The sequence below is a fragment of the Barbus barbus genome (genome assembly GCF_936440315.1).
Source record: "Barbus barbus genome assembly, chromosome: 15".
NCBI classification, from domain to species: Eukaryota; Metazoa; Chordata; class Actinopteri; order Cypriniformes; family Cyprinidae; genus Barbus; species Barbus barbus.
Genome location: NC_136743.1, coordinates 27582658 through 27654746, shown reverse-complemented (window position 1 = coordinate 27654746; position 72089 = coordinate 27582658). Strand labels below are relative to the sequence as shown.

The 72089-nt window shown below is 37.2% G+C and overlaps 1 protein-coding gene across 1 annotated transcript; it reads left to right on the top strand.

Moving 5' to 3' along the window:
* The first annotated feature begins 16027 nt into the window (after positions 1-16027).
* Positions 16028-44850, top strand: brinp3b (bone morphogenetic protein/retinoic acid inducible neural-specific 3b). Its single transcript, XM_079435524.1, has 8 exons — positions 16028-16436; positions 16526-16802; positions 24271-24461; positions 26150-26343; positions 37743-37848; positions 38146-38382; positions 41581-41803; positions 43506-44850. Exons 2-8 carry the CDS (start codon positions 16570-16572, stop codon positions 44620-44622), a joined length of 2301 nt encoding a protein of 766 aa, XP_079291650.1. The 5' UTR covers positions 16028-16436; positions 16526-16569; the 3' UTR covers positions 44623-44850.
* The last annotated feature ends 27239 nt before the right edge of the window (positions 44851-72089 follow it).

Here is a 72089-nt window from a genome sequence, read left to right as displayed (position 1 = left end):
ATTTCATCTGTGATTGTTTGTGTGTGAGTGTATTCTCCATCATGGAGTCTTAGTTTCAGCCATACATTTCAGGTTGGCGTACACCCCAACAGCATCCACGTCATAAATGCCATAAGGCGCTTGAACCCCAGTAATCACTGCTTGCAGCACATTTCTCTCACATTCTCACATCCTCTCACATTTGCAAGTTGGCCACTGACTGTAGTCTTTGCAGCATTTAAGTGCAATATTTTGGCCCAGATGCAGGCAACACCGTAGTCCTTCACATAGTGTAGATATTATATTGCTTCAGAAGACTTTCTATATACAGTAGATCACAAGTCATACAGTTCTCATACTGTACTTTCATGATACTTTGACACTGCTTTCTGCTTTTATACTACTTACACTACTGAGTCTCCATTCATGATAATTGCATGGAAAAGAGCAAGAGTAGATTTTTCAGAGATGATAGTCATTGAAACTTGGAATGACATGAGGAATTTTCATTTTGGATTGAACTATTCCTTTAAGCTTATTCAACATACTAATTTGCTGATACCACTTAAAGTTTTGTAGAGTTTTGTGATCTCTTTAATATAGCAAAATGCCTTGGGGAACAAATCACTCATTAATATAACTCCGTTTTGACGTGTCCTTCAAATCCGCAGGCTTGACAAGTGAGAACATGCCTGCAATTAAATTAACTGACAGCTTTTATGATGTCATGGAGGATGTGATAAGAAACTTTTACCTTGGCTGTAATTATAAAACTGTACTTGCAGGTTCTTTTGCACAGTAATCTTATTATTAGGTGTGTTTCCACAGCTCTGCAGCGGTCTTGCTGGCAAAGACTATAGTCAAACATTCTGTAATCTAAATCCAGCAGAGACTAAACTGTTCCCAGCACAGCGTGGTATTAGGACCAGTCCCCTTGTATCTACTACTCAAAGAGACCCACCTGCTGAGAAAAGATCCGTGAGTTTCTGAATAAGCCTAGCTGGATTTTCGGTGATGCTGGGCTGTTTTTCAAGCCTTTGTATGTTCTTTCTTCCAGCGCTGTGGGTGTTTCAGTCATTCGGTGAAAGTGCATTAATTGATTTGGTGAGTGTCTAAATACAGGTCCTGAAGATGTTTCATTGAAAGGTGGCCATGCAAGCCTTGATACTCTTGCCTAACACAGCCAGAGTCCAAAACCTCAGAGAAATGTTTGAAGTTAAATGTTTCCAAATTTCCTTGGTAATTCAGTGCTGCGGCAGTGCATTGTGTTTCACTTAAATGGCTAATTTAACACCTATGAACATCAGAAAATACGTCCACGTGGTTTGCCAAACATTTTCCAATGCGCACACTGCACAAATATAAAGTTTCCCACTGTTTGCACATAATAACCACTCTCCTACACTGTTTCTTTATTTGTTTAAAACAGCAGAATTAATATTTATCCATTTTTGGATAAATATTACAAATAAACCACTCTACTCTATTTCTACGTCATTGCACATGCGCAGTCATTTCAGTTTTGGTTTTCAATCCGATCAAGCTTTTACATGCGCTCTCAATCGTATTAGAAAAGGAATAAACCGCCCCAAAAATCCGGTCGGAATTTTGTTCAGATCGAGCTCAATCGGATCGATTAAGATGTTTAAATGAAGGCTTTTAAGTGAAAGTAAAAGTGAAGTGACGTGGCCAAGTATGGTGACCCATACTCGGAATTTGTGCTCTGCATTTCCCCCTAAACAAATGTAAATAATTAAAATAATAATAATCAAAGAAATAAGCACAGTTTTGTGTTCCATCATTTGTAAAATCTGTGATAAAACAACATCTGTGAATTCTTTCATTCACACAAAATGATTATTATTCTACTGGACGTGGAGCCTAAAGTGCCTGAACAACAGCAAAAATGATTTGCATACATTTATGCAAACTCTCTTCTGTCATTTAGCACCACTGATTCTCCATTACTGTGTTTGTTCCATATAGTTTTGAAAGGTTCAGGCTAGGCTGTGCTAGCTAACCTCTCCACCCATTCTTAAATTTGCTTCCATTAAAAATGCATTAGCACTGAAAAATCCTACTTAGTCCATTATCAAATGGGACTCAATGGATCCTCTGCCATGTATTTCAAACCATCCCACCCATGATAAATGAAAAAAAGCAGATAAACAGCTCTCATTTATAACAACGCCTCAAACAAATTGAGGGAAATCAAAGCTGCACATGTCAATTTGCTAGAGGGAGTTTGCTTGGGAGCCCATTGAAATACAAATGGCATGTGGTGGCTTAATGGTTAGGCATCTGGATTGATAAAACAAAGCCCATTTTACACCTGGCAATAACATCCGTCAGTGATACGATCAGTGCTACAGTAAATACAGGTGTCAAGTTTGTGATTCAAACCCTGAAACCATAGTATTTGTTCATAGTATTTTTTTCCCCTTCCTACTATGGAAGTCAATGGTGCCCCAGAACATCCTGGTTACAAACTTTTTTCAAAATATCTTCCTTTGTGTTTGGCAGAACAAAGAAATCCATACAGGTTTGGAACTACTTGAGGGTGAGTAAATGATGACAGAATTTTCATTTTTGGGTGAACTATCCCTTTAAATATGGGTTATTTATCGTTTAAAGTTAGTTGTCATTTTCCTGAATATCACTGTTTTTAAGTTATAATACATTTCTTAGCCTAGGTGGAGATAATGCATGTGGGTGACTGGGGAAATCAGTACGGAGCCCCACATATGACAAATTAGTACAACATGGTCCCTATTTTCTTAAATGAGGTAACAAATTCTTAATTTTTGGTCATTGGAAAGTCATTTTATGATTTAATAATTTATCATTTAAATATATATATATATATGTTTTTTTTTTAATAATTTAAAACAAAATATTATGACATGTTAATTCTCAGCTTTTTCTGAAAATTACTTTTGCTGGTGCCTGTAGTTTGCCAATAAACTAACCCCCACAACATTCCACCACCAGCCTGAACCGTTGACACATGAATTATGCCAAATTCTAACTCTACCATCCAAATGTGGCAGCAGAAATCGAGACTCATCAGATCAGGTGACATTTTTTCCTATCTTCTATTGTTTGATTTTGGCGAACCTGTGTGAATTGTAGCCTTGGTTTTATGTACTTCATGGCACCCGGTGTGCTCTTCTACTGCTGTAGCTCATCTGCTTCTGTTTGATGTGCTGTGCCTTCAGAGATGCTCTTCTGCATGCCTCGGTAGTAATGAGTTTCATTTACTGTTGCCTTTCTATCAGCTCAAACCAATCTGGCCATTCTCCTCTGACCTCTGGCATCAACAAAGTATTTTCGCCCACAGAACTGCCGCTCGCTGACTATTATCTCTTTTTCGGAGCATTCTCCGTAAACCCTATAGATGGTTGTGTGTGGAAATGTCCGAAAATTTCAGCACTTTCTAAAATACTCAGACCAGCTGTGTCTGGCAGCAACAGTCATGCCACATTAAAATACATTAAATCCCCTTTCTTCTCCATTCTGAACTTCAGCAGATCATCTTGACTCAATGCCTAAATGCATTGAGTTGCTGCCATGTGATTGGCTGATTAGATATTTGTGTTAACAAGCAACAGGTTTACCTAAAATAAAGTGTCTGGTGAGTGCATATAAAGGTACTTTTGGGGTTATCTTTTCAGGAAAAACAAACAGTTCTGCTGTTTCCCATACATGAAAATGCTGGGCGATCACTGACAGACGAATTCATTAAAAAATAAAAAAGTGTGCACAGGGCAAAAAACATTGTAACCATCAGTCTGCTCCAAGGGACCAGTCTCTTCAGTCATTTTCATTTTCAGTCATGCACAGTGATGCTTGCCCTGCCGAAGGTTAATAATAACCCATGGAACTACATAGGTTATAATTAAAGAACTGGGACTTGGCAGTATTCCAGTGCAAAACATTATGAACCTGAAGAGAAAACTACTATTACCAATAATTATCCAGCATGTAGAAGCCAAATTATTTTAGAAACACCCTAAAGCAAAAACAAAATGATGATGGTCATCAAATTGTCTGTTCTCAGATTTTTGCTAAGCAAAACATACTGTAAAAAAAACTCCTCTTCATTCCGCAGTAGCAGTTATCATAGACTGTGAGCTTTTCCAAGAGCTATAGCCTTGGGCATTTCAGATGACTATTCCCTCTAGTGACATTCCCTCTAGTGACAAGAGTTGTAACATGTTACGTGTCATGTCATGTATGTCGTGTTACATATTGACCTCTAATTTGACATAACTGCATTTACATGAAGTTGCTATCTTCAGATAGACACGTCCCTTGGGAAAGTCAGTGGCCGTTCTACAATGTGGTCAGCACTGATATGAAGAAGAATATGGCTCTGTGTGTGTTGAATACTAAGCAATGCAGCATATGGGCTGTGAATTCATTCAAATCACACATTGTGAAATTACAGTTTCATCTTAAGAAAATAGATTAACACTACCTCGGATTTATATCAAATATCTTGTTAAAACCATTGGTTAGCCACTATGAGCTAAATATTTTTTAAATAATATATAAATATATAAAATAAGCGAATGAGATCAGTAATGACTTGACTAAAGGGTTTGAGTAAAAATGTGTGGTTACATATACAGAACACTATTAGAAAAAAATATGTTTAAACTATATTGTCATCATACAGTATGTTTTGAGCTTCATTTTTCTCTGATTCAGATTGAATTAATACCCAGTAACTGTACCCCCCCCCCCCAATAATGACTTTAAAGTATATACAGTATATACAGAAATCCTTAAAAAATAAAATAATAAAAAAACACCTCACAAAATATGACTTGGAATAAAAAGTGTAGCCTTGGCATCCCCTATATTTTAGTTTGGATTCAACTGAATTATAATAAGCAGTTCATACTTTAGCATTGGTGTGGGTGACTGACTCTTATTGCCGTGAGGCATGATTAAACACCAGGGCTGAATGGTGACCCACAAGCAGCCTATGGCGACTGCTTCAGTAATGCTTTCTCAATATTTTGCCATTAATGCCATGTAGTGCAGACTCTTGATACTTATCCTGACATGCAATGACAAAAGCTGACCTTCTGCATGGCCCTGTTACTCAATACAGCCAGAAGCACTGCTCATTTGAATGGGATTGTTTTGTAATACAGGATTATGTGTAAAATTACACGTCTCATTTCATAAAATGGCACTCCTCACCCCAACTCATCAGAGGTCAGGAGTCGCCAGTGATTTCATGTGTGGCAGACAACACATAATTTGATCAAAATACGTTGTACTCCACAAGGATAATTCTATTTCAAGGTATTACTTTATAATACTTAGTTTTTTTCCTCCAGGCTTCGTTGTGTTCATTTCGCCCCCCAAACGGAGGCTGAGTAAGCAAATCAATACGGTAGCCCCATGTCGTCTGGGGTTTCATTTGCTGTACCGTTGTAAGTAATCAAAGAATCTAGAAATAACTATTCAAAGTAAACAACCAAATGCATTACAATACCAGAAAGACCCTACAGTACTGTACTTCATGAATACTGCAAGCCGCATATGTCGACCTGAAAGGATTGCATCAGATCTTGTAACACACCAGATCAGCAATACTCCACTACTAAGGGTATTCTGTGCATTTGACCATAGTTCCAAAGAACATTCCCAAACAGCATTGCAAACTTGTGTGCCTGGAACTACAGCTCTTAATCCCCAAAAACCTAAACAGTCTCAATTATCAAGCCGTTTTGATTTTCTGAGCAGTATGATGTCATATTTGCTCAGGCCCCGCCCACAACCGCTGAAGTACTGTCCAGCATTAGCATATTTTCACCCTCAGCCAGTTGTACGAAGTCCATCCTTTTCTCCGTCTTCGAGCAGCTGTAGCGACAATGGGCACGAATAATGCTATTATTTCCAATAATCAGAGTAAGGACTTAATTGCATTATGATGTTTACATGTCAAGAGCAAAGCTCTTCACTCCGGTTTACATGCAATTTCCATTATTCTTATTATTCGTTGAGAATTGTGGTTATTTTTTTACTGCCATTATTCACATACCCCACTGCACCGCACAAATGATGGACTTAGAAAGAGCAGGTGTGTTACTGGCCGCTGTTTTAATTTATTTACGTCTAAGGATTTTGTATGGCTGTATTCCACGCTTTTCCAGCACCATAGAAATGTGATGGCAAACGAATTGCCTACACTGGCGTCATGTTCTACTCGCTGTTTCTGGATGAGGGTAAGGAACAGAGACTGGTAGCAGCAAGTTGTGTTTTCCCCAGGAATGCAATGCTTTCTTCCCTGCCATCGTTTCTAATCTGCGTATTATTACAGGTGTACGTCACCTCATTCATGTCACAAGCACATGCACACTTTGGTCAGAGTGGCAATACTGCGATTAAGGTGTTTACATACCTGTATAGTTCGATTAAAATCAATGTACGTCACCTATGTTAATATGATTATGCTTGCTGCTTAATCACATTATTTAGATCGAAGTATTGCATCTACATGAGGTAAAGTTTAATCGCAATATTTAAGATAAGTTAGAGCAAGTTTATTTAAAGTGAAACAGCTCAAATTTACATATTAATTTGGGATCAGGCCTAAATCTTGTTTGTGAAACCGGGGGGTACATGTTCAGAAGGCCAGGTCTTCTATGTGGATATTACTGGTTCTAAACTGTGCATTTCAAATCACAGACTTCCTAAAGTGTGTCATCTCTCAAAATGTCATGTCCATTTTTATCACATCCATATCGTAAGTGGATTTAAAGTGGAGGAAAACTTGTCTAGATTGACATCTGGACTGTACCTGCAGGGGGTTCAGATTATTATACATAATAATAGTTCCACATACTAGTGATTTCTTTCTCAGTGAAGTTACATTTAACATTTTCACTGCAAATGTCACGTCCGTTGGTGTTAAGATGGAATTGTTCTTTATTTGTAGCTAACTGCTGTTCAATTATTATTGTTAAACATTATCTTCTTTTTGAACCATTAGTAAAAGAACATGGAGGCACTGTCTGATCTCTAGTAACTCTAGTGATCTCTCGTTTCTCCAAGGAAACAAAGAAAACGCTCTGATCTTTTGTCCACTGGTCTTGCTGTTGGACAGTATTACTTTAGAAAATGAATAATTTACACAATATTTCTTCATATATTTAACACATTTTTTTTTACTCTTATTTCCTCATCTGAATTTGAGGCACTGCTTTCAGTAGATCTTCTAAGCAAACATCTCAGCTGCACATCTGAACTCTGAAAGACCAACACAATCTCATGGCACATCATGCAATATAACTGTACAATATTTGTAAAATTTCATTTGTGAGTTTTCATACGATCCGCTTGCATCTCTACATTTATTTTAATTCTGGCACAGATCTGGCCCAGATCTACTATCATACTATGAAGAATTATATATATATATATATATATATATATATATGAATGTGTGTGTGTGTGTTCTTACAACTTGTATGTTGTAGTCAAGTGCAATCACATCTAAATGTTAATTTTTGTATTACTAATCTCATGGTAAATATTAAGTTTATTCTTAGAAAATGCATTCCAAATAAGTGAAGATATTTCAAGATTAAGTGAAAATTAATCTTGTTTAATGTTTTTGATTCTTGTGCACCCCTCAGTTATTAATATATAAAAACATATTTGTAGTATATTCAAATTTAAAATTTTGAAAAAGCTTAAAACATTTTTACACATTTAATCATATATTTTCTGTATGTTGACTTTTGTTATGCTCTTATTTACAGCAATCTATTTATACATTTATAATAAACTATACATATAAATAAATAATTCACATTTATTTGTATAGCACTTTTTATTATACACATAGTTTCAAAGCAGCTTTACACAAAATGAATGTTAAGAGTTCTGTTAACAGCTGTAACGGTGTCAAAGTAATGTTCCTATGGCAGAAATGTTCTAAAATTAGGCTATACAAATCATGCAGTTAAGTAATGTCATATATTCAGAAACAATGAAACATGTATACAGAAACAATGAACAAATTAAAGCAACGGTTACATGATGTGATCATTAAAATGCAAGGAAAATGTAGTTTATTCAGTTTCAACTTCATCTGAAGTCCTCTCAAGGGTTGGCGCCATCTCTTCACAAATGTTGGGTCATCTGAAGTCTTCATGAAAGGCTGGATATAGTCAGCAGGAGCAATCTATAGAATACACCAACAAAATGTGATGGAATCATCACATTTGGGAACTGGCACTTTTTCACAAAGAACAGGGAGAGACTTGCCAAACCCAGTGAAGAGACTCATTGTGAGGGTGATGTCTCATTACAGGGAGTCTTTAGGTGGTTCTCGTGGTACATATTCATTATATTAATAAACTGTACTGTATATTGAATTTGATATTTTTGTTAAGTGTTATAAGTGTTTATGGGTTTCTATGAGAGGAAAACGCTTAACGAAAAACTTTGCGTATTGCGTTCATATTCTGCTGTTCTGCCACGGATTTGCGGGTCTTGTCTTTTTCTCCTACAGATGACTTGCAGGACCCTGTTATTGTACTAAATTAGTTTTAATCGTTTAACCACCACAGCGTCTTGTCTCCATTGGCAACGCACACGATTCGTGTCGAATGCAAGTGATGTCGCAGGTAGCAGAGAGTGCAAGCAGCGATTGCAAGTGACATTGCAATTTAGTTTTTTTTTCTCGTCTTCACCACCTGGCTACTGTTGTAAAATGTTGAGTGATTCAAACAAAAAAATATCAATAAATAGAGCAAAATAAAAAAGACTGCAAGTGACGTCACTCTCTGAAGCGCAAGTGTCTGAGAGTGCAAGTGCAAGTCTGCAGCACGCGATTACTGGGCGCTCAGTGCTCATGTATCCCCCGAGAGCAGCCTCACCCCACATAGCAATTTTTCTCTGGCCCACACGATCAGCTTTTGCTTGGCCCACATCCCGCAATGAATTACGGTCCTAGTGTGGACCAGGTCTGGATTCCAGACAAGGGCCACACTAGGACCGTAATTCATTGCGGTATGTGGACCAAGCAAAAGCTGATCGTGTGGGCCGGAGCTGGGCCAGAGAAAAATTGCTATGAGGTCCTGTATGACCATAGCTGGCCCTATTCTGGACCAGATGGGTTCCACATGTCATCCTCAACAAAACCATAACCAAGCCACTTGATACACACCCCTCCCAGATGAATAGTCACAACAACGACAATATTCTGAACAAATATTTAATCATGTTTAATCAGCAAACAAAGTTGAATGAATCTCACACCTAAAATACAGCATTATGGTCAGTTCACATTTCCACAAAAACTATATATATATATAAAAAAAAAAAAAACATGCTTACTTGTTTTGCTTGGTCAGTGTGTTCATCCTGTTGGGGTATGACAGTGTGAATTGGTTTTTAGGTGCTTTTAGTAAAAAAAAAAATTCTTTGGTAATTAATATTTTAACAAAAGATTATTTAAATTAATTAATTATTAATTAATTACATTTTTATAGCAGTTTCCTGGGTACTCAAAGCGCTTTACATGGAAGGGGGAATCTCCTCAACCACCACACACCAGCTTAACTAATATTTTATACAATAGTACAATAAAAGATTGTTTTCAAGAATACAATCATTTATTTCAGAGATATAAAAAATATAATCTCAAATAAGTGTATTTCCCTTCCAGGAACTCGAGCTGCGTCGAAACGCTAGGGGGAGCGCCTAGCATTTCGACGCAGTGTCTCGTTCCCTTCAGGGAACCATGGTTACATGCATAACCTGATACATTTTCCTTACCTCTCAGGCAGAGTCAGGTAGGCGGTAGTATGTTTCCAATACATTCTTTTTCTCTTTCAACAATGCTCTAACATCACACGCAGACGGCAATGCAATCTTGCTAAACTGCATCCTATCTGCACCTCTTCTGCTGCACCTCTGTCATTTTCTGTGGGTCTCTGTAATTGTCAGTCAGCTATCAACAAACTTCATTCTGGCCATTGCTTCTCAGCCTACTCTTAGCATTTTGGGCTTAACTGAAACCTGGATTCATCCAGAAGACTCTCTCTAACATCTTTCCCTTTCTCTCACACCCCCCGTCAGGTTGGAAGGGCACTGGTTTTCTCATTTCTAATAATTGGAAATACTCAACCCACTCTTCCCTATGCAATAAAAAATATTTTGAGTTTCATGCTATTATGGTAACAGCTTCTGTTAAATTCCATATTGTAATGATTTATAGCCTTTGTGGTCAACTGGCACCTTTATAGAGGAGTTGTATGGGCTGTTGTCTTCATTCTCTGTGGATGGCAGTCCACTTGTATAGCAGTTGTGTAGCAGTTCTTCAATAGCGAGGTTAGCATGTCTTCCTTCAAACAATCTTAACCCTTGTATGAATCTTAGCTTCTCCCAAAGTTCTGTCTGTGGGATATAATTTTATACCTGAAGGGAAAAGGGCTAGAAACCACACTGTTAGGACTTTTCCGCTGGAGATCCTGCAATCTACAAGACGTTCCAGAGGAATGCTGTTATTCTCATGGAATAGATAATTTATAGACACAGTAAGATTATTTCTTTCACAGAATGACCAACTGAACTTTAACCAATCAGGTTTCAGCAGCGGCTGTTCAACTGAAACTGCTTTGCTGTCGGTCACTGTAGCCCTGCAGATAGTGAAAGCTGATTCCAAATCATCAATTCTTATTCTGCTGGATCTATCTGCCACTTTTGACTCTGTGAATCATCAGATTATGCTGTCTACCATCACCAGATCTGCACTCCACTGGTTTGAATCCTATCTCACAGGTAGGTCTTTCAAGGTTTCCTGGGGAGGAGAGGTATCCAAAGAACATCAACTGGCCACAGGATTTCCTCGGGGATCGGTTCTTGGACCCCTCCTCTTCACCATATACACTACATCACTGGGACCCATTGTACAAGCACATGGTTTCTCCTACTATTGCTATGCTGATGACACACAGCTCTATCATTCATTTTAACCAGACAATCAAATAGTGGCTGCATGGATCTCAGGCTGCCTGGCAAACATCTCAGCATGCATGAAGAAACATCACCTACAGCTCAACCTGGCAAAGACTGAGCTTCTGGTTTTCCCTGCCACTCAGACTCTACAGCATGCTTTCATCATCCTGCTAGGTTAATCAAAAAATATTCTTTGGTGACCAGCTGACCTTCAATGACCATATTGTAAAGACAGCTCGATCTTGCAGGTTTGCATTGCACAACATCAGGAGGATCAGGCCCTTCCAAACAGAGCATGCTGCACAACCTCTTGCCCATGCCCTTGTCATTTCTAGGCTGGACTATTGCAATGCTCTTCTGACTTCCATCATGGGCAATCAAACCTCGACAAATGATTCCGAATGCAGCAGCATGACTGGTTTTCCATGAGCCCAAAAGAACCCACTTCACACCTCTCTCTCACACCCGGTACTCCCTGCATTGGCTACCGGTTGCGGCTCGTATCAAGTTCAAGACATTGATGTTTGCGTACAGAACAGCCATACGCTCAGCACCCTATACTTCCGCCTCACTTTTACGACGCTACATCCCCTCCAGAAGCCTGAGCTCTGTAAGTAACTGATGCCTTGTTGTAATATCACAGAGAGGCATTTTCGTTCACCTTTCCTGGCTGGTGAAATTAACTTCCCACAATTGCAGTAATGAACAGAACATACAACACGTTATGTGACAGCAACACTAATTTAATCCCATACCCAACTGATGTTAGAGCGTTGTTGAGAGAGAACAAGACTGTATTGGAAACATACTACCGCCTACCTGACTATGCCTGAGAGTTAAGAAAAAATACACTTACCTGAGATGTTTGTTTTTTTATATCTCTGAAATATATGATGGTAGTCTTGAAAACAATCTTTTAATGTGTTATTGAATAAAATATTAGTTAATTATCAAAGAAAGAAAAAATGAATTGCCATAATGTGGACTTTTGTAAATGCTGTGATACTGTGATGATCAGATACTGTTATTTCCTTCTCACATTGCTGATTTCACAATTAACTCTTCACCTGAACAGTTCAAGTTGCTGTATATAGTATCATTGTAATCCTTGACCATCAAAACAGGGATAGACATCACCTTTTCTGTGTTATCATGTTTGGTTCAGGAAATATGACACAAAATACATAATTTGGTTATGGCAGAAAGTAAAATGGTCGCCATGGCAACCACAAGGTGTTTTTGCCATGGCTCCATTTCTGAAAATGTTTAGAGCCGCAAATTATACAAGTGTACCAAGTTTCGTGCTTTTATGAAAAAGTGAACATTATTTTCACATATCACCTGGACTATTAACCCACCAGATCAATATCCCAGGAGTTTAACTGACTTGATGCTATACTCTGATTAAAAAGTGTTCTTTTAATTTTTTGAGCAGTGTATAAACATATGCGAAATAGTCACCTCATAATGGTTCCTGTGAGATCAGGTTACAAAGACCTTAAAATAAAATAAAAATAAAAAAAATAATAAAATCAAACAAGGGGTTTTGGATAGTGTTTATGCTACAGTTAAACAGAGCTAAAGAACTCTCAATTTATCATGACTCAGCAATAAACTACTACTTCAGCAAAAATGACGATTCTGTCATGATTTAGACACTCACACAAAGCCTAAATCAAACAGGGCAACACCTTAATAACATCAAACTTGATTTTTGCGTGTCATGTGACGTCATGACACCAATACCTGTAAACTTTGACATTACTGATGTGTCACAATACTTGTTTAAAAATAAAGGGGGTTTTCGCAGTTATCCAGTAGAATGTTTGGGTTCCATAAAGAACCTTTTAGTGAACTCTTCTTAAAACAACCATGTTTTTCTTAATGCAAAGTATATTTTTATTTTTATTCATCTAAAGAATAATTTTCCAATATAAAACACATTTTAGATGTTAAAGGTTCTTCATAGAACCATCCCAAGAAAGAAACTTAATTTTTTAAGAGTGTATGAAATTTTAATAAACAATACTTTTTAGTGCAAAACTATATCTCTAGCCTGTGTTGAGCAGGATTGTAATAAAAAAGAAAAGAAAGTTGAGTGGTCAGAAAATATATATTTTTTTAAATAGAGGGAACTATTTAAACTGCTACGTAGTACAAACAGCTAAATATTTTTTTTTTACCTAAAAATCTACATTCTATAACCATTCACTCAGCCTCATGCTGTTCCAAATGATGTTCTTTCTTCTGTGAAACACAAAAGAAGAATGTTTCTGTTGTTTCTGTTCATAGTTTCTGAACGTCAGTGGGGTCCAAAAAGGACATAAAGGTAATCCGAACAATTCCAGTGGTTTAATTCAAGCAAGCAATACGATCACAGAAGTAAAGTGTTATTCACTGGCAAAATTCACTGATCACATACACAGCCTTAAGAGTGCATGACATATTGCTGCATCAAGTTTTTGCCATGGTTCTTCATGAACTCAATTTAATGTCATGCACACAGCCATAGTCCTGCAGTGATCCAAACAATCAAACCTATTTCCTGAAGATAGAAAGACACATGCATCTCCACATTCTTTTGGTTTGGTTGAAAAAGAAAAAAAAAAAAATCCTCCATAAGAGGACGTACCTCTGCGACCGGTTCATCTATGCCGGCTGAGCTACTGAGGTGCAGGAGATGATTACCACACAAATAACTACAGTGAATGAATCCCTCTGCTCTGCAGGCAGCAGGAGGAAAACAACGAAAGAAATGGAGCAACAAAGAGGCGAGAAGGAATGGGGAGTAGAGGGTAAAGTGAGGAACAGAGAGTGAAATGAACAGACAGAAGGAATGGGAAATAGAGAAAAAGGGAAGAGTAAGGCAGGGCAAAGGTTTAGGAACATTTCAATTACTGTTTAAACAGACAACAAAGACCCACAACACTGTAAGCTATAAGAGCCTTTAGCCTCAAGGGAAACTCATTTCCCCTCCTCAACTTTGCTCTTCACAGAAATAATGTCAGAGACGCACAGAGCAAACATTTGATGTTCTGCCTCTGCTGACAGACTTTCATTACATCTGAAATTATCTTCAGAAGCTTGAGGGTAATGAAATGCCCATTAAAGATTAACTGTGAGCAACTTTCCCAAGAGCGGAGATCACTTTTTAAGTTTTCGTGGAGAATATTTCTAAGTGCCCAGAGTATTTTTAAATTCACTTTAATTAATGTTGTAATTGCTTTTGTAATTGGTTGGAGCTTCACTTGGAGTTTCAGGTCACACACAGCGAATAGTTCACCAATTCTGTTCACCAGTTCACCAAGTCAGACATGGGACAGACCACAACACAATTTTATCTGCCGTTCATTTTTTTTAAATGGCAAATCTTCCACTGTGAAATTAATCAGAGATGATCACTAGAGTGTTGTTAACGGAAAAGTACAATTTCATTGGATTTGCTTTATTTAATTTAAATGATGAAAGCACATTTGCACTCTTTCTATCCAAACCACCTGTCCACCATTATTTCTGAGAGTAGACGTATATAAGGCACAACTGTCAATAATATGAAATGTTTCTTGAGCACCAAACCATTATATTAAAATGATTACTGAAGGTTCATGTAACACTGAAGACTGGATTACTGGTTGGTGGAGATTACATTTTAAAGTACAGTACATTTAAATAAAAAACATAAACATTTAATTGATTCCTATTTGCAAAATAACAGAAAACAAAATCTCTACTTAATTTTATACAAGTGTGACTATCATGTGACTCACAAGTTCTTGTTTCCACTGAAGCTCAATATGCTCTTTGGAAACAACAGGGAACATTTCTGACATTTCTCAGTTAAGCTCACTGCTCGAATTGAAGGAGGGCTGGGGGGATCCGGGACCCCCCATAAGGCATTAGGGACCCCCCATAAGAAGTAAAAAATAGACTTAGGGGGGTCCCTCAGACATTTTTACTTGGAGTAAGCCATTTAAAAGAAGAATAGTAGCTTATCTCTATTTGTTATGCAACATTAAATAGTATATAGTTATGCATATTATGATCAAATATATTGTTTATTTTGTATAAATTGTATATTGCGAGACTAACCCCCACCCCCACCAAAAAAAAAAAAAGTCTGATGGTGGGGACCCCCCATAAGACTTGATTCAATTCGAGCACTGGTTAAGCTTTTTACTCAAGTTGTAATGCTGATCACATATTGTAATTAAAATGTAAGAAAAGTGCAAAATAGAATAATTGTGCTGGTCTTAGACATTTAAACCCCACTGTATCTGTTAGGAACTCACTTAAAATATTAATAATACCAGAAAGTATATGGTAACACCGTATCTAAAATGTATCACACGTTTGGAAGTCAAAATATTGCCAATTAAAAATCCAACAGAGTAGCACTAAAATAGAACGATGATATTCCAGCACTTACAGATATCCCATGCATGATTGATTTAGTCTCTTTGTGAATATGAAACAGTTCTCCTCTAATATTTCGTCTTTTCTCCACAAACCTAATATTCTGGTGTGTTTTTTTTTTCTCTTCTTCATCATTTTGTAATCAATGCTTTTGAGACTATTTATAATCACAGTGCACAGCAGAACAGAACAGCTCTTGTGTTCTGTTGATATTGACTGTACATTGTGTGTGTGTGTGTGTATGCATACATGAAAATCATTTAATTTATTCATTTAACTTTGGAGGATGTTTAAAGTATGTTCTCAAGTTATTTAAGTAGCCTATAGTTTATACTAATTTCTCATAAGATACTGTACTTATAAAAAAGGAAGGAAAAGTCATTTTTTGGGGGGGCTATTAAAACAACTGGTGTCTCAGACCCCAACAGAACATGAACTTTAATGTCACTCACACCATCATGTACAATAAACTTATGGCAAGTGACTTACCTTATTTAAATTATGTTACTTAGAGGAAATAAAACCACGTCATATTACATTTTCCAGGGCACATTCTCCATCAAAAAGAAGTGAATGCGCAGAAGGAGGGGCGTACAGGGTGAGAGAAATAGAGAAAGGGTGGGGGCACGAGAGTTATGTATTGCTCAGTGTGAAAGTGTTAAGGCAGGAGATGCACTCGTGGGGAAACTGGCATTCATGCTCCATCATATTTTACAGCCGATCAAGACCGAGAGAGCATCCAACCTGCTCCCCCGAGAGAACAGAGGGATCTAAAGAAATTTCTCATTTTATTCCTTCGAAAAGCGTTTCCCATAGAACATTTTTTCCTACCTCTGTCAGATGTGCGTCAACTTCTTCCATTGCGCGGCGGCGTGGATTTGGGAACGCGCGCGCACCTGCTTTCACCTGATGTGAGAAAACAATTTATGGACATACTTTAGACCTGTTCAGAAAAGGATCGCTTTCCTGGGCGGACAGTTGCTCGGAGGATTTCCAAGTTTTGTCTTTTATAATTTCCTCCGCGTCTCGGACAGCTGAAGTGTAACTCATGTCAGGTAGTGCCTGCCCCTCTTTCCGAAATCTGTGTGATGGTGATGTTAACTTGAGATCGCCGTTTGAAAACACCTTTTATTTTGAGTTGCAGGACACAGCGGGGATTTGCGAGGAGGAAGCATGTATGGCTGAAGGATGTGGGCTCGGAGCGTTGGTCCTAGACCGCCTGACCTGATGCTCCTATGGGAGGGGATGGTGATCTGTCTCCGCTGGGCTTGTCTGCTGGTCTCTCTGGCTGTGTATGTGGGCTCCGCGGAACCGCTCGGATGGCTGCTGTCCGATAAAGGTCCTTTCCATCGCTCTCAGGAATTCATCGAGTTCACCGAGCGATACCAACACGGCTTTACAACCAGATACAAAATATACAGGTACGACAGGTCTCAGAAACAGTAAAGTGACCGTGTAATTCATTTCGGTTATGTGTGAGGTCAGGGTCAGATTCCAGCACCCTTTGCCCTTTAAACCGTTCTTAGGTGTGACGGGTGTCATTTTAACCCGGGCTAGAGTGCTGCTGTACTACTGATTCGCCCACAGGTGACACGAATCTTTTGTTCACTAAAAAGAGTTCCTCATATTCCTATCACATTCTTATACAGCAGTTCTATAAATAATGAACGTTGGGAACTTGAGTCGGTTCGTGTATTTCTTCTCTGCCAACGAAAATAGTTCAAAAAGAAGCCCAAGCTTCAAGTACTGAAGCTGGAAAATGATAAGATAGCGTTCGCTTAGTATTGGCTCACATTACCACCTCTATAGAGGAAAACAAATCCTTTTTAATTATATATTTCTAACAGATCTTGCAACTGCGATTTTTTTAATTGCATTTGCATTTGCTAAATTAAATGAAAATGCCAAGAGAGCATGAAATACCAGTAAGATACATATAATAATTATAGGCCTATAATTAAAAAGCAAAAAAACATCTCATGCCTTATTTAAAGTGCTGTGAGTGCATACAGTAACTTTTAACTTTTAAGTGCATACAGTAACATTTAAAAAGATACATCTGCACATTAGCATGTTGCAATCGGTCGCAAGATGAACTAGATCCAATAGATTTGATGTCACTGATGTCCAATGTATCACAAGTTATGCTTGCTCACACGTTTGAGTGTTTAAATTTTAGACTTTAGGAAACAATTTTCAGTTAAATTCATCACAATTATTGCTTAAATCTGGGTCTCTTCTTCAAACAAGCTGTTGTATCACAGTACTTCAGAACTAAGTGGTTTTATGGTGTTTTTTCAAACACACATTTTAAAGTTGTCATGAGCGAATTAATGGGGTCCTCTAGAAGGAGTACCAAAGTGTAATTTTTGTAGTGCAGCATAGAAGTGGCTAGAGCTTTGTTTCCTCTTGAAAGTGTGTTGCTGAAATGACACATCTGAACATGTGCATGTCTGTGCATGTTCCTTTCAGTGGAGTGTTTTCTTTCTAAAAATACAAAATCTATTGGATATTTTTCTTAATTCATGGTTAAGTAACTGGGATTTGCTTCCCCCCCACACAAAACCATGCAGGATATTCTAGCCAAGAACTGCCCACTTAAACAACATGAGACTGTCTGACTGACATGGAAAACAACCAACCACAGGTCATCTGTACAAGCTGTTCAAGATTCAAGATTTTTTATTCGTCACACACAATTATACAGAAAATAACCAGCAGTGAAATGTGAGTCAGGTCTGCTCCAAGGACAGTGCAATTGTATAGACAAATATTAAGAAAAAGAAAATTAAATAAAAATAATAAAATAAAAGATAAAAAAATATATAAATATAAATGTGCAGGTCAGTATGTTGTTGACATAAATAGTAATATAACAGGAATGTGCAAAAGAATGTGCAAAAAAGTTGTACAGGGTATTTAAATAGCAGCATATGAGGTAGAAAAAATTATGAATAGCTTATTGATATAGTGTTTTTACATGGAGTCAAGTGATGTTATGACCCAGAGTTAGAGTTTAGGAGCCTGATGGCGGGGGAAGAAGCTCCTCTTAAGTCTCTCAGTTTTTGCCATCAGGCTATGGAAGTGCTTACCAGATGGAAGCAAAGTGAATAGACGGTTACCGGGGTGATTTGAGTCCTTGATAATTTTGACAGCTCTACTTTTGCAGCGTTTGAGGTAGATGTCCTGCAGAGAGGGGAGAGCAGACCCTGAGATGCGCTCAGCTAAACGCACAACTCTCTGTAGAGCTTTGCAGTCCTGACTGGAGCTGTTTCCATACCACACTGAGATGCACTGAGTCAATACACTTTCTATGGTCCCTGAATAGAAAGTTTTCAGGATTGCTGGTGAGACCCTGAATTTCCTCAGCTGTCGCAGATGGTACAGTCTTTGCCTGGCTTTCTTAACCTGTGTTTGGATGTGTGTAGTCCAAGTCAGGGTGTCAGAGATGTTTACACCGAGGTACTTGAAGCTACTCACCCTCTCCACAGGGGTCCTACTGATCATAAGAGGAGTGTAGGGCTGCTGCTGTCTCTTCCTAAAGTCCATGATCAGCTCTTTAGTTTTGTTCACATTCAGAGAGCGACAGTTGTCCTGGCACCATGATGTGAGTCTCTCTACCTCATCCAAGTATGCGGTCTCATCGTTGTTGGAGATGAGGCCCAGAACCACAGTATCATCAGCGATTTGTTAATAGATGTGGAGCTGTGAGAGGACACGCAGTCATGCGTGTAGAGAGAGTAGAGCAGGGGACTCAGGACACAGCCCTGTGGGGCTCCTATGTTGCGGGTGATGGAGTTTGAGGTGAACTGGCCAACTTTCACCACTTGAGGTCTGCCGGTGAGGAAGTCTTGAATCCAGTCACAGAGTGAGGAGTTTAGGCCGAGGTCTGTGAGTTTAGAAGCCAGCTTGATGGGGACTATAGTGTTGAAAGCTGAGCTATAGTCAATGAATAGCAGCCTTACATAATTCCCATTGTTGCTGTCCAAGTGTGTGAGGGAAGAGTGGAGGACGTGAGAGATGGTATCGTCCGTAGATCTGTTTGGGCAATAGGCAAACTGAAGAGGGTCCAAAGTATCAGGGATGGAGGAGCAGATGTGGCTCTTTACAAGTCTCTCAAAAACTTTCATGACTATAGATGTGAGGGCAACTGGGCGATAGTCATTCAGGCAAGAGGGTTTATTGTTCTTAGGCACAGGGATTATTACGGATTTTTTAAATGAGGTGGGAACCACGGAGGTAGCAAGGGACTCATTAAAGATAGACGTGAACAAACCAGCGAGCTGATCGGCGCAGGACCTCAGAACACGGCCGGTTATCCCATCAGGTCCAGCTGCTTTCCTGACGTTCACTTTCTTTAGCGCCCTCCGAACCTCATCCTCCGACACGGTGATTACAGGATCATCGCTGCTCTGCCTGCTGCTCCCTGACGCGCTGGTCGGCAGAGACGCGCCGCCGCCGTTGCAATCGAAGCGGCCGAAGAAGGTGTTTAACTCGTCCAAAGTATCAGGGATGGAGGCTCTCACCTCCGCGGAGGATTTGTTTCCGAAGGCACAGATGGTCCTCAGTCCCTGCCACATCCATCGAGAGTCATTGAGCTGGAAATGAGACTCAATTCTCTCTCTGTATCTGTGTTTAGCGGCTCTTACTGCGTGCTGGAGAGCATAGCACGATGCTTTGTACTCGCTCATATTCCCGGTCAGAAGAGCCTCATTGTAAGCGGCAGTGCGTGTGTTAACCGCAGCACGGACTGTACTGTCCACCCACGGTTTCTGGTTGGAGAATGTCCTTATCGTTATTGTTTCTGTAGCTTGCTCGGTTAGCGTGTTTACAAAGCTTAATGCTACATCCGTGAACTCGCTGACGTCAGAAGAACTCGCCCGGAACATGTCCCAGTCGACGTCATCAAGAGCCGCCTGCAGCATAGCCTCTGAGTGGGAGGACCAGCGCGTCACTACTCTCTGCACCGGAGGATCCTGAACGAGTCTTTGTTTATATTCCGGTGTGAGAAAAATGGCGGCATGGTCCGATTCGCCAAAAGCCGGAAGTGAGCGGGCTTTGTAGGCATTCTTGAACTGAGTGTAGCAATGATCCAGTGTGTTTGGTCCTCTAGTTGGACAGGATACATGTTGGTGAAAGTTCGGCATGACCTGCCTGAGGCTAGCTTTGTTAAAGTCCCCCGCGATGATAAAGGCAGCGTCAGGATGTTTGTTAATGTAGCCGCTGAGCACATCGTGAAGCTTAGACAAAGCCAAGCCGGTGTCTGCCTGTGGTGGAATGTACACAGCAGTAACAATGATCGATGAAAACTCCCGGGGCAGATAAAATGGGCGGCAAATAATGGAAAGATGTTCCAGATGAGGCGAGCAGGAACGCGACAGAATGGAGATATTCCTGGGATCACACCATTTGTTGTTAATCATGAAACATACTCCTCCAGCCCTGGATTTACCGGCCTCTGCTGTTCTGTCCGTCCGAAAAACAGAGAAGTTATCAATTGGCATTACAGCAGTGTCCGGGACCATGGACGAAATCCATGGTCCCGGACATATCACTCTTAAAAGGAAAGATTCCAAAAGGGGATTTCCTTAGAGATGTCATAAATAACCATGTTGTGTTCCCCAAAGAACCTTTCAGAAGAACATTTGAAAAATCTAAGGAACTTTTTTCAACTATAAAGAACCCTTTGGAATGGAACATTTCCATAGAGGATAAAGGTTCTTCATGGAACCATCAAAACCAATTAATAAGTAAATTAATTGTTTTTTTATTTTCTAACGAAGAAGTCGAAAATGCCTAGTTTACTTGATTGTGAGTCCCTCAAACAAAACTCATATATCTTGCAAAGATTTCATCCCACAGCCTTACAAACTTTGGCAATTATAAGGTGATTTGCTCATTATAGCAACCCTATGCCTTCCAAATAAGACTTTTTGTGCACCCCAACGGCTGAAAATTGTGTAAAGCCAAGCAGCCAATCAGATTAGAGCTTGCCAGATCAAGAAAGTACTAGCCATTTTTATTCAATATGCAACAAACGGACTTTGGGTGGCTTGAGGGTGCCATCTTACACGTCTTTTTTCACTCTCATGATACAAAAAGTATTTATTGTCATGGGCTCATGTATTAGCCATAACCAAACAAATCATAACATAATTCTGTATAACATCCCCGGTGAAAAGATGTCAAGTATCATAAACTCAGCATAGCGCCTCAGAAATCACCAATAAATACCTTCTCGAAGCAATAAGTATAATGCATAAACACACCTCCACAGCCTTCATGAAGCCTTGCAGCCAAACTCTAGAGTATTATTAGCATCATTTACCTCTTGATCTCATCTTCATTTATGCCTCTGGTTTCTGCTTCTGATTATAAAATAGCTTGTGGCTTTTGATTACATGGTGCCCTCAGGTCTGCACCGCAGGCTCTCAGAGAGCTCTCCAGTAAAGGAGCGTTTTGCCCTCTCTGGTTTGTCGGTGGTGATCAGTGGCTTAGGTGCTCAACGTTAGTGCTCATCAGGCGCCTCATCTGATGCTTACACCATCCCTCGTTGGGCTGATTGGTGATAATGGCATCCTCCATTCCCTTCATGATTGTTCTCTGGATAGGGCTCTTCATGTGAGTGATTGGATTGGTTCCCATGAGTTTTAAACTCTGTCACTAGTATAGAGGGCTGTGGTTTAATTGTTAATCTCTAAAGAGAGATTTCTTCAGCCAAGGTTGGGGAAACTCCTGTGTTTTCTCTGGTGTGGAGACTAATAACCTTGTAATGGAGATAGGGAATGTGGGAAATAGGATGAAAGAAAATAATAAATATTGATCTAATGGTGTGGTCTTACGGAACCTGAGAAGAAGAGGCATGTTTTTTTTTTTTTTTTGCTTGCCATGCAATTTGTACATTGCCTGAATACCAGTAACTGGATTTGAATATAAATTATGAGATATTTTCCCATAAGGCAGAAAGTACTAGCTACAAATCAAATTTGCTGTAATTTGACAAACTGAGATTAAATGATCTTTTATGCATCATTGCTCCAGTCTTCAGTGTCACACAATCCTTCAGAAATCATTCTGATATGCTGATTTGCTGCTCAAGAAACATTTCTGATTATTTCAATGTTGGAAACAGTTGTGCTGCTCCATATTTTTGTTGAAAGTGATACATTTTTTTGAGGATTCTTTTTGATGAATAGTAACTTCAAAAACAGCATTTAGTTGAAATTTAAACCTTTTGTAACATAATAAATGTCTTTACTGTCACATTTGATTAATTTAATCTATCCTTGCCAAATAAATTTAAAATGTAATAAATAAAATTAGCATATATTGCATATATTGAATCAGCATATATTGAAATGTTAATAAATTAACATTTATTGATTGTTTCAAGAAGAAAGCAGTCTTTAAAAGTCTTTATGAATGAGTCACTGAATCATTAACTCACTTGTGGTTTAATTAACAAAATGCTGCTGTATGTTCTCAGAAAAGCAGTTCTGCTGTGGCTTAGTTTGGAGATCTTTTCAATTGTAAAATTGAGCAAAACTATGTTATTGACAATAATGTGTCTAAATTAATATATATCAGTTTATTTCTTGTTTATTTTGTATAAAATCAATATCACATTTATATCACAATGTCACATTATCACATCAAGCAAATATTCAGGACAAAATAGCCTTGTTGCTCTTGCTCAAAAGATATTGCTAAACTTTATTATTATGATTTTTTTTTTTTTTTGCGTATAACTGCATTGGCATTGCTCTGCATCATGTTTTTTTTTCTTCATAATTAATCAAACCAAATTAACAAATTAAATGAACAGCCCTAATAATTATATTAAATTGCATGCAAACATTATGATATTTTTGATATTTTTACATTATGATAAAAAGTACTCTTGAGTATCGCATTTATTCTTAATTGCCTGTGTGAAATTATTATTATTATTTATGTTGTTTATTTTACAGATATATGATCATGAAGCAGGAATGTGATGCTTAAAATGAGTGTTTCCACACAAAAAAAGTTTTGAAATATAAAAAAAAAAAAAAAAAAGAGAAAAGTTTAACATTCTCTCTCAAATTTTGCTAAAGCGTTTAGGGACGCACGAGTGGGATGCTTTGTTTGAAGATCTACCATCTGAGCATTAGCTTAAGGGAATGCAACAAATTCTGTCAGACCGGATTAGAACAGAATATCAGATGACTAAACTTTGAAACGGAGCTCTCTCGCTGCGTAATAATATATGCAAATGTATTTAAATGGAAAGAAACTAGATTCCATTCTCCATCCACAATACCTATTTCATAGTTTAGTGGGTGTACAGTATGCATTTTAGTTTACAGTACTTCCTTTAGTCGAGCAAGGGATTGCTGTTATTCTGTGTGAGGGTGTAATCAGATGTAATCAGTTCTGAAAGGAAATGCAACAGACATTACAACACACTGTGCCACCTCAGCATTTGGTTAGAGCGGTTAAACAGACAACATTTACAAGTTTTACCTTGTTCAATGTACTAATATGCACAATTCGAGATGCACAGGCACCACACAGAGTTTAAAGGAGGATCTTAGGGGATTACATCCTCACATTTCTTTGTAGAAATGTGCTCAGATTGTGCACCTGGCTCCCCATTGAGGCTCTTCAAGCCCCTAAACAATGAAATACCTCCTACCATCCTGGCTGCTCTGTTGAGCCCAAAAGAGCTTTTTGGAATAGGAATAGAGCAAACAAAACATGGAGAGGGGGACAGATGTGGAGAAGAGCCAGACTGAGGAGAGGGCGACATGAATGTGACTGTAATGACTAATGTGAGAGAATGTGCTGATTATTTTGCTCCAGTATTGGCTCATACAACGTCTCACGTAAATGATTATGAACTCACAGGGAGTTCGGCCGATGGAAGGTCAACAACCTTGCTGCGGAGAGACAAGAAGGCAATGGGGTGGCCGTGCCCTTTGACCCCGACTTTATCCATAACATCAGGCTTCTGGGGAGAAGGCCAAGCCTGCAGAAAATTACCGACACCATCATTAAGAAATACGGGACTCATTTCCTGCTCTCTGCCACTCTGGGAGGTAAGGAAACTATATTACGTGTGAGCTAGTTATTATCCCTGCAAAATAGATTTTCATTCTTGCCTTGTTCCTGAGTTGCAAGGACATCTTTATATAGTCTTATACTAAAACAATCTAACTTGATTAAAATGCTAAATAAACACAATCAAGATCATTTTTTCTCCCTCCTTTTTATTGAAGAACATTTGGCACTATAATCACACAATGAATTATGTTTATATATTTATATGGTTCTGTTAATATTTTGTTACATAGGGGATGTTCAGATATTGTATTAGAAAGTTTAGGCCTTTGAGTCAAAAGGGTGAGAACCACAAACCTATAGGCAATGTGGGCTATTAGTTAATAGTTCATTCTAACAAATAGCTGATTATGAATTGTTTTAGGCTGTTTTTGTAATTCAGCCCTTCTAAGACAGTCAACACTATACATGCAATATGTAATTTACAGCAATAATAACCAAAGGCTTCCGTTACACCTGACAGCAAAATAATTTCTCACTGTATCATTTTTATATTGTTTTACATTCATTTTAAACACTGATCTATAATAAGGAAATTATTTATTTATTTAATTTTTATTTACCAAATCTTCAAAAATTTAGTAGGGGTTTGAGAAAAGGGGAGGGGTAGAGTAAAGGAGAGCAAAAGAGTGCACTGCCTGAGTGTAAAAATTATTAATTGAATTTTTTGCAGCCCAACCTCATCACATTTTACTTTCATTGCTGCATACGGATAACGGAAAATACATTTGCAATTACACCTTCATTTAAATGTAGTCAAAATCCATTCCAGACCACCTCAAAATGTGTTTGCAGTGATCCGATCACATTTTTTTTTATGTGGTGAAGTGTGATCTGGTCATGACACGATCACAGAAAATGCATATTAATGCTGGGTGTACATGGAACAATTTTGCTTTGACTCAAGTTGAGATGCTCTTTACATTAACACCAACATCAAAAGTTCTGGTAACGTATCAGGAATCTTTTCCGCTTTTCACTGTCCAATCAGTTTCCCATGTGTAAATAAAGACCCTCCCAGTTTTTCTCCCTGAATATTCTTTTTCACACTTTCAAAAATACATCAATACGGAAGTAAAATGGATTGCGACTGCCTTTTCAGTTGCCATAGGCAAGATGAAAATGTGGACAGGTACATCTCTGTTTGTTTAGCTGCTTTTCAGCTCTGAGAACTCATCTTCATTTGTAGATATATTGGAGAGCAGCAGTCTCTCGGTTCTCTATAGTCTTTTATACCTTGCCTGCCGAGAGACTGTTTACAGTATACACCTCTTCAAAAGAGACATTCTCATTCATCAATATCTCACTCCATAAATACACTGCATTTATACCATGACTGAGGCTGAAATTGGAGATCATTTGAAGGTCTGGCTAATGCTCCACAGGACACCTTTTGACTCTAACATTTTTTTCTTAGGCATTTATTCTCTCCAAACAAACCCACCAGCTGAATCAATTGATTTTCATTGGATCCCTCTCACTCGGAGATGAAGGATACTCTCATCTGTACCATGCGTGTAATGAGAGTTGACGCGTCAGATGGGGAAGAGCTGCATGGCTTTGTGGGCCCCCGACGGGCCGAGACGGGGCTAGCTCATGTTGTAGATGATTAGGGTTGATTAGCTTCTCCAGCTGAGATGATCATTTTTGTCTGGCTTTTGATCAGGCGAGGAGTCCTTGACCATTTTCGTGGACAAAAGCAAGCTTAGCAGAGGTCAGCAGAATGGCGCCGCCTCCAACGCTACAGCCGGTTCGCTGACCCTCGAAGCCCTCCACCAACTGGCAGCATCCTATTTCATCGACAGAGACAGCACGCTCCGGAAGCTCCATCACCTCCAGATTGCCTCCACCGCCATTAAGGTATGACCCCCATGCTACCGGCCAGGCTTGAAATGTGATGGCAGTGGTAAATAAATTCAAAAATCGATTTTGCTTCTATGAAGTAAATAGGGCTGAGCGAAACATTGCATATTAGATATATTATCACAATATCTTTGCTGATGATATTAAATATGGAAATATCATATTGAGTGTAGTAATCTTTAGAATTATTGTTCTAACTTTAGCTTTTAGGGAATCACTCTTAAGATTCGATATTTATATGATTAATTAATATTAATCAGAATGTCCAACTTATACCTTATTAACAACTTGTCCAGCAGCATTAAAATCAGCACGTTATTTCTTAACAGTTTTGTTTATCTTATTCGCGGCCAACGATAAAACAAACCAAATAGTTAGTTATCGAGTTCATGAGCGCAGGTAAACGCGATCTTTGGCAAGTAATTTCAGACATAGCAACAGACATGAGATTTCTTAATAGAATCAAAGTTTATTTCACTACTCTAACACAATACTAAGCTAAACAACACAAAACAAAAGACGTAAACAAACACACACACACATTGCAATGAATGGTTTTGATCTGAAGAGAGTTTTAGGTTCTAATGCTCGTTTTCAACCTGAGGGAAATCACACACACATGGAACTCTTCTATCTTTACTCTTAAAAGATAAATACAACCAGTTCAGCAGATTTAGGAGATTTTGTCTTACTTTCTTTGCTTTCGGTTGAGTGCAGTCCTTTCCTGGTTCAAGAATGCTCTACTTCAACTTTCTTTGCTTTCGGTTGAGTTCAGTCCTTTCCCGGTTCAAGAATGCTCTACTTCAACCTGCTTTGCTTTCAGTTGAGTTCAGTTCTTCCCGGCTCAGGAAAGGTCGTGCGCTGATTGGCGGCTTGGTAGGTCGTTGTCACGAGAATACTCTTCAGTGGTTGGTTGGCCTCGTTCTGACTTGATGACGCTCCCAGAAAGTTGGTTTCAGTTTCTGAGGCTTTTAGATGTTAAAGTTCTTTGGAAGCTTGAGTCTTGATCTCAGTTTACTGCTCAATCATGATGTTAAATGACTGAGAGCGTCGAGCAAGGAGCGAGCTGAGCTTAAGCTTTTCTTTTCAATTCCCAACGAAAGAAGAAATTATTGACAGCAGATTTCTATTCGTATTGTAATCATGCATTGATGAGAACAAACAAATTTCATCCACACCAGCTTACTATTAATGAAATCAGCTTTCATCTGAAACCAAACACCACGTATTTGACATGCACAAAAATACATATATCATTTGTATTCATTACGCGGTTAATGCATCTATTAAACGATCCTAAATTCTAAATAAACACATCCACGCATGTGAAACTGAACAAATATTGATCAGGAAAATCATACATCACAAGATTACAACAATACCATAAGTTCCAATAACACAGCAAGTTTATACATGTCGTGAAAACCTTAATATATGTTGTGAATATATTGTATATATTGTTTTCGAGTATATTGCTTCAATAGCAGAAACCAGTATAATTTGTCCCTTTTAAAATACTTGAGCAAAGCGTGGCGTCTCTTTGTCTGTTAGGGAGCACCAAGGCGTGTTCCTGGAATGTGCTGATAACGCGAGGTCATAATGTCACTTTTTGGGAAGATCTGGAGATTTTCTTAGTTGGACGTTGATTGTAAATCATAATCTTCAACGATACCATCCTTGAATTACTGCGTTAATGACAAGAGATTAGGGAGGGTTTGTTTCAGAGTTTTCCCCCGATGACAAGGTCTTTGCCCTGTTCGACTTTATTTATGATAAATCCGGTCGAGCACTGACGGTTCTCTTCTCTGATGACATCCAGATGTTCTTCTCCAATATATACTGGTTTTTATGATCTCCAGAAGATTTAGGGCAAGCGATGGCTGGAGTGGGAGCTTTGATTCCTGCTCAGGAATGTGTTGAAATTAGGTGTGTGTGTGTGTGTGTGTTCTGGTTTCGACCAGGTCTTACAAGAGTGTATTTTCCAGACAGTACGTTTCTGTATTTGTTTGTATTGTAACTATTTGCAGCATGTTTCTGTATATTTTTTGGCGTTGTGAGTATTTGTTGCATGTTTCTGTATTAGGCTGCGTTATCAGTATTTGCAACGCATTTCTTTTTTTCTTGTTTTTTCAGTTTTTGTGTGTGTGTGTGTGTTAGGAGCATTTGCAGCATGCTTGTGTATTTGGTTGCATTGAGTATTTGCAGTTTGTTTCTGTTTTTGGTTGTATTGTGAGTATTTCCAGCACATGTGTTGTCAAACTGATGAAGATGTTTTTTTAAATTACTAGTGTTTTATTCTATTTGCGTGTGTTTTCTTCAGTCACAGCACGCTGAGCTTTCTCGGCCACTGTACTTGTTCTTCAAAATATATTTCTTTGTTCTTAACATGTTTCTTTGTTCTTCAAAGAGCTTGCTTTGGCGACCACAACTTCTTGTAGGATTTTTAAAAAATAATTTAAATATATTTTTATATTTCATATTTTTTATATCGCTCAGCCCTAGTAGCATATCAATTACACCCAATCCTAATCAGATAATATTAAATCATAAAATTTGGAAGAACACACACAAGTTCTTTTTCCATGCTCTTGTGAATCATGAGAAATATGTGATTAGTCGAGCCGGAGGTTGACATTTTTCTCCTTATCAAATCATCCTGGGTTTAAATCCCCCATTAGTACATTACATTAATAGTACATTGTCTTTTCGTAATCATATAAAATATATAAATGGAACAGGGTGTGATTTAGCTTCATTTTAATTAGTGCTCTTACTGATTGACTAATTTGACATCAAATCAGCAGTGGACTCGCCTTTTTGGCAGCTTTGATTAAACCTAATCATGCATTAGCTGTAGGTAACTATGAGCCAGAACTCCTGAATTAATAGTTTTCTCTGTGGTGTAGGTATAATAAAACATTATGTCACAGAATTTTCTTATCATTCTTATCATAACATGAGTCTAGGAGGTTTTACTTGAATCAACAGACCATTTTATCATAATACTGTGTACTTTTAAAATGGATAGTTTATTCATTACCCATTATCCCAAGTGAACAAGTGAGCAATTACAAATGAAAGCCAATGAACAATGTTCAGACATGTCTTTTCTTTCCCTGAATGTCCACTCATAATCTTTCTTTGTTTTCCCTGTAGTAAATGAATGGGATGGGATTTGTTTTCCCTCATGCTTAACCAGTAGGCTTATATTGTTATATCTACAGCTACATTTAACATTATGAATGATTCTCTATTTCTAGCACGTTTTATATGGTGAATGTTCCACTGATATGCCGACAGGAGCCTGGTGGGGAACCAAAAGCGTTGTCTTATTATGTGAATCAGTTCCATTTTATTTAAATAGCATTGTAGTCTCTTTCCTGAATTAATAATGAAAAAGTCGGTTCTTTAAAGTAAACCAAAAGCATGCAACTGGTGTGGTCTGTTTCTTATGATTTGGTTATTTTAAATTAATCAAAAACACAGCACAAACCAGAGTAGTCTGTTTTACAAATGAATGGCTCTTATGATTCAGTTCTTTTGGGTGAATCAAAGACTGTACAGTGCAGCCAGAGATTCTTGATCGAATGACTTTTATGAACTGTAAATCAAAGACACATCACATCCAATGTAGTCCACACATTCTCAAACAAGAATGAGTCAGTTCTTTTTTATTGAATCAAACACATACAGCTTAGCTTTCTGTGTAAAGCTGTTCTTAAAGGGATAGTTCAACCAAAAATTAATATTCTGTCATGACTTACTCTCAAAATGTTCCAAACCTGTAGGAGTTTCTTTCATCTGTTAAACATAAAATAATGCCCAACTTTAGTATTATTTTCTTTACATTATATTATAATTTTTTTTCTTACTCTGTTTTAATTGTTGCATTACATTTTATTAGTAAAAAATGTATGTCTAATTCATTTAAATCATGAAACTTACCAATTTTTACCAAATTCTGTTTTCCATTCATTTTCCAGATTCAATTTTAGCGTTTCTAATTAATTAATTAATAAAAAAGTTTTAAATATATATATATATATTTTTTTTATTATTATTTATTTTTCAGAAATACTGTGTTGTGTAATTTTTCTGCTAAATAAACTGTGGTAAATATTTTTTTCTGGTAAATATTCCTTTACAAATAATAATTTCATAATTTTAGTAGTAGTAGTAGTAGTAGTATCATTACATTTAGTAATATTTCTGTCACGGTTTCTTCAAGTGAAACCAAACTTTTATTTTGACAGGTTTCACAGGTTGACAGGATGAAAACAAAAAATGGTTATAAAAAAATATATATATTAAATATATATTATAATATATATATATAAAAAAAAAATATATATATATATATATATATATTCACAGTGGTGTGAAAAAGTGTTGGCCCCCTTCCTGAATTTTTATTTTTTTGCATGTTTGTCACACTTTAATGTTTCAGATCATCAAACTAATTTAAATATTAATCAAAGATAACACAAGCAAACACAACATGCAGTTTTTGAATGAAGTTTTTTATTATGAAGGGAAAACAAAATCCAAACCCACATGGCCCTGTGTGAAAAAGTGCTTGCCCCCTAAACCTAATAACTGGTTGGGCCACCCTTAGCAGCAACAACTGCAATCAAGCGTTTGCGATAACTTGCAGTGAGTCTGTTACAGCGCTGTGGAGGAATTTTGGCCCACTCATCTTGGAAGAATTGTTGTAATTCAGCCACATTGGAGAGTTTGAGCATGAACCGCCTTTTTAAGGTCATGCCACAGCATCTCAATAGGATTCAGGTCAGGACTTTGACTAGGCCACTCCAAAGTCTTCATTTTGTTTTTCTTCAGCCATTCAGAGGTGGATTTGCTGGTGTGTTTTGGATCATTGTCCTGCTGCAGAACCCAAGTTCGCTTCAGCTTGAGGTCACGAACAGATGGCTGGACATTGTCCTTCAGGATTTTTTGGTAGACAGCTGAATTCATGGTTCATTTATCACAGCAAGTCTTCCAGGTCCTGAAGCAGCAAAACAGCCCCAGACCATCACACTACCACCACCATATTTTACTGTTGGTATGATGTTCTTTTTCTGAAATGCTGTGTTACTTTTACACCAGACGTAATGGGACACACACCTTCCAAAAAGTTAAACTTTTGTCTCGTCAGTCCAGAGTATTTTCCCAAAAGTCTTGGGGATCACCAAGATGTTTTCTGGCAAAACTGAGACAAGCCTTTATGTTCTTTTTGCTCAGCAGGAGTTTTCGTCTTGGAACTCTGCCATGCAGGCCATTTTTGCCCAGTCTCTTTCTTATGGTGGAGTCATGAACACTGACCTTAACTGAGGCCCCGTCCACACGAAGACGCGTTTCGCTGAATACGCATACATTTTTTACCATATAGGCGTTTCGTCCACACGAATCCGGCGTTTTCAAAGAGTGAAACCGATCATTTTTGAAACCGGGTCCCAGGGTGGATAAATTTGAAAACGCCGTTTTCACGTTTTCGTGTGGACGGCGAATCCGTATATTTTCTGAAACGATGACGTTCAGCCCACGTCTCGCCCCTAATCAGAACACCGCTACGTCACATAATAGCGACAACAACAACAACAATGTCCGACTACGTGCCTGTGTTCGTGCTGCAGAACCCACTGAGCTCATTAACTTTATTAAAGCAAAATCTTCTTCTTTGTGTGTTAGTTTGTATTCAGCGCGCAAGGTTTACGCACATGGTCCAAGTCTTCTCTGTTTTTTTGTGTATCTCTGTGGCAGAATTACAGCGCCACATATTGGTCTGGCATGTGTACTACATCGTTTTCAGTCGGTTTCAGTGATTCCGTGTGTACGCAAATATTTCCTGAGACGACTCCGTGTTTACGGAATTTGAAGCAAAAAAAAAGATCGGATAGGGAGAAATCTGGCTTCGTGTGGACGTAGCCTGAGGCAAGTGAGGCCTGCAGTTCTTTAGATGCTGTTGTGAGGTCTTTTGTGAACTTTTGGATGAGTTGTCGCTGCGCTCTTGGGGTAATTTTGGTCGGCTGGCCACTCCTGGGAAGGTTCACCACTGTTCCATGTTTTCACCATTTGTGGATAATGGCTTTCACTGTGGTTCACTGGAGTCCCAAAGCTTTAGAAATGGCTTTATAACCTTTTCCAGACTGATAGAGCTCAATTACTTTCTTTCTCTTTTGTTCCTGAATTTATTTGGATCTCAACATGATGTGTAGCTTTTGAGGATATTTTGGTCTACTTCACTTTGTCAGGCAGGTCCTATTTAAGTAATTTCTTGATTGCGAACAGGTGTGGCAGTAATCAGGCCTGGGTGTGGCTAGAGAAACTGAACTCAGGTGTGATAAACCACAGTTATGTTTTAATGAGGGGGGCAAGCACTTTTTCACACAGGGCCATGTGGGTTTGGATTTTGTTCTCCCTTCATAAAAAAAACCCTTCATTTAAAAACTGCATTTTGTGTTTACTTGTGTTATCTTTGATTAATATTTAAATTTGTTTGATGATCTGAAACATTAAAGTGTGACAAACATGCAAAAAAATAAAAAATCAGGAAGGGGGCCAACACTTTTTCACACCACTGTATGTATATATATATATATATATATATATATATATATATATATATATATATATATATGTATGTGTGTCTACAATGATTTTACTATCATTGTATCTAATTCAAAATATTACAATGATAGTAAAATGTTACTGACTGGTTATGCATATGACAACATATTATGATTATGAAAAAATATTATTTATGAAAAATTATATTTTTGGTTTGTTTAGTATTGTTATTTAATACATATTTAAGGCCACATATTGGCATTTGAATTGATCAATCAATCAATCAATCAATCAATCAATCAATCAATCAATCAATCAATCAATCATTATTAAAAGAATCATTAAAGAACCAGAACTGGAATTTTTAAATTCCTTATTTCTGCAAAACTGTGTCGAAGTTCAGAGAAAATGTTTCTCTTTAAATCCTGCAAAAGTCTCTAAATTGGAATCCAAGTCAAGTCTCAAATCACCATTTTTGCAACTTAAAACACAGAAAAACCAGAACTGATATTCAGTGTGAATTTTCATATGTGCAACCGCAGGCAATAAATACGATACATAAATACAAGTCTCTTGAATACAACTATTACAGCCTCAGAGGTGCGTTCATTATTCAACGCGCAGTTATCAGCAGCATAACCTCGTGCCTGCGGCGTTCGTGATAGACTCCACACTGATCTCATTTGCTCAGGCTTTGTTTAAAGCACCAGCGCCAAGCACAGCCTTTAAATATAAATCCATGCTTAAACCACTCAAGTGCTTCAGATATGAATGACCCGAGGTTTCCTTTGAAAACGTCTCAAACAGTCATCAGTAAAGCAGCGACTTAATCCCAGGCTGCAGTTTTCCATCCGAACTCGGTCCTGCCACATTCAGTCATTCGCAATTTCACTCAGGCAAACCGTTTTGGGGTCTGAGCCCGTTCGCTAAGAGGATCCCAGGCTAAGTTGCTATTAATGAGGACAAAGCACCTGTCGGTGTTAGTCGCAACATGCATCATGGTGATGGATCAGCCTGGCTCTTCCATTTACATTTCTTTCTGCATTGAAAAATTCAACTCATTAGTTACATCTAGCATGAAGTGAGCTCTGAGGCACGAAAACAGATGTATGGAAGATGCATTGTAAGGTCAGCCGAGGTGTTAAATGGAGCTAGTTGGATGATTCTTCAGTGTTAGTCTTATGGATGAGCAGGTGAGGGAGGACGCTATTCGAAGAGTGTTTGAGAGCATAAATTAGAGGTTTGATTATGATGCACTGCTGTCAAATCTCTCGGCCTCATTAGTTTAGCTGGGTCTTCGGGAGAGTCGCAGATGGCATCAGTAACTGACCTCATCTGTGCTTTGAACAATTATCTGTCTTCACACTAATTAATGGTGTTAAATGTGTTTAGAAGAATAATGATTTGTCTGTGTGCAAGAATAGTTTTATAATGTTATATTTTATTCATTAAGAGTATCGATTCTCTTATCAGGTGGAGAATTCTTGCTGTCTGAATTAGCTTTTCATTTTAACACAGACAGTAAAAGTGGGGGTGAAATACTCGCTCTGTATTTGTATTAATCAAAGCGGTAAATCCAGAGTGTTTGGAGAGAGACATTAAGCAGTCGCATTATTGACAGTTTTTTACTCTTTAGTAAAGTGGAAGAGAGAAGGCAGAAGAACATTAACCTTCACATGAACTCACAATGCTTCTTTCTGGCACCTAGATTAAATTTGAGCACAGGATGCCATCGTTTAGATAGCAGAAATCAGTTTTCACTAGTAAAGTGTCTCTAAGTTGTCATCTAGTGTCAACCAGTGCTTTTAAAGGAACAGGTAACACAAAAGTGAAAATTCTGAATAATTAATACATCTTTGACCCTCATACTGTAGCTTACATCATTTAATAAAATTTACAGCCGCATTCATATAAGCAAATTATTTTATTTATTAACCATTTATTTGATTTATTTATAAAAAAAAATAATAATTAGATAATGTTTTTAAACAGAAAGTAGACTGAGCAAAAAGAATGAGTATTTCCCACAATCCTAGAGGACCTGGGAATATAGAGAATTTAAACATTTCCATTTCTGGAATTAGAAATGGAAATTAATGCTCGCATATAAAATATTAATGTAATATAAAATATATTTATGCTATATAAAAGTAATATATTAAAAGTATGTTATGATCCAATGTCAATCAGTGGTTTGAAATAAAATAAAAAAATAAAAATAATTTGCACCCTTATATTCTTCCAATGGTCAGTGATGTGACACTTTAGTAGCTATATCGATAAGAATAATTTACAAAAAAATTATATACAATTTCAAAATAGATTAAAATGGAACATATACATGCAGTGACTTCAGTAACATTTTCTAGGATACAGAAAAAAACATATAATATCAGATCATTTTACCTTTTTATGACATTTTTACCTAAGGCACAGTTAGTTCACAATGTTAAAGTCCCCTCAAAAGTCAAATAAATTCATAATTCATAATAATTCATTATTTAAAAATTATTAATTCATAATAATTGTAAAATAAAAAAGTTACTTTTTAAAAATATGTGGACACCTACATGTATTCAGGGTGTAGAAAAATAGTGCATTAAATATAATTTTTTTCAAAAGGCATATGAAGCTTTTAAAGGATGAAAGTGCAGCTTTTGCACTGTTTTTCTGAAGCCACCCAAAAGCTTTGTATGAGAAAATCTCCCCCTCCTCCATATTCACAGCTTATATTTGTCATTTACTAGGTCTTGAATACAATTCTTTATTTCTCAATTATTTATTTGATGTACAATAAGATGCAGAGTGCAACAGCGGGCCTATTGTGTTTTTGGCCTTTGCAGGGACAATGAGCTGGCTCGGACCTCAGAGAGAATGTTTAGGATTTAATGAATCTCCCTTCAGCAGCATTAACAGAAGCGTAAGAGCCTGTTGCGGGTGTAATGAAGTTGTGATTTTTCTCTCTCTGTCTCTCTCACACTCTGCTGATTCTTGCCCTTGACTTCATGCCGTTTCAATACTTTTTATAGCTTTTTTCATAAATGATGGACTACCTAAGCTTTTGAATTATTTTGCCGGATAAAATCCATAGTGTTATGCCACAGCAGAATACAGAGATGAACAGTGCTTGCTGAGCTGCACAAAGATGCAAAGATAATAAAAATATTAATTAAATACAGTGATGTTAACCTAATTAGTTTCATGATAAATTAGGACCAGATGCAACCAACTCTTGCATCATTACACAAACAAAAGTAGGCCTGCATAGATGTCGTTGCTGTAGCTGGTAAAAAGTGCTGATTTTGTGTGTGTGTGTGTGGGGGGGGGGGGGGTTCTTTTCTAAACTTTTAAAAAGAAAGTGATTTAGACAATGTTTAAAAATAGGCAAGTGTAGCGAGATTATTAGGGAAATATATAAAAAAATAGAAATATTAAAAAAATAAGAAATATTCTGGAAAATAAAATTTCCAATGCTAAAAAAGTCAAAGTCCAGAAAAATAAAAAAATAAATAAATAAAGTCCCTGTCATGCAAAGCAGACTTTTCAGCATCATTACTCCAGTCTTCAGTGTCACATGATCCTTCAGAAATCATTCTAATATGAGGATTTATTATCAGTGTTGGAATCAGTTGTGCTACTTAATTTTATTTTATTATTTCTTTTTTTTACTTGTGATGTTCTCAGGATTCTTTGATGAATAAAAAGCTAAAAGACCAACATTTATTCAAAACAGAAATCTTTTGTAACAATATTTTTTTCTAAATATTTTTATTTAGAATAAATGCTGTTCTTTTTAACTTCAGTTTAGCATAACAGGCTCCAAATTTTTTTTATAAATAAAGAATAAGAATAAGAATAATACCTGTAAATCAAGTAACGCAACTGTTTCCAATGTTGATAATATCAGATAAAACTATCTATCTATCTATCTATCTATCTATCTATCTATATACTATATGTGTGTGTGTGTGTTTGTGTGTACATATACTGTATACACACACACACACACACAGAAAATAGTTGTACTGCTTTATATTTTGTGGAAACCAAGACACATTTTCCAGGATTCCTTGATGAATAGAAAGCATTTATTTAAAACAGAAATTTTGTAATAATGTAAGTTTAAAATGTACTGTCATATGATAAATTTTATTTATCCTTGCTAAATAAAATTACTAATTTCTTGATATGTGTGTGTGTGTGTGTGCATGTTTATGTGGTTTATGAGGACACAAATTTGTATAATGACATGGGTATGACAGAGGTATTCCAATATGAAGGTGGTTTATGAGGACACTGCCTATGTCCCCATAATTCAAAAGGCTTAAAAAACATACTAAATGGTGTTTTTTTGAAAATCTAAAAATGCACAAAGTCTCCTGTGAGGGCTAAGTTTAGGTGTAGAGTTGGTGTAGGGCAATAGCACACACAGTTTGTTCAGTATAAAAACCATTACGCCTATGGAGAGTCCCCATAAACCACAAAAACCAACATGAGTGTGTGGAACACCGTACAAATTATTTTTCGATTATGTTTTACAAGAAAATATTATTTACATTATTTTCTACTTTAAAATTCAGTGTTATTTGCTGTTTGTTTGTTTGCAAAGTTAACCGGCAATTTCTGAGTGAAAATTGTTTCTATAAATTAAAATAGCTTGTTGTGAGGAAATTATATTTCAAAAAGTTGTGGATATTCATCGGCAAAAAGATGTGATCCCTGGTGCTGATCAAAGCGCTCACCCACTGATCAGATGTGTTTGATATTTACCAGTCACTTCAATTAACTTATTAGACAAAGACAATAATTGCTTTTGTCTCTCTCTCCAGGTAACAGAGACCAGGACCGGCCCTTTGGGCTGCAGTAACTATGACAACCTCGACTCTGTCAGCTCCGTTCTGGTTCACAGCCACGAGAACAAAGTTCAGTTGCAAGGTAAAGAAGTACACAATCCCACACCTCATCTCAAAACACTTCCTCTCATCCTGATGCTGATTCTAAAGTGTTTTCCAGAGGTCGTGCTTGTGTGATGAGCCTTGGTAGCTACACGATCAAAGCCTTGATGCCGCCGTTGTCTAATTAGCCTGCTAATTATACACAAATCTTGAATGTTGATAGTTGACTGTGCTTGCTAATGAGATTAAAGGATTTAACAACTGACAAGAATAAGGCCGTACTGGAAAAGTGGAGGCATGTGTGGTCTACCTCACACTTCCGTCTTTCTCCTTCCAGGACTTCAGGCTATTCTGCCTAGTTATTTAAGGAGCAACTTTGTTCAGGCTGCCTTAGGCTACATAGGCTGCAATGCTGAAGGCCAATTTGTGTGCAAAGACAATGACTGCTGGTGCCAGTGCAATAAGGAGTTTCCCCAGTGTAACTGCCCTGAGGCTGATATCCGTTCCCAGGAAAACTACCTGGAGCGCATGAGGGAGGCCTGGAGGCAGGAGAACCAGGAATTTCAAGACTCAGGTGCCAAAACTGCTTGTGTTTCTCTTTTTCTCATGGGACGTTATTGTCCCCATTAGGCTGCTAGCTTGCTTAACTAACTTAACCAGCAAGACTTGGTCAACCAACAAAAATCGGTCCACTTTCTTGTGTAAGTGGTTTATTTTGTAATATTGACCAGCTGACTGAACATTATTCTGCTTGTTACACATCTACCAGTGTTGTTATTATTAACTAAAGCTATAAGTAAAATATTATAAAATCTTTCATTTTTAATAATTAAATAAATAAAACATATTACAGGGAAAAAAATAAACGAAGAGTAGAAATGTTGCTTTGGCAACTGATTAAAATAAAGTACATTTAAGTACACTGAAGTTACTGAAAATTATTTACAAAATGAATAATTCATATAATGAAAATATTTTAAAAGCTGAATATAAATATGTGTTAAGAATTACAACAGCACAAACCAAAATGACTAAAAATGAAACTGAAATGAAAATGAAAACAAAATAGAAAAACTAAAGCTAATTTAAAATATTAATAATAATACTATAACAGTATCTAAATAATACTAAAATAGCACTGATGGCTACTCACAAATATAAATACATATTGATTTGATTGAAGTTGAATTATTTATGTTATATAATTATATATTTATCATGTTGTATAATAATATTTATATGAATTATTTTTATAATTTCACCTGTGTTATCTTTAAGTCTGCTAGGAAAAACATAATCGGCCTACACTAAAATAAATATACAAACAAACAATTAAAAAAAATAATAATAATAATTTTTACTCCACTATTGCTAGAAATTTCTGAAAAAAAAATACACATAATAATTAAATGTGAAATTTTTAAGTAAAAAACTAAAATAATTTTTATTGTAAAACATATTCCAGTAATGGTTTGATTTTCAACTTCGAAAGATTTTTTAACAATGAAGCAATAAGACAAACAATATATTACAGTATCCTTCTGAGGTAATTTTCATTATTGTCGATAATTGAGATGCAAGATGGCGCTGTTTGTTCGAAACTAAAGAGAGCGAGTTGGTCTCATTTTCTGTATGAGCGTATTGACCAATCATAATTGAGTATTCCAGAAAGCCATGTAATGTGCTTTGACAGTACTCATTTAATCTCAGATTACGTGTGGCAGTTATATGATCAGCTCTCATCCCGAAATTACAATCTCACTCAAACTCACAGACACAGAATGTCAACAAACAACATGGAGGAAGAGCTTGTAGTTGATTTGGAAGAGAAAAGAGCTGGGAAAAGAGTCAAATGAGATGTGGGCAGTGTAGCTGGATTTTGATTGATTGATTTTTTCTTTACGTTTTTCATGGCTCTTCCTGCACTCATGCTCACAGAGGAGAACTCTGTTGCTCTGAACTCTGGCTGCTCGCACATATCAGTGTTTTGGTTTCGTCTTTATTCCACACCATTGCAGCTACAGTACATAAGTGATATTTTGTCTTAAATATCTGTGGTTTCACATTACCGTGGGTGCAAATAGCTGCGCTGTGTGGGAGATGCTATATGGACCTGGGTATAAATAGACACTTTGTATTTAAAAATAATTGTCATGTGCAAATTGTGTTCATAATCATACTGTTTGGCAAAATATCCACATGCATTATGATTTTTTTTAAAGGGGTCATATGATGCTTTTTTAAAGATCATTATTTTGTTTATTTGGTGTAACAGAATATGTTGACATGCTTTAATGTTCAAAAAACACATTATTTTTCAAATACTGTACATAATTGTAGTTCCTCTATGCCCCGCCTCTCTCAAACGTGTAGTTTTCTACACAGCCCCTCCTTCCGACAAGCACAGTCTGCTCTGATTGGCCAGCTGACACAGTGTATTGTGATTGGCCGAACACTACAAGCATGTGTTGGAAATGTAACACCCCTTTCCATAATCGCGAGCTTCAGCTTTCAAAGTAAATATAAAGACAGTTAATAATGTCCTTAGTTTTACCATCAGTTCAAGCCTGAAAGGGGAACAGAGTATGTAACAAAACATACTTACAGTCGCTGATTCAGAAGCGCCAGATTGTCATAGCAAAGTCAGAATTGACCCTTTTTTTTTTTTTTTTAGAAATAGCCTTCGTGCACAGCCAGCCTTGTACTCTCCTAGGTTCAAAAAACGGTCGTCCATAAAATGCGTTGCAAAAATTCGAACATTTGGGTTGTGCTGTTCTGTTGTAAACAAATCTTAACCAATGATTCCTAATTGCATCTACTTTCTTCCGAATGTAAATAAAGCCAAATAAAGTGCTTTTGCTTTGTTATAGAAACACACAGCGTCTCCCTGACATGCCTGCATCAACACTACCGCGGTTACTGAAATCACACCTTCTTTCTTCGTGAACATTTGGGTGGCATTACGCAAATATTTTCACATCGTGACATAGACACGTGGGGTGTGTTTGAATAAGACGTTTTAGCCCGGTCTGGACCTCAGCCTTCTCTTTTAGATAGAATAAATCCTTTTGTGGGAGACTTTGAGCTTTGTAACTCTGGAGATTTTATACATGCACAAACAGCTACATAACACACTAAAGAAAAAGAAAACAACTAATCGCATCATATGACCCATCAAATAAGTCTTCACTTTTGAATAGCATTAACATATGAATGCAATACCAAAACACAGAGGACACTCATACGTTTTAAAAAATATTTGTGTGGACTGGGTCCAAGATTTGTTGCAGCATGTTCGATGGCTGGGATCTGCTTTTTGTTGCTGTCTTGTAATATGTGAAAAAAGTTCATAGTAACTATTACAAATAGCAAACAGATAATAATAATAATAATAATCATAAAGTTTGATTTATTGCATAGCTCAAGGACACTTTACAATTGAGATTAAGCAGGGAAATTACCAGTGTAAGTGTAAATTTATATTTTATATTATATTATATTATAATGTGTCATCACTGGGTATTACAGTATTTCATCAGAACGTTTGACAGAAGCACCCTGTGCAGACCATGTTATATAGGACAGAAATGTATTACATAATGTATTACTTTTCTTTAACATGAACAGTTAGTATTTGTTTACCTTGAATCCAATTGTGTTCGATGTATGCTATTTCTAATTCTAGTATTCCTAGTATTGTTATTTCACTGACAACTACCTTTTGAAAATCTTCAAAAAATGCTGTGTTAATTCAGATCTACTTTTTGATCAGATGAGTTCCAGAGCTTCATGAGTAAACTACCAACACAGAGCGCTCTAAATTCATCAGGAATCCAGCAATTGTGGAGGACAGACAGTGCTCTACAGCAACGCTACAGGCAGCTAGAGAGTCGCGTTAGCCTCCTGCTCTCCAAGACCCGGCGAACTGCTAACAAGCTCTTCAGCCTCAGCAAGAGATGCCGCACACAGCCCAAAATAGTGTCTCTAAGGGAGAGGTAAAATATATTTATAGGCACACATCAAACCCGTGAATACAAATTTTGTGTTGTATAATTATACAAGCTATGCAAATTAATTTGCAGAGTTTTAGTCTATAGGGAATTCTGAATGTTTGTACATTAAACTGAGTAGAAGTTTGAGATTCATTGGATTTGAGTAGAAATTGTATGTGTTTCCATTCAATCTCTTAGGACAGAAATATCACAAATAATATTTCTTTACTATCTCAGTTTCTGGACAGCAGTTGGAGAATGATGACAGAATTCATTCCAATGTCATTCAAACCCGCATGACTTATTTTCCTCTGTGGAACACAACATATATTTTACGACTTTTTTTGCCAGATTAAATTAAATGGTCACACTTTATTTAAATGTCCTATTCTCGCTATTAACAAACTATTAACTACGACTTTTGCCTCAATAAACTCCCAATTTGCTGCTTATTAAAACTTAGTAAAGTAGTTGTTAACGTTAGGTATTGGGTAGGATTAGGGATGTGGAATATGGTCATGCAGAATATGTGCTTTATAACTAATAAGCAGCTAATATATTAATAATAGGCATGCTAATAAACAATTAGTTAATAATGAGAATTGGTCCCTATACTAAAGTGTTACCAATTAAATTAATTAAACGCTTAACATGCACTAATATATATTAACACTATTGAGCAAATAGTCATTTTACTGTATTACTGTTTTGTCTTTCATTCTGTTTTTTTTTTTTTTTTTTTTTGTAAATCATGAAATGAATCATTAATTGATAACTATCTAGTTTTAGTGAGATATATATATAAAAAAACAAACAAACATGCATTTAGCTTTAGGAATTTATAGGGAATTGCTACAGGTACCTTTATCTCATTTACTATTCTCAGTTCAAATGTTTTGGAATTATATTTATTGTGAAATCCATTATATAAATACATTTTAATTGAAAATATTTCTCTTCAGTTTCATACATCTACTGCATAGTGGGCAGAAAAGACACTGTGAAGTCCAAATATTTTAATAATTTATTTCGGCTTTAGAACAATGACAATAAAAAAAGTCAGCTATTTAATTTAGCAAACAATATATGTCTTTATATTTCATTATTGTTTATTTTTTTCTTTATACATGAAGATAAATAGTTGCTTTTACATTTTAGGAAAGAAGTTCATCATATTAGCAGTCTTTGTCCTTGGCAAGTTTTAAAACCAACAATTGTGCCTATTATTATTTAATATGTTGATGATACATAAATTAAACAGAACTAAAATTTCTATTAAGTCTTTTGAGCTTTGAAAGGGTAACCTCTGAGCAATGCAGTTGTCCTCTGGGATTGTGAAAACACTTCGATGATTATTACACTACTGCATTTTGATTTGAAAGCGCCATTGTTTAGCCAAGCCTTATCTCCAAGCGAGTAAAAAAGACTAATGACTAATCTATTGTTTAACCACCCACTACAGCCTCTGAGGCTATTGCTGCACTAATGGATTACTTTTGCCCTAGCAGTGCTTTCAAAGGCAGATTTTAGCAGAGCTCAAGGTTAGAAACCAATTAGTACTGTTGCTTAAACAAAGCTGTTTATTGACAGTCACCGTTTGTTCCGAATCATTGCCTTTTGATCTCCGCAATTATTTGCATACATTGCAAGCTATAAAATCCTATTTTGTCTTGTTTCCTCACTCTTTTATTGTTGGTTTTCACAGACCTCTGAGCTACTGGCTACAGTTCACCCTGTCCATCCTGTACTGCAGTGAGAATAACCAACTGGGATTTTACGCAGAGGAATTACGTACTTGTGTCTGTCCGTACGAGAGCCCCTCGTGCCAGGGCATCGTCCCGTGCGAGGTGGGCGATGGCTACCGTTGCGCTTCCTGCTCTGTGGACAATCGCACCCGCTGCTCCAGCTGCAACCCAAGTTACGTTCTCAGTCATGGAGTTTGTAAATACGCCGTACCCAACCCTACAGACCACTACCTGGGCTTTGAGACTGACCTACAAGACCTGGAGCTACGCTACCTACTGCAACACCGGGACAGCCGCCTCACGACGCATGCCATCTTCGTCAGCAACGACGTTCGCCTCAACGTCTGGTTCGACCCGTCTTGGAGAAAGAGGATGCTGCTTACGCTGAAGAGCAACAAGTTCAAATCCAGCCGCGTCCATATGCTCCTGGGCATCTCGCTGCAGATCTGCATGACCAAGAACTCCACCCTGGAGCCTACACTGTCCGTCTACGTCAACCCTTTCGGTGGAAGCCATTCGGAAAGCTGGACCATGCCCATCAATCAGAATGGCTACCCGGACTGGGAAAAAACCAAGCTGGACATTCCTTTGGATTGCTTCAACTGGACCTTGACTCTGGGCAACCGGTGGAAGAGCTTTTTTGAGACCGTTCACTTTTATCTGAGGAGCCGCATTCGGTCCGAGTCCTCTCAAGGGAACGAAACGGTGTACTTCGAGCCGCTGGAAGCTACGGATGCCTCTCAGAACTTTGGATACATGAAGATCAACAGCATGCAACTGTTCGGTTACAGCATGCACTTTGACCCCGAGGCTATCCAGGATCTGATCCTACAGTTGGACTATCCGTACACTCAGGGATCTCAGGACTCTGCTCTGCTGCAGCTCATGGAGATCCGATATCGGGTCAATAGACTGTCGCCTCCTGGACCACTGCCATTAGATCTGTTCTCCTGCCTACTTCGACATAGGCTCAAGCTCTCCAGCTCCGAGGTACAGAGAATACTCACCACACTGCAGACTTTTAGTGCCAAACAGCCGTTCTACAAAGAGTATGAAGCTGCGAAACTTTGTAGTTAGAAAGCAAACCATTTGTATTTTTGCCATTGATGTTTTGTTAATTTAACTGAAAATTATTTTATGGGGGGGGGGGGGGGGGGGGTCACTGTTGTTGCTGTTTGATATGAAGTCATTACTGTTACATATTTGATGTCTTTGGTTCAAATGGTAGTTCAGATGAAACAACGTTTTGCACAATTTTATCAATTCTGAAATGTTTGAATTAAATAAAATAGACAAAAAAGACCTAATTTGGAAAAAAAAAACCTTTTTGTTATGTTTTTGTAGCACACTGATTGCAGTTGGCTGGATCTCAACCATGCAATGGGACATTTGAATTATGCATTTAACAAAAAGCAGAAAACTTTCCATTTGCTCATTATTTAGAAAAGTGAATTCAAAGTAAATCCTCAAGAACAATTCATATTTCACCCCAAAATAAAAGTAATCCATCAATCCATACATGCAGATATTATACACAACCATTAAAAATTGGTGGATTGTCTTTTATTCAGCAAGGATGCAATAAATTTATCAAAATTGACTGCAAAGGTATTTAAAATGATAAAGTTAAATGCTGTTAGAATGATTTCTCATTCTAAACAAAACAAAAAAAATTCACAATTTGTCAATTTCATTTTTAAAAATATTCCAATAGTAAACAGTTGTTCACAATATTACCATTTTACTAAATTTTTGTTCAAACAAATGCAGCCTTGGCGAGCATAAGAGACTAAAAAAAATAATAATAATTCTTACAGAGCCCAAATTTTGAATGGTGTATATGTAATGCTTTGTTGCTGTTGCTAATTTTATTACTCTCAGTGTGGATTTTCATTAGTCCTATTGGTCTGTGTATTATATGTATATATATATATATATATATATATACACACACACTGTATACTGATTCAGCATAAAAATGCATATTGATTAATTCTACCATGACATATACATGACATATATATATATATATATATATATATATATATATATATATATATATATATATATCACTTATATGTAAGTTTATTGGGGATGACCTGTGGCCTGAACATGTTTTGGTCACCCTAACAATTCACATCATGCATGTTACATCCCTTTTTAATTGGCAAAGACAAAACCTTTTTTTTATTTTTACTTTCAAATATTATATGTGAGTGCGGAATATATATTTTAAATCCAGGACTAGACATTTTTAAAGAGAATACTAAAGTACCACATTGAACATTTCCATTGGCACTGACAGCAGAGGTGCTGCTATCCCTTAAATGTGTCATTCCAATCTAAATCAGGTTGGATCGCATAAAGAGATCATGTGAAACAGAAATACTACAAATAGCGTTAGGTGTACACAGGATATTCTAATTAATTTACTAAAATACATAAATATATATTGATGTGTCAATGGCGGTGGATGGGTCTTTAGCAACATTCAAAGACTCCTTTTAAATTTCACGTTAAAAACAGACTTGCTTCTGAAACATCAATCACATGGTCATTAATTAACATTATTTCCTGCCTGCTTCACATCTCCAACTAATCCTTCAACGTTCCATCACACCACAATGAGCGAAGAGGCTCTTAACAACCCCTAAAGACGGACGGCATATGGTCTTTGTGGCAGATTTAGTGCCCTAAATGCATGGTTCTCAAGAGACGAGTGCTGGCACTTATCGGCAGGCGAATAACGATGAGGAGAGTGACCTCCCTCAGTCCTCCACTCCGTCATCGCTCCTGGTGTGATGGATGAACATTGAGGAGATGGAGACGTGCGGCGCTCGAAAGGCTGACACCCTGGACAGAGCCCATTATCTGAGATCCTTCTCCATGGCGGCAGGAGTCTGTTCCGAGCGTGTGAGCGATTTACCTTGGTTGCTAGGGTTCAGATGAATTTGTTTTTGGATCTGCGAAACCATCTGCTGCTCCAGAGTGCTGTGTCGTGTTTCTATCTCAGACAAGCATGACTCGTGAGGGGTTGCCACATAAGGTGACCAGATTTCACTGTGGGTACAAGCAGAAAAGTGATTCCATGCTAAAATGCTGGAAGAAAACATGAAAGTGCAGCGGTCTGAGGTGGTGGGCCGCAAGTCTGATCTGATAGAGTCACATACAGCAGGGAAAGAACACTGACGACAAATAATAAAATGCAAAATATCTCCTTGTTGATGTCAAAGGCTCTATGGTATTTTGCCACACATTCATCTATCATTTGGTAGAAGCTATAGTCAAATTAGGCTGATGTCAACATGGATGGCTGGTGTGATGTCCTCATTATCAAAAAACACGTTTACACGACAACAATATACAAAACATTTTCCAAAGCTTGCACTTTAAAATACATTTTCAAAAGTTTGCATTTTCAGGCCCCCAAAAGCCTGAAAATTATAAAATTATTCAAAAAGTAATGCATTCTCTCTTTTCATAAATAATTGTAACCAAACTTAAAATGCATCGTAATATTTCAGTGTTAGTTTTTGTGTGTGTTTTAAGTGCATTATACTTTCTAAAGATGTTACAATGAATAGTTAAGTGTATAATATATAATAACTGTGGCTGCTATTATTCATGAAAAGCATTATAAGGTGCATTACAAGTCATAATTGATTCATTAAAACTGCTTTAATAATAGTTTATTTAGATTTACATTTAATAATTTAGCAGACTAACTTTAACTTTAACTAGTGTGGCAGGGTGGAAGGAACACGTGACAAGCAAAGCTTAGGTGAAGGTCCCGGAGGGTGGATTTTATTAACAAGAGTGAAAATACGTGGGCAGTGATGGCGGTCTTCCTTGAGGCGGTGCTCTCAAACGTGTCCAGGTGTGGGTGAGTCCGTGCGGTGCTCGTGGCGGTGCAGATCGGTCACAAACTGCTATCTGGAGAGAGCAAGAGAACCGCGGATTAAGCCACTGTCTCATGGAGAGGCTTCTCAACCTTCCTCTGTGAGCACTCTGTTTATATCCAGCCCGGCTGACGAGGCGCAGGTGTGGCCGATCAGCCCGTGATGAGCTGTGAACAGGTGCTCCACGTGTGTTTCCAGGGCAACGCTGATGTGGACTCGGGACGCTCGTCACACTAGCTAACTTTACTTTATATATATATATATATGCTTTAAATAAAGCATTACTTTTTTTATTAATTAAAATCCAATTAAAAACACATTTCTCATCAGGGTAATACAATAAACTTGCAATGAAGACAAAAGCGTAATTAAAAGGATGAAATTCTTTCATGGAGGAAATCTTAGTTTAGCAAAAGCTTTTATTATTTTCTAGAAACAAATATTATTTTTTAATGAAATGCATCACTGCTTATTAATATTTGAAAGTCACCAAATTTCAAAAAGTCAAGTTCAGTGTGCATAAAGGCCAATTCATCTTTTAAAGACAGCGTGGAATGAAAATGTAACTATTTTCTAAATGCGTGTTACAGATCTTATTGAGAACCATTCATTCAACCATACCACTTTATTAGGTACACCTGTTCAATTGCTTGGTAACACAAATTGCTAATCAGCCAATCACATGGCAGCAATTCAATGCATTTAGGCATCTAGATGTGGTGAAGACGACTTGCTGAAGTTCAAACCGAGCATCAGAATGGGGAAGAAAGGAGATTTAAGTGACTTTGAATGTGGAATGGTTGTTGGTGTCAGACTGGTTGGTCTGAGTATTTCAAAAACTGCTGATCTACTGGGATTTTCACGCACAACCATCTCTAGGGTTTACAAAGAATGGTCTGAAAAATAAAAAATATCCAGTGAGCGGCAGTTGTGTGGACGAAAATACCTTGTTGATGTCAGAGGAGAATGGGCAGACTGGTTAGAGATGATAGAAAGGCAACGGTAACTCAAATAAACACTCGTTACAAGCAAGGTATGCAGACTACCATCTCTGAACGCATAGCATGTCAAACCCTGAAGCAGATGGGCTACAGCAGCAGAAGACCACACCAGGTGCCGCTCCTGTCAGCTAAGAACAGGAAACGGGGGCTACAATTTGCTCAGGCTCACCAAAATTGGACAATAGAAGATTGGAAAAACATTGCCTGGTCTGATGAGTCTCGATTTCTGCTGCGACATTCAGATGGCAGGGTCAGAATTTGACGTAAAGAACATGAAAGCATGGATCCATCCTGCCTTGTCTCAATGGTTCAGGCTGGTGGTGGTGGTGTAATGGTGTAGGGGATATTTTCTTGGCACACTTTGGGCCCCTTAGTATCAAATGAGCATTGTTTAAACGCCACAGCCTATCTGAGTATTGTTGCATTTACATTTATTCATTTAGCTGACGCTTTTATCCAAAGCGACTTACAATTTCTATATATGTCAGAGGTCGCACGCCTCTGGAGCAACTAGGGGTTAAGTGTCTTGCTCCGGGACACATTGGTGTCTCACAGTGGATCCGAACCCGGGTCTCTCACACCAAAGGCATGTGTCTTATCCACTGCGCCATCACCACCATTGTTGCTGACCATGTCCATCCCTTTATGACTACAGTGTACCCATCTTCTGATGGCTACTTCCAGCAGGATAATGCACCATGTCACAAAGCTCAAATCATCTCAGACTGGTTTCTTGAACATGACAATGAGTTCACTTTACTCAAATGGCCTCCACAGTCACCAGATCTCAATCCAATAGAGCACTTTTGGGATGTGGTGGAACGGGAGATTCACATCATAGATGTGCAGCCGACAAATCTGCAGCAACTGCGTGATGCTATCATGTCAAGTTGGACCAAAATCTATGAGGAATGTTTCCAACACCTTGTTGAATCAATGCCACGTAGAATTAAGGCAGTTCTGAAGGCGAAAGGGGGTCAAACACAGTATTAGTATGGTGTTCCTAATAATCCTTTAGGTGAGTGTATATATATAAACATGCAAACCTTTAATGACATCTGTTCTTCTCACAAAAATGTTCACATCTTTTGTATGGGAGGGAGAGCTTTCTACTCTTCAGACAGTGAAAAGAAAATACTGAATGACAAGATAGCGAGTCACTGAGAAATTAAGTGCACAAAACTGACCACAGAACTGACACTCCTGAAATCCTCACTGACAGCACAAATGCAGACGGACACAGGTTCTGCTGAATAACAAAACCCACAGAATAATAAAATGGAGGCTATGGGCACCGTTCTGAAAATGTCCTGAGGAAATAACAAGCAAGTACCAATTAGTTATAAAGATGAAAGACTTCAAAACAGACCTAACATTATGTTAATATCACAATATAATTAAATATGGATAGCAATCAGAGAGAAAAGCTTTTTTTTTTTTTTTTGCAGACTGACAAATAATCCCATTCTGGGCCCACAGATCTATACTCGTATTCATGACAAATGGCACAACTGTCGATTTATTCAAGGGTGTGTTAAACTTAGAATCTGTGTTGCATGTGTGTTTATATTCTAAGTTCAAATTTCAATTTTTAATTGAAAAATAACTGTCAGACCTTTGTCCCTATGCCTTGTGTTTCCATCCCTCTTATGCCCATATTTGGTTAGTTCCTGTTACTGTCCCCGTTTAGGTTCATTATTAGTTTATTTGTCCCCAGCTGTGTTTCTTTAATTATCTAGTTTTCCCCAGTGTTCATAAGTCCTGTGCTTCCCTGCCTATGTGTCCGGTCTTAATCGTCATTCGGTGTTTGTCTGATCCCTGTGCTCCATGTTTCCTGGTATCGTCATTAAAATTATGTTAATTGTTCTCCTCGTCTCCTGCGTTCTCCTTGCTCCCAGCAAAACGTGACAATTACATTTTATTATTATAATACCATTTTTTTTATTACTTAAAATGAAAAGCATAAATTAATGGAAGTACAATAACTACTACAATGTGATACAAATGTATAAATCATTTCAGTTTTAAATAAAGTAATGACTGCATAGTCACAAAATACACTTAATTGTCATTAAGCAAAATATAACCACATCTTTCTTTCTGCTGGTTTTGGGGTGAAATATGACACTGATATCATCTTGACAGGTTTTGTGAGCTTCACCCAAACACTGTTTGCATTAAAATGTAGTCTAGCTCTTATATTCTCTCTTGAGGCTGGTGAAATACAAAGAGTCATCTGAAATATGGAACGTCACAATGATGTGACATTTATACTGTAGGTATATGTACTGTATATATTTAGTTTTTGATAAGATTTGAAATATCTGGAGATCTGAGTATCAACCATCTGCATGTGTCTTAAAAGGCTATATCTTCACTCAAAAAAAGAGGAAGAAGCAGCTAGAGGTGAAGGACATTAAGAAAATGCAAGAAGACCAAAAATATTCTTCCACGTTATTTTTCAGATTTGAAACATCACCGCTTGCTTACACTGAGAGGCTGAAACAAATCTATTCAGTGGTTTTCTCTCGTTTGCTGGGGTTTAGATGCTACCCTGGGGGCTCGAGGTGTGGGCTGGTGTTAATGAACAGTTGAGCTGTAAAAGCGCTAAAAGCCTAAATGATCAATACAAAAAAGCAATGTGCAAAAACAGGAAGGAATGTCTTGCCTGGATTTTCAACACCAGGTTCCAAGTCATTCTGCCATATCCTTGAATAATAGCATTGCTTAACGGAATGTCAGTGATGTCCTACAATTGTCACACAAGCAGGGGAGAGAAAATATAAGAATCAGCAGGCAAACAAACACACACACACACACACGTACTGTATGCAGCAGACGGGCAGCGATACCTGGGGTGTTTTAGTAGCTCTCTTGCTGTGAACTACATATTCAGTGAGTTCTGCCACATTAATGGGCCACAATGCAAAAAATCATGACAAAGACTTGGAGTCCTTGAAGTGAAATTGACGAGGACTATTGTTAGGTTTGAAACAACATTCCTCTGGCATTGTATGCAAGTGAAGTAGTTGGTCGGGTGAGGTGCTCCCACTTTAGATGCTGAAAAATAGAGGAATATCTCATCTGCAACCACCTTGAAATGGGAAAACGTGAATGATTTTGACTAAACACATTAGCAGGAACTTCTTAAAGAACACCTCTGTAAAAACATTGACTTAAACGTCTCTTCCAGACAAAAGTCAGGACACCTCATTGACTCTTTATAACATTTCACATAATATTCATCAAAATGGAATAACTCAAATGGAAGCATAGAAATGAGTGATCAAAAATAAATCAAAACTACCTTATACATCTTCAAGTCGAACGGAGGTTCTGTTCGATGGCAAGGACAGGCAAACATGATGGTGCTCTTGCACGGAGGACTAATTTCTCTTTTAGCATTCCTATTAAAAAATGACTGGATTTCGTCCACAAAATGTTTGCCAAGCAATGGTAATATCAGATGCATACAGCTCAGTTTCTAAAGTTAAATGGTTAGTTCACCCCAAAATTAAAATTCTCCATCATTTACTCACCCTCATGTCATTCAAAACCCTTAGGAAATTTTTGTCTTCAGAGCACAAATGAAGATATTTTTAATAAAATCCACTGGAAATCTGTTCAGCCAAAACTCTACATAACACATTCATAAAGAGATCAAAGAATTAAACCATACGTACTGAACATTCAAATTTGGTCACGGAAGCTCAAGCATGTAGGCCTTGATGAGTGAGAACTAATGACTTGTAACCAAGACTTGAAATAATTTATTTATTGATCTCTTTACAAACATTTTGATACATCAGACTTTTGGATGAAAAGACTTTCAATGGAGGAAAGATAAACTTTCAGATTTCCAAACTCTGAATATCCAAACTCTGAATATTAACATTATTGTCTTAACTGAGCTTCTTATAGCTGAATAGAACTTGTTTCATAACTGATTAACTTTACACAGTTATGAAAATTCAGAGACAAGAGATCGTTCATCATGTGCAGAGAAGAGAGCTGCGTAAAAAGAGAAAATGATCGGTTTCAGGAACCGCCACCACAAAAGTTTGACTTCTCAAAACCAGTGGAATGGCCAAATTGGAGTAAATTAATTGATCCCAGAAAGGGTGATGTGGTGATATGGTGAACTACTGCCCCCTAGTGGGGGAGTGGGGAGTTTAGGCAATAAAGTTGCATGTCTTGACGTTTGTCTCACCTGGCCTGTTTTAACACGAAACTCGCACGAATAGCCATCCTAACAAAAATTTGTGTGCTTGAATGTTTAAACTGATGAGGTGTATTTGTTCGTTCAATCACAAGAAGACGCGAAAGAGCATCAATTTGGTGTTTGCGTGCTGAGACACAGCACTCTGCGTACTCCGTGAGTACTCAGTTGAGTTCTTTCGCATCTTGTGCTTGAATTTGAATTGAATGTTCTTAAAATATGTGGGATGTTTTGGCTAGGTTAAAAAACATGTGCAAATCAGCTTTTGTGACGACACGCAACAGTGGCCCGTCAACTGTCCTGAGTGTCTTTCATGCTGGCCTCAGGCAGTTGGTTGAAATCCCCGTGTGGCCCCCCCACAGCAATGGGCCCCTATAATCATCACTACCTTTCACCCCACTAGCGACGACCCTGGTTGGGGACCAGTTCTCCTCTGGTTTAAATTAACAAACACAGTATGCATAAGTCAGATTTGTGAGCTAATGTTATTCAATAAAATTTTATGCTCATCTTTTTATGCTTGAAGATCAGGATAAGTCACCAGCATTAAGTGTGCTAGTAAGAGTTGCTGTTGTTTAGCCAGTAGTAGATGATTTGCTTATTAATGGCCATAAACACAATCAATGTCCTTCTTGGTAAAACTGTGTTTAGGTTCCAGCTGGTCCTGGTATTAAACGTTTGTAGGTTTTTGAGTTCATAAGTTGTCCAAACTTTTGACTGGTAGTCACTGCTTTACCATCATGCATGTGAATTCAGAACAATTGTAGAAACGCCCTCAAGAGTATTCATCCCAGCATGAAACGTCTCTTTTCTTTCTTCTTCAGAATGATACAATACTGAAAGTAATGACGAAAACCAAGCAAAAGGATGTTATTTACGCATTACTCACACCAACAGAGCATTATGCAAATGCACGCTCACGCCCCATCAAACAGCATACCATTAGAACCTCCACTGGAGGAATTATGCAGCTTCCTCTGACTAGAGCACTTATTATATTCAACAATAACACTGGCTACAACAAAAGATAAAAGTCAAACTTACAATGGAATAAAAAAATTTGCATTGCTTTTGAGCACTGCGCAAGCCAAGAAGAGAATATTTAATAATCTTATTAAAGATAATTTGAATGGAATCTTTGATTGTAAAACAGCACCAGCGTGTTATCTGTTATCAGCGCAGAGTGAAACTGTAGGGGATTCAAATGCTCACCAGTAGCCTCTGGAATTTTAGTTTATAATGAAAAACTCATTAAAAAATAACAACACACAAACACCACTACATAAATCAGATATCCACATAACTGCACCTAAAGGAAACAAGAGGGGACAGCTTTGCAATTAAGGGACATGTATAAAAGTGTCCATGTCAGCATCTGTGCAGTCCACCGAGACATTGGAAGTCATAGCTTTCAAAACCTAGTGATAAATAATCGCACAATTTACTGTTCCATAGCCGATCGCGTTGGAAACAAGCAATGCAACACATTTTCTTACAACATCTGTAAGACTTGACATAGTTTTCGTGTATGTGTTGTTTCCATATTATCTACAAATTAAAGTAATTAAAAAATCTACAACGTAATCTCCAGATCCCTAAACTGTGGAAATGAATGTCAAATACAAAGTCCTGTTATTACAGTTGCTTTACCAGGTGGGATGTAACAGCAGGTGGTTTGAGTTGTAACACTAATAGAAAGCATGAGCATCAGTTTAGATTTGGTATATTCCTTTATTTTAATAATGAATTTCATTAAAATTAAATTAAATTAATTTTCAATTAAGTTAATTGTTACATAATTTATATTAATTATTTACGTGTGTGTGATATTAAATAAAAAGTATTTTAAAATTATATTAAAATAAATAAATATAAATTGATGACTATTTACAATATATAATATTATAAAACAATTATTTCAAACACCAAGCAAACTGTCAATTGTAACCTACACTATTTCATTATATATATATATATATATATAGGGCAATGTCCTAGTAAGTCACCTTCTCCTTGTAATATCTATGTCATTCCTGTGTCATTATATAAATGTATGTCCTCATTTGTCACACACACACACACACACACACACACATATATATTTTTATATATATGTTGTGACAAATGAGGACATACATTTATATATATGTGTGTGTGTGTGTGTGTGTGTGTGTATGTGTGTGTGTGTGCGCCCTGAAGGCTGGAGCAGAGCCAGGACAGGGAGGAGACACGGGAAGCCTCCAGGGCGGATCAAGGTATTCCGGAAGCCATGAACCGTGACATCTGTGTACCATGCCACCCCTAATATATATATATATATATATATATATATGTGTGTGTGTGTGTAATGTTAAAGCCTGATATGACCAACAAGCAACACATTTGAAGTGAATGTTCTTAAAGTTACATCTAATGTTACCATATGCAAAAGCGTTTGGAGTTGATTAAAACATGAGTACATCGTTAGTTGGTTTTGCTCTCTTGTTGCTTGAGGAAAGCTGTGTGTTTGATTGAAGGGCCGGAGGGTCAGACACGGGTCGAGATCAGCTTGGGCAGGTGATGTGAGGTGCGCTGGCCTCAAGAAGATGAGAAATACCACTGAGCTTTCTATAAAATCAACCTGCAACAACAACAACATATCCAATGTATTCATCCAATATGTACTTTCTTCCTTCAAATGTTTTATAAAAACAGTCAGAATAACTGGTGCACTACATTCGCTATTGAAGCCATACAGTAGTTTTGTGTGAAATTTAAGTTGTTTAGCATAAAACAGTACATGTGTATGCAAATTTTGGAAATGTACAGATCTTTATCATTTTTAATAATTTGCTGTTGCATTGGATATTTCAGACCCATCAGTCTCACATATATATATTTTTTTTTAAATAATAATAAATTGCCTTTTTTTAACATTTTAAAGTTTAGGTTTGAGTAAAGTGACAGAATAATTTTAAAAAGTTGAATAAGTCTCCAGAAATCACACAGGACACCAAAAATAAGGCAAAAAATAAAATAAAATAAAATAAAATGAAATGAAATGAAATGAAATGAAATAAAAAGACAGCAGTAACAGTCTTCAATATATGTTCATTTAACAAAATGTGGCTGAACAGGAATTTTCATTTACTACGTCATCTAAATGAGGTTGTAAAAATATTATAAGTCTACAAGTAAATTCCCTTGTTCTTGAAAAAAAAGGACATACTTTAATTCTATAATTTAGCATACTTTTAAAAAGATTTCTTCTTAAGGAAACAATATACTTTAAAATAATATATTTAAGTGTGAACTGAATGTTATTTGGACACTTAATTTCATGTTAATTGCAGTTCAATGAAAATGTATAATAGTTTAAATTTATATTAAATTCAATTAGCTGAATTTTAGAGTGTTTTTGACCTAGTTAGGTAGGAATTTCCTAATTAGCTAATAAGTACTAACAAGCATCTATAAACTAAAATATACTCTAAAATTTTAATGTCATTCTATTGAACTTCATGTACTGTATTTAAATGTATCTGTAATTTCACATTTGTAATGGCGAATTTGATATTTAGTACATTAAAAATATACTTTTTAAATAAAGTTTGATATGTATTATTGAATAACACTACGTTTATAACAACTTATAATTAAAGACTTTACATGTGCTTTAGTGTGTCCAAACTAAGTGTTATGTTTTATGAAAATAAGTGCACTTCTTTAAAAAAGATTATTTAAAAATCATTTAAAATGTACTTTGAAAGTAAATTATTTATTTTTGACAAACAAGTGCACTTTTAAAAATTATTAAAAAGTGTAAGAAATACAGTCATGAAAGTGTATTCTCTTAAGTGCTTCACTTCTCATGCCATAAACGTACCTGGGCGCACTTTTTAGAGAGACACGAAATACGTACCAATAAGTAAATATCACTGCAGTTTCCAAAAGAAATGAACACTAGAGGCAGTAAAACTCTGACGCCTTTTATTCCTTTTCATACAAATTTACAGTTTTGATTAATAAGGCATAATTTTCGTACAATTACTTGAGGAATATCATGTTATGACTTCAAAATAAATTTACAAATTTGAAAAATTTGAAAATGATGCTTTTGAATGTTAGCATCACACATATCCAGCTTCATATCTATGGATTTTCATAGATAGGTAGGTTTGTTCGGTAGCTCATGGAGGGAGCTGTTCTTGAGAGGTCAGGAGCTCCGGTTCGAATGCCTTACGGTTCGACAAAACAGTGCACCCAGGTACGTTTATGCCATGAGATCAGGTTGCTATACCTTTATTTCATTAATATTGTATCTGTGAGTAAAGTTTTTTAAAACTCTACTTTTAAGATTTGAATTACACTACAAAGTGCACATTCAATCAATTTAAGGTCACTTTGTTTTCACAAGGGTTGTAAAGACATTTTGAATGAATTCCAGGTTTATTGTAAAGTGCAGAGTCTGTCTCAAAGGTATCTTGAGCTCAAAGCTCTACTCACAGTCTTCAGAAAAAGCGAGAAACCCACACCAAGCTCAGAATCAAATTAATGACAAAATCTATCATGTCTGCTGCCAGCCTGTCACCATTAATTCACTTAGAAACTTGGTTGAATGAACCATGGTGTCTGCCAAAATATCAATCTCCCCCAATAGCAACTCAAACATAATCAGTGTGACACCTCATTTAACTGAATCTCAAGTGTCACGTGTTGAAGTGCAAACCTACAGAAGGCATAGGTTAAACTGTGTAATATAGATTTTTATCTAAAGTGGAGTTTGCTCACGCTGATGGGGGTTTGAGATGAAACAGTCTCAGTCTGGTTCGGTCCTCATTATTCTTAATTCAGGTGTCCGCGAGTCCTCTTCTGGCACTCTTTCTCACTCCACGTACACAGTCATTGGGACTGAGGGTGGTCGTCTAATAGGACTGCCAGGACGCTTTGAGGCTTTGATGGAGAAATTGAGACAAATTTGTCTTGAGAGACAGCAGCGAGCCATTTTGCCATGCTTTGCCACTTGAAAAAATCTCTCCCAGCACGGCTATCATTTCTTTTCCTAATTAGTAGGCATATTGTAAAATGAGCCAAAAGTGGTATATGTCTGAGTTGGGTGTATTTTTTTTACAAATTAGTTCAGTCATCTGATTTAATGACATGATTATCTGACGACGTACCCATCATAGCTGGTTTTTCCTTGCCTTTATCGTCCTTGGCTTACTCGCCGGCACGATTCTCTGAAAAACTGCTTTGCACCAATGCTCTGTTCCCAAATCTAGTGAGAAGGCTCCTCAGAGGCACACACCTGATGCAAAGACTGTTCCAAAAGGTAGGCAGCATAATTATAAAGCATAATTACACTGCCTCCAGATATACCTGATTTTGGATGAATTCCAAGGCAACAGCACATGTCTCCTTTGCAGAGAAGAGGATCCCAGAATATTCTGGGATCAAGCTCTGTGAGCAGAATAAATCAAAGATGGTGGATGCTGTTAGAGAAGTGTGGATTACAAAGATAATTCAGTGAATACAGGAAAAAATTAAAAATAAAATAGTTGATATATTATCATATTTTATATATGATTTTACACACTGTTTGTTTGTGCTAAACACTTTTATTCTTATTAATGTAACATCAAACTTGGCAATGAAAGAGGGGTTTTTGTGAGTTTTTTTAGAGCGTTCCAAATCAGTCCCTTCAAGGTTCAATCACTTATTTAGCTGAAGATGCAGCTTTTGCTTTAGAATTTAACAGATTAGATATGTATTGAGAAAAGTGCTATATACACAGTGCCTATCGAAAGTATTCATCCCCTTAATTTTTTTCACATTTTGTTATGTTGCTGCTTTACGTTAAACTGCTTTTAATGACTTTTTTCCACATCAATCTATATGCCATACTCCATACTGGTAAAGCAAAAAACTGGTTTTTAACATCTTTGCAATTTTATTAAAAATAAAAAACTTAAATGATTCAATTTCATAAGTGTTCAGACCCCTATCAGGGACAGTTGAAATTTAGCTCAGGAGCATTCATGTTGCTTGTAGATGTTACTACACTTCGAGTGAAGTTAACCTGTGGCAAATTCAACTGAATGGGTTTGGAAAGGCACACACATCTTAATAAAAGGTCCAACAGCTGATAATGCATATCAGAGCAAAAACCAAGCCCTGGGGTCAAAATAACTGCCTATAGAGCTCAGAACCAGGTTTGCATCAAGCCATACATCTGGGGAAGTTCATAAAAAAAATTCTGCTTCATTGAAGGCTCACAGAAGCATGCAGCCTAGTCTCTGTTACCCTTAATGAAAGAAGTTTGAAACAACCAGGACTCCTCCTAGAGCTGGCCTCTTGGCCAAACTGAGCAACTGATGGAGAAGGGCTTTGGTTAGTCTGGTGACCAAGAACCTGATGGCCACTCTAGTTGAGCTCCATGATCATATGTGGAGATAGAAGAAATCAACAGAAGGACAACATCACTGCAACACTCCACCGATCTGGGATTTATGGCGATGTGATGGAGCTAGAAAGTCAAAACACATGACGTGTCCTGTTGATTGACTCCGCCAACGAATGGAAACAGCAGTGTAATTTGAAAGGAAGTGAGGTAATTGTATTTAAGGAGTGGTAAAAAGTGAAAAAATAAGAGTGGTTTTGGGAAGGATGGAGGATGGCAACGGTGATCGCAATTCTCTGCGGTAAAAGACGCAGGGTGATCTGGTCCGTGAGTGCATGCTTTGTATGATGCTGGGCGATCGATTGAGTGCTACGGGGAACGATTTCTCCAAGCTAAGGATTCCAGTGCTGAGTGTGTTCAGATTCAGGGGCTAAAGTGTGTGATGCCCAGGTACCTTCCTTCACATCCTCCAACTCGTCTTCCAAAGCAGCATTCCAAGCCTAGCGGCTCATCTGTACGGCTGGCCGGATGGCTTCGTCTGCACACACATACACACCCCCTGCTCACACCACTTTCGCCACACTCCTTCGTTGTTCTCTGGTGTGTGAGTATATTGATCTTTTTTCTATATATATATATATATATATATACAGTGTTGTGCAAGTTACTTCCAAACTGTAATACATTACAGATTACTTGTTACTGTTATTTAAAAGTAATTCCTTACAATATTACTGTCTCAGAATTGTAATCCGTTACATGACTCCTGTATTACTTTTGAGTTACTTTCACCAAAATATCTACAGAAATAGAAGTTAACATTCTAAAATGACTAAATGTACTAGAGCCCTGCCCTAATGGCAAAGTGTTTATATTTCCGGCTTTTTATTAAGTTAATTTAGAAAAAAACATTTGGTGCATTTTTTGTTCATTAAATAAGTTTTTTCTTTCTTAAAGTGACGACCAAGCGGTCAGCGGCAGACCCGCAGGCTGATCATAGCTTATGTTTGATCAATTTAGCCTTCTCAAATCATCACAACTTGCCTAAAATAAAATCTATAGATATACTAAAACAGTTCAAGCATATAACAATGTTTAAACGTTAAACCTCGATAAATGTGCGCTGCATCTAGTTTGTGCGGAGAGTGGAAGCTAAAGCACAGCACATGGAGGCACCAACGCAATCAATTGCAATTTTTTTTCAATGGAAACAACTTACGCCATAATTTTTGCTCATAAAGGTAAGAGTAATACATCATTTGTAACTGTAAAGTGTCTACTTTTATTTGTGTGCACTCACAATATCAACAAAACGTCGTGCTTTTATCTTGAACAGGAGCGCTTCACAAAAATGAGCGAATACATGCCTCACAGACATGATAAATATATCTATAGAAAGCTTTAAATTACTACTTAACGAAATAAATAAAAACGAAAAACAAAGACTATTTAATATAATCGTTATCCATGAAGATGCACTTCTCTCTAAAGGCGCGTCTAATGAGGAGATGGCGAATCCTATTCGAATCGAATTCCCCCGGACACATTCATGCTAATTACTTTTGCTGGGACTTTTGCTTTATTGCGTGTATTTTAAGGCAGAACTCTTCAGCTGTGCTGACGGCTTGCTGCTGCTGCGGGACACTAAACACCGTCGAAGTGCTGCGATTTTTTTTTATCAATAATTGATGGATGTCTAAAATATAAAGATAAGGAGAAGACTAAAACAGGCCCGAGGACCGTCTGAACTATGACGTGAATATTGGCCCGAAGCCCGGCCTTAGGGACATAAAAAAGTCGGAGCCCGACTTTAAATTAAAAAAAAAAAATTGGGGGCTAAAAGTGTGTTGTAACGCAAGCGTTACTGAACATGTACCGAGTAAAATATAACTGAAAATTGATTAGTAGTGCCTTACACTACTGCGTTACATCAAAAAGTAATCCGTTACTGTAATACATTACTTTTGTAACACGTTACTCCCAACACTGTATATATATATATATATATATATATATATATATATACAGTGGTGTGAAAAAGTGTTGGCCCCCTTCCTGATTTTTTTTTTTTTTTTTTTTGCATGTTTGTCACACTTTAATGTTTCAGATCATCAAACTAATTTAAATATTAATCAAAGATAAGGTTTTTTTTATGAAGGGAAAACAAAATCCAGACCCACATGGCCCTGCGTGAAAAAGTGTTTACCCCATTAAAACAACACCTGAGTTCAGTTTCTCTTGCCACACCCAGGCCTGATTACTGCCACACCTGTTCGCAATCAAGAAATCGCTTAATAGGTCCTGCCTGACAAAGTGACGTAGACCAAAATATCCTCAAAAGCCACACATAATGTTGAGATCCAAATAAATTCAGGAACAAATTAGAATGAAAGTAATTGAGATCTATCAGTCTGGAAAAGGTTATAAAGCCATTTCTAAAGCTTTGGGACTCCAGCGAACCACAGTGAGAGCCATTATCCACAAATTGCGAAAACATGGAACAGTGGTGAACCTTCCCAGGAGTGGCCGGCCGACCAAAATTACCCCAAGAGTGCAGCAACGACTCATCCAAGAGTTCACAAAAGACCCCACAACAACATCTAAAGAACTGCAGGCCTCACTTGCCTCAGTTAAGGTCAGTGTTCATGACTCCACCATAAGAAAGAGACTGGGCAAAAATGGCCTGCATGGCAGAGTTCCAAGACGAAAACTGCTGCTGAGCAAAAAGAACATAAAGGCTCGTCTCAGTTTTGCCAGAAAACATCTTCATGATCCCCAAGACTTTTGGGAAAATACTCTGTGGACTGACGAGACAACAGTTGAACTTTTTGGAAGGTGTGTGTCCCATTACATCTGGCGTAAAAGTAACACAGCATTTCAGAAAAAGAACATCATACCAGCAGTAAAATATGGTGGTGGTAGTGTGATGGTCTGGGGCTGTTTTGCTGCTTCAGGACCTGGAAGACTTGCTGTGATAAATGAACCATGAATTCAGCTGTCTACCAAAAATTCCCGAAGGACAATGTCCAGCCATCTGTCCGTGACCTCAAGCTGAAGCGAACTTGGGTTCTGCAGCAGAACAATGATCCAAAACACACCAGCAAATCCACCTCTGAATGGCTGAAGAAAAACAAAATGAAGACTTTGGAGTGGCCAAGTCAAAGTCCTGACCTGAATCCTATTGGGATGCTGTGGCATGACCTTAAAAATTCCTCCACAGCGCTGTAACAGACTCACTGCAAGTTATGGCAAACGTTTGATTGCAGTTGTTGCTGCTAAGGGTGGCCCAACCAGTTATTAGGTTTAGGGGGCAAGCACTTTTTCACACAGGGCCATGTGGGTTTGGATTTTGTTTTCCCTTGATAATAAAAAACTTCATTCAAAAACTGCATGTTGCGTTTACTTGTGTTATCTTTGAATAATATTTAAATTTGTTTGATGATCTGAAACATTAAAGTGTGACAAACATGCAAAAAAAATGTATCAGTTTCTATTATGAGCTGAACCGTCTCCTTTTGTTAACCTTGTTTGAATTTATTTATTTTTCCTTTTTCCTTTGGTGTTATATCCAATGAGAACTGGACTCTTGAATCTGCCGAATTGAATGCGGGAATAGAGTGGACCGGCATCTCCCGATATTCGCAACAGTTTTTTTTCCTCTTCTGTCTTTTCACCCTTCTCTCTTTGGCAAGGTGTTAAGAGGTTCCAGTGATGTATTGATCTTTATTGGACAATTCTACCTTGTGTGTTTATGAAAATATAATGGGACTGAACTAAAACCCTTGTTTGCTTGTGCCTTTATTCTGTTCATTTATTTATTTTTGTGGTAAAGAGTGCAGACTTATTTTGATTTATAACCTTGTAACCAGTGGCGTTTAGAGCCTATATGGGTTTATTTAAATATTGACAGGCCTACTCCTGTCTGGCGCCCGAACACTTTAATTTAGTTAAGTAATGATTTAAACCGGTTCTGGGCCCACCACCGTTACAGCCGTGTGGCAAGAGTCAATCCTCGCCTCAGTGAAGACACATGAAAACACATTTGGAATTTGCAAAAAGCACCTAAAGGACCCTCAGACTGTGAGAAAACAAGATTCCCTGGTCTGATGAACCTCAATTCTAAGCATTATATTTGAAGGAAACCAGCTCTGCTCATCACCTGCAGAGTACCATCCCAAAAGTAATGTGTGCTGGTAGCAGCCTCATGCTGTGGGGCTGTTTTTCAGCAGCAGGGACAGAGGGACTCGTCAGAGTAGAAGACAAGCTCAATGCACCAAAATATTGAGATAGCCTTAATGAAAACCCAGTCCAGAGCATTCAGAACCTCAGACTGGGCAGAAGGTTTACCTTCCAACAGGACAATGACCCTAAGCACACAGCAAGAGTGGATTATACACAAATCTGTGAATGTCCTTGAGTGGCCCAGCCACAGCCTGATCTTGAACCCAATCCAAAATTTCTGGAGAAACCTGAAAATGTGCGTATGCCCACATCCAACCTGACAGAGATTAAGAGGCGAGGCGAGGAGAAGAATGGCAGATAATTGCCAAATGCTGATGAGCAAAGCTTGTTACAATCAAACAAAAAAAACTTGAGACTGTAAAAGTGTTTCAGCTAAATATTTAGTTAATGGTATGAATACTTATGCAATGTACTTTTTTCATTTTTTTTTTATATACATTTATGAAGTTGTGACTATTCTGTTTTTGCTTTGTTATTATGGTGTATGGAGTCTAGATTGATGTGGGAAAAAAGTAATTTAAAGCAGTTTAACATAAGGCAGCAACATAACAAAACGTGAAAAATAAAAAATAAGAGGTATGAATACTTCCGCAAGGCACTGTAAATTCAAAATGTTTATAAAGATTGCTGGTCATTCCATTAGAAATGCAATCTTAGGTCTTTGACTGCTTGTTGGGTTAAGTAGTTTTTGTCAGTTTTGAAGTTTTTCTTTTGTTAAGTAAATTTTTCTCCCATAAGACCTGATGGCAATTATTTAGTTTGACATAATTACTAGTCGTTATAGACAACTTGATTAATATTTTAATTTATTTATTATTTTATTTTATAATTTGTTATTTTATTTTATGAAGAAACATTTTTAACACCATTTTTGACACCAAAAAACATTTTAACAGATGCATACATACATACATACAGTATATACATACATACAAAATGATGCCTGGAATATGGAATGAATGGCACAGATTGGTCACCATATTCTTATAATGACCCTCCAGCAGAAACATCACCCATATATGGTTTTCAGTGATCCTCTGATTTTCCACCCAGTTGTCCAAACAGAAACTCAACTCAGCCTGGGTCACATTATCTTATATAGAGGGCAATTCACACAGTGATAGATTCAAGGTGACATGATCTCATTTAGACTCCCAAAACCCACCCTTCAACTGACAAGATGCTCAGACACCCTTGTTTGTCCTCAGAGAAAAACCTTTGTCTAAGCGTGGAGCCTCATTTGAGATGCATTTACAACCTGCGTTTCACTGCGGCCATAAAGCGCTGAGAGAAATACGACTGCAGCTCCACCCACTGAGCGACTCTCTCACCGAGACATATTACACACACGCATAATGATTGTGTTGCATTAAAGTCCCAGCGGATTCCCTTAGCCCAGTTTGTATGTTCTCTCTGCACATGGATCATTTATGTGTGCTAGAATAATTATGACACAGTTTGTATTAATTAGGCCCTTTGGTAATACAATGCATTGTCTAAAAGTTTACATATTAAGACAAAACACAACGATCTGGTGAGTGTCGTTGGTGGAGACTGCGGTGACTGTGGTGACTCTCTGACAGTACCCCCCTCCTCCAGGGGCGGCTCCTGACGCCCTATTACGGCGACGGGGTCGGCCACGGCCTCTGGGTGCGGGACGGTCAGGGTGGTTCTTGTGAAACTCAGCCAGGAGAGAGGTATCCAGCACATCGTCCTGGGCCACCCAGGATCTTCCTACCAGACAATAAGATATTCCAGGTGACCACCCTGTCGCCGAGAGTCAAAGATGTCCTTCACCCTGTAGAGGCTCCTCGATGATCTCGGGAGGAGGAGGTACTGCAGGCTCGTCGGGTTCTGTGACAGAGGGAGAGACAGGCATGAGGAGTGAGACATGGAATGCTGGATGGATACGATACCGTGCAGGGACTTGGAGACAGAAGGTGACCTCATTGGTCTGCCTCTCGATGGTAAAGGGACCGATATAGCAGGGACTCAGATCCCGGGTGGAGAGCCAGACCTTATCTCCAGGACGATAGACGGGAGTGGCAGAACGACGGGCATCTGCATAGGTCTTGTGTCTCTGCACTGCCTGCTGGAGTTGGACATGAGCTGAGTCCCATTCTCTCGCTCACTTGGAACCAGTGGTCGACAGCTGGAATGTCGGAGGGCTCTTCTGTTCAGGGAAACAGAAGGGGTTGGTAGCCGAGTATGCACTGGAAAGGGGTGAGGCCGGTGGTGGTTTGTGTAACACATTAGCTCAAAGTGAGATGAACATAATTAATCATAACAGGTTGTTATTAATTATATATTCATCTTCAGGAATTAACTGTAGCATTAATAGTACAATAAAATTATTTGTTCATCCGCAGTACGGACAGTTTTAATCCGGAAAATTATTTCTCTGGCCATGAAAAATGTATTTCTACGCAGGGCGTGGGGGGCGAGAGGGACACACCCGAATAAAGTGCCCCGGAACTCTGCAGTAGAGGCACAGCCCCTTGGTTAAAGAGTTAATTATAGCGTTCTGTGAGTTCCAGATGGCTCGTGTCCAGAGCAATGCTCGTCCGGTTAGCAGGGAGATCAGGAAGGCAACTTTAGCCCGTTCGCTGGAAAATTTATGGGATTGCATCACTATATAGAGTGAAACTTGGAGAACAAAAAACCACTATATTCAACCGCCTCACCCGAATAGTTTGCAGGGATGGCCATGGGACTGGCAGAGGCAGACTGAGGGTGTGTGACCGGAGAGAGAGCTGTTCGAAGAGCTCTGCATTGTTGGGTCTGGTGTCTCTCATCTTCCTCTTGACAATACCAATAGTTCAGGTCAGGCAAGTTTGCTGGCCAATCAAACACAGTAACACCATGGTCATTGAACCAGCTTTTGGTACATTTGGCAGTGTGAGCAGGTGCCAAATTCTGCTGGAAAATGAAATCTGCATCTCCATAAAGCTTGTCAGCAGAAGGAAGCATGAAGTGCTCTAAAATTTCATGGTAGATGGCTACGTTGACTGTGGACTTCAGAAAACACAGTGGACCAACACCAGCAGATGACATGGCAGCCCAAATCATCACTGACTGTGGAAACTTCACACTGGACTTCAAGCAACATGGATTCTGTGCCTCTCCACTCTTCCTCCAGACTCTGGGACCTTGATTTCCAAATTAAATGCTAAATTTATTTACTTTGGACCACTGAGCAACAGTCCAGTTCTTTTCTCCACAGCCCAGGTAAGACGCTTCTGACGTTGTCTCTGGTTCAGAAGTGGCTTGGTAGCCCTTTTCCTGAAGACATCTGAGCGTGGTGACTCTTGATGCACTGACTCCAGCTTCAGTCCACTCCTTGTGAAGCTCTCCCAAGTGTTTGAATCAGCTTTGCTTGACAGTATTCTCAAGATTGCAGTCATCCCTGTTGCTTGTGCACCTTTTCCTACCCAAATTCTTCCTTCCAGTCAACTTTGCATTTAATATGCTTTGATACAGCACTCTGTAAACAGCTACACCTTTCAGTAATGACCCTCTGTGACTTACCCTCTTTGTGGAGGGCGTCAATGTTCATCTTCTGGATCATTACCAAGTCAGCAGTCTTCTCCATTATTGTGGTTTCAAAGAACAAGAGATACCTGGAATTTATACTGTAGGGATGGTCATTAATTGAAACTCAAATGTAAATATTCTAATATTTTGAGATACTGATTTTAGACTTTCATGAACTGTAAGCTCTAATCATCAAAATTAAAACAAAAAAAATATTTGAAATGTTTTACTTTACATGTAATGCATCTAAAATTGTACTTTTTTAAATAACTTACAAGAAATTAACTTTTTCACGACATTCTAATTTATTGAGATGCACCTGTATACTAAAAGTGAACTTATAGGTATACTGATAGTTTACTAATTGAATACTTGTAGCATTTTTAGTATAATTTGAAGTAAAGTCTCCGTAGTTTAGTAGTTTTATACTGTAAGTATGCTCATAAGTTTTCTTTAAGAGAATTTACATACTTTAAGTATACTACTATGTCCCTATTTATTAATTTGTATATATTTTGTTATATGAATATCTGAACATACAAAACATCCAAAGAAAGAACAGGGTATCTGCTTGTAAACAAACACATTTTATTCTAGCTTCATGCATTCTTTTTTTAAACCCTTGAATGTGGGTAAGTTTCATAAATAAAAAATAAAGAAATAAACAACATTTTGAACAAAAAAAGACTATGAATTGGATTCAGAATGATAATTTAAATGTAGATGGAGTCGATCAACACCCCAAAGCTTGACAGTCATTATTACCTCTTCATTCGTCAACATTTTATTCCATAACGTTACACAGTTTTGATGCTATTTTATGTCAGATGATCATGTTAGATTACATGGATTGGAAGCATCTGTTGTTTAGGTTTCTTCTTCGCTTGTGTTTTTTGGAAATTCTGTACAGAAGATGTGTACTAAGTGCCCCCTACCTTATAACAATGAAAATACGGATTCTAGAGCACAAGTATAGCTCCAATATATTTAGACTTTTTCTAAGTATAAGTCAAGTATACTTAAATGTCATTTTAAGTATATTTCTGAGAAGTACATCAAAAGTAGACTAAAAGTCTACTTTCCTATTTTAAGTTTAAAAGAAATACTGATAGCACACTTGAATAAACTTCTTTTTCGTAAGGGTACACTATAAAAAAAAATCCGTAAAATTTACGGAAAAAAAACTGGCAGCTGTGGTTACCAGAATTCTACCGTAAAAAGTACGGTAGCAACGTTTTAGGTTTTACGGTTTTAACTTAAATTTACAGTTAAATACCATAATTTATAATCTTAATACACCAACCTATTAAAGTACTGAATTCTGTTTTGTTCCTTTGAAATACATTGATAACCACCAAATGCAGGTGATGATGAGAAAGTCACATGATGAGCCAAAGCCCATCACAAACAACTTTTAAACGATAGAATATTCAGAAGGTGCACAGTGTCATTCACACAAGCACTAAACACCATCATGGTGAGACTCATTAAACTGAAATATACTATAAACATTAATTTAACAACATTAGATGTAACATACAACCCTAATAAACATAACCGATAAGAAAAAACTAAGAAAAAACTGTTATTTCAAAGAAAAAAACGTCAAATTCAAACAGAATTTGAAATGGAACGCAGGGAATTCTGGGAACGTCAGTTTACGTTTTTTCCCTGTAAATTTTACAGGAACTTTCCGTTAACCATGTAACAGGTTTTTACCGTAGCATTTTCACAGTTTTTTACCGTTAAAATCACGATCATTTTTTACAGTGTAGGCTTCATCTACCAGTAACAAAAGGTGGTTTTACAAGTGTGAAATATACAATAAAAACTGTGTCACTCAAAACATTGATTTTTGTTGCTGCTTGCTCAATCTACTTAATTAAAATGAGCTAATGCAACATTTCTTGATTTTTTGTCACAGGCTAATTTCATCACAAGCAGTCAGTGTTAAATGAATGTGTTTGCGCCGGGACAACATGAGTAATTTTGGTTCTTTCAGGCAAGGGATTTCTAGATCCCAGTATGGGAATGAATAGGGAAAGTAAATGTTCAAATTAATTGTTAAAGTATGTGTTTTTGAGCAAGATGAGAAAAGGGGGACTTGTTGGTGTTTAATGTACTGTTATGTTGGAAAGAGCGTTGTGAGTTTTGGGGCACAGGCTAATCAAGGTAAAGATTGATCTATATTCTGCTTTAATTAAACATATTTACTTAGTCATGCAAAGAAGAGAGGACAGTTAGGCTATTTCATTCTCTTGTGAAAAAGAAGTGTGCAAATATGCCCTTGTAGTGTAGTCTTAAAAGTATATATTTAAAGACCTGTACTTGCAGAGTTCATATTAATGAAATAAAAGAGCACTTAAAGAATCTACAAGTACAAGACAGTTTAGAAACGCAAAACGTTACATCCAAAACAATATTTAACACTAGAGACCCTAGAGCCATATGCCAGTAAAAAAAACAAGAAACTGTTGGAGAGCAGTCACGTTTATTTTGAACACCTCAATATTGCAATAAATCAAGGTCAACACAACAGCCTCTTAAACATCTACAAACACTCAAGTCTCAGTTGCTCATAAAAGGCATAAGTAATGTCCTTCAAAATAGTCTTTTCAGGATAACGGATAAATAAAAATATTAAGTCAAATAGTCAAAGCCTACTTGGACTGGACGTGCTGGTTTTGGCCTCATCATTGGCTGCAGAGCCATATCATATCCTCATATATGAAACAACTGCGATTCAGCAACTAATGCTATCACATTCATGTAAAGTATAGATTTGTTTTTGTGCACAATCTCACAAGATCTACACTGAAAAACTCAAATTGTCCATGATGTTATTTGATCTACACAACAATATTGTTTCTCTTCTAAACTTCTATGATTTATTTGCTTTCAATCATAATTCTCTAAAATGTGCAATCTGCTAGATTCAGTTATTTAGGGCGAATGTGGGCCGATCAAGTACTCAAAAAACATTTTTGCTGAAACTGTAGTTCCCAGCATGCATTGCTTGGGACTTAATGAGGAGAGTAAAAATGATGAAATCAAGTGTTATTTAATGTGTTTTTATGCAAGATGAGAAAAGAGGGAGACTTTATAGTGTTTAATATTCGATTATGTTAAATAAGAACCGTTTAATTTACACTGGGTTAAAATTGTGAAGAAGAGAACATTTGCTTAGGCTGTGGACGTGTAGAATACATTGTTGTTGTTTCAAGGAGTGTTTAGTATTTAGCATACTAATATGTGCCTCTGCGAAAATAATTTCATTCCATAATTTTGAATTTATGTGAACAAATTTAGTTTGCTTAATGAACCAAACTGATTCTTGTGGGATCGATATACAGTGTCAGTGACTGATTAAATCAGGTTAATAAGCTTTTTTCAGTGTAACTGATGGCGATATCACTTCTTTTGTAGCAGAAATAAACCTCTGAAGTAAAAGTTACTTATTCAAAAATGTACACTCTCAGAAAAAAAGTACAAAAAGCTGTCCTTTTCATAAGGTACTAATATCTACCATGTGCACTTTAGGTACTAATATGTAACTTTAAGGTAATAAATGCACACTTTAGGGGGTAAATAAGGTAAGGTGTACCTTTTGAATACCTGATTTGTTTTTTGTTTTTTTTCTCAGGTAGAGAGTAATAGGCTACTTGCTATTATCTTTGATATTTAAAGTGCAAAGAAGCCAAAATTATACTTAAGTACACTAATTTAGCCTACTCAGATGCTTTACACCCTGTAACTTTGTCAGTGATGTCTTAGGTTTATCCAATTCCATTTTAATCATATCATAAGGTAATTGAGTTTAACGTTAGGATTGAATGTAGTCAAATAATTACTTTTTTGAGTGTGTATATTCATATATGATCATATAACTGAATTGTTTTTCGAGCAGCAGTACAAAACTAGAAGAACAGGATACTCTGTCCTCACTGGCTGTCCAATAACTGTCCAGTCACTGAGCTCTGAATCTAATTCACACTATCCGCTGAAGGCCTGTGGTGAAGGGCAGCGTCTACATGAGCAATCATTGGAGAACCTCTATGAATATAAAGTAATTGATACAATCATTAAATCCAAGAGGAGCAGTAAAGCCGCTGTTCTTCATTACATCAGATTGCCCTTCCCTGAAGATAAAGCAATGGAGCTGTCAAGCTAAAATTAATTGAGCCGACACCTCACATTTATAAACAAGACATTTCACATATAGCTTCTTACATTTATTTACAAGGATTTCTGTGACTCGTGCATGCTGTTTCATATTTTTTTTAAGCAAAATTTGACATTTAAGAGTCAAAGACATCGGTGTCAGCGTGGGTCATGGGTTTAAAATGTATTAAAACTTAAATTTTGTAGATATTTTAGTTGCTTGTGTTATTATTTCAACCATATTTGAACCATATTTCAGTCTAATCGAGGCAATTCTGAAGGAAATGTTGAGTAGCACTCTGCTGCTCTCTAGTGGTTTCAAGAGGCTGTCAGGCCTTTTATTTGTTAATTTTTTGTCTTGCTGACAAGTTTACTATAGTGTGCTGAAGAACCCGAGAAGTATTTCCACTAGGTCGAGAAGGAATGTTGCTTGAAAAACACACTGTAAGGTTATAGCCACTCAAATAAGACCCTATTCCCACTGCTGTGGTCTTATAAAACACAAAATAAAATACTAATAAATAAATGAATAAATATAAAAAATACATTTGCAAATTAGATTTTTAATTTTTAAAATGGCATTTCTTTTGATTTTCAAATTGGATTTTTATTTTTTTTTAATATACAGTATAATGAGTAAGTCATATTAGGAATCAGCTATTAAAATGTCTATAATAATATTTATAATATAATAATTATAATTAAATAATTATAATATAATAATTATTATTATTGTTATCAAAAAATAAATGGTAAAAACAATTCTGAAACGTCAAAAAATATTAAATATTATGTACAAAAATTTCAAATTGATTTGGCCGGAAGACACTGTAATGAATTGTTTTCCATTTTATATGATATAATAATATAAATAATTACATACAATCATATAACATATGTGACAACTTGCCCCAAAATATGCTACTGTTCAGAAGTTTGGGGGTCAGTAAGATCTTATTTATTTATTTATTTTCTTTTCTTTTATTTTTTTTTTAGAATAATTTCTGAAGAATAATATGAATCTTACTGACCCCGAACCTCTTGAGTGTAAATTAGACATTTCATCATATGGGCAAGTTTGTGTTTTGCAACAAAATCCCTAACTGTAA

Bases quoted from the DNA above. Each gene is read 5' to 3' on its own strand.
- brinp3b (XM_079435524.1), top strand. From the start codon at position 16,570: ATGTGGGCTCGGAGCGTTGGTCCTAGACCGCCTGACCTGATGCTCCTA. The intron at 24,462-26,149 runs GTAAGGAAACTA...GCTTTTGATCAG, and splicing joins GCTCTCTGCCACTCTGGGAG to GCGAGGAGTCCTTGACCATT. The intron at 41,804-43,505 runs GTAAAATATATT...TGGTTTTCACAG, and splicing joins ATAGTGTCTCTAAGGGAGAG to ACCTCTGAGCTACTGGCTAC.